This window comes from Hibiscus syriacus, unplaced genomic scaffold, assembly GCF_006381635.1.
Source record: "Hibiscus syriacus cultivar Baekdansim isolate YM2019G1 unplaced genomic scaffold, ASM638163v2 tig00110584_pilon, whole genome shotgun sequence".
Classification (NCBI taxonomy): Eukaryota; Viridiplantae; Streptophyta; class Magnoliopsida; order Malvales; family Malvaceae; genus Hibiscus; species Hibiscus syriacus.
This window is the reverse complement of record NW_024062792.1, coordinates 3,733,351-3,805,439: the sequence shown is the minus strand read 5'-3', so window position 1 is coordinate 3,805,439 and position 72,089 is coordinate 3,733,351. Positions and strand designations below refer to the sequence as shown.

The 72,089-nt window shown below is 32.8% G+C and overlaps 3 protein-coding genes and 1 long non-coding RNA gene across 8 annotated transcripts; 3 read left to right on the top strand and 1 right to left on the bottom strand.

Annotated features, from left to right (window-relative positions):
- The first annotated feature begins 1,902 nt into the window (after nt 1-1,902).
- LOC120133704 lies at nt 1,903-3,697 on the top strand. The gene is made up of 6 exons (XM_039150231.1): nt 1,903-1,942; nt 2,027-2,235; nt 2,309-2,464; nt 2,905-2,988; nt 3,286-3,475; nt 3,549-3,697. Exons 1-6 carry the CDS (start codon nt 1,903-1,905, stop codon nt 3,695-3,697), a joined length of 828 nt encoding a protein of 275 aa, XP_039006162.1.
- Nucleotides 3,698-25,450: 21,753 nt separating this feature from the next.
- Nucleotides 25,451-26,074, top strand: LOC120133632. Its single transcript, XR_005517118.1, has 2 exons — nt 25,451-25,794; nt 25,889-26,074. It is a non-coding gene; the product is annotated as an uncharacterized LOC120133632 (long non-coding RNA).
- Nucleotides 26,075-32,796: 6,722 nt separating this feature from the next.
- Nucleotides 32,797-33,866, top strand: LOC120133703. The gene is made up of 4 exons (XM_039150230.1): nt 32,797-32,894; nt 33,384-33,572; nt 33,629-33,698; nt 33,780-33,866. The coding sequence occupies exons 1-4, from the start codon at nt 32,797-32,799 to the stop codon at nt 33,864-33,866; spliced, it is 444 nt and encodes a 147-aa protein (XP_039006161.1).
- Nucleotides 33,867-55,427: 21,561 nt separating this feature from the next.
- On the bottom strand, nt 55,428-59,313 carry LOC120133645 (RNA polymerase sigma factor sigA-like). 5 transcript variants are annotated; one of them, XM_039150194.1, is made up of 11 exons: nt 59,159-59,312; nt 58,349-58,524; nt 57,677-58,318; nt 57,372-57,570; nt 57,175-57,267; nt 56,569-56,697; nt 56,400-56,453; nt 56,235-56,312; nt 56,091-56,153; nt 55,878-55,990; nt 55,428-55,564 (listed from the first exon to the last, which is right to left on the bottom strand). In XM_039150194.1, the coding sequence occupies exons 2-11, from the start codon at nt 58,363-58,365 to the stop codon at nt 55,456-55,458; spliced, it is 1,497 nt and encodes a 498-aa protein (XP_039006125.1). In that variant the 5' UTR covers nt 58,366-58,524; nt 59,159-59,312; the 3' UTR covers nt 55,428-55,455. The 5 variants fall into 5 exon arrangements, with proteins under 5 accessions (XP_039006125.1, XP_039006124.1, XP_039006123.1 ...); XM_039150193.1 differs by having other exon boundaries at nt 57,677-58,384; nt 58,451-58,524; XM_039150192.1 differs by having other exon boundaries at nt 57,677-58,384; nt 58,451-58,521; nt 59,159-59,303.
- Nucleotides 59,314-72,089: the final 12,776 nt, after the last annotated feature.

The following is a 72,089-nucleotide window of genomic DNA, read 5'->3' as shown; positions in this document are numbered from 1 at the left end:
TTTCATTTCTTCTCTACATAAACTAAATTTACTATCATGTAGCTTTATCTACTTAACAACAACCATACATTTTAATTAAGACACACGTTATGCAGAAAAAACCTTAACAACAAAATAAATTAAAATTTACAAACACGTTCAGATAACGACCTTCCACCTACAGTATGAAACTTGATTGGAGCTGGCTTGGGAACTGAATCAAGCATTAAAACAAAATTAAAATAAAACAGAGAAACATTTACTTGGAGTAACAGTAGAGGCAATGTCGTCTTCATCGAGGATAGATAATGCTTTTACAATTGAAGATTCTTTCAACGCCTCAAATTTCCCCAATTCGGTTCTAAACATTGGGAATTTATCCACTCCTCTATCATCATTCTCTAAGCTTTGAACATCCTACATGCGTACGATCTATGAAATTTTAGAGTACAAAATAAAAATTATGCGGCGTAAAGATTCAGAGATTATTACTTTGGGTCATCATCGAGTTTTGGCAGCAAAAACAAACCTAAAGCCTCTGAACGATAATTTGATCCATCGTCAGTGAAAATACGACATGTGGACATTCCGACTACTGTCAGAAACATAGCTCTAGAAAAGTTCAGACAATATACCCTAGACAACTGTGAGAGTCATTTATCTTTCTTGGATAAACAAACCAATACTATTACAATTATCAATGCATGTCTCCTTGATACACAAACCTCACATATTCATATGTAAATGCATTCCCTCAAAACAAATTCCCATTTAAGTGCAAAGGAAAAGAAACATTCCCTCGAAACAAACCAATACTCTGGTTGTTTGTTGTTTAAGTGCAAAGGAAAAGAAACATTTCCTCAAAACAAAATTCCCATTTAAAACTCATCCTCTTACATGCATATCTAACCCCTATAGACTCGGCCACAAACCTGACTCCCTAATATAACCAAAAGCAATCAATTGAAAAGGTCAGATCCAACAAAATATATATAATCAATGCCTAGAATTATAGTTCACAGAAACCATTTTCCAGTCTACAGTATTTCATAAACCAATGGCAGCACATGGTTTTAATTTTTTTCACTTATTTTCCCTCACCAAACATGTCATTCAAATGCATAAAGAATCCAAATACAAACACATCCTTGCTTACATGTACACAATCAAATGAATCAAGCTCTTATTTCCTTTTGCTCACGTTTTCAAAAGCTATTATTTCCTTTCGAAAGCTATTATTTTTCTATTCAAAAGTGCTAAAAACACTGCTCCCAAGCAGTAAACCAGTAAAACACTATGTATATATATTGTTTTCCTATTCGAAAGCTATTATTTTTCTCTAATATGTTAGCTTTCTGGGTTTTCCCCATTTTCAGAATACCAACAAAAAGGAAATGAAAAAGTTCAGTAGTGAGAGAAGGGATCAAACCGTGCAATTATTTTATAGTTCGCTAGTGAGAGGGTCGATTTGGTCGCCAGGACAGACAGAAGACGACGTCGCTTGGAATTGTATGCAAACCATTGTTGTACCATAGAATAAGCTTTTAGGGAATAAGAGTTGAAATGATTTTAGGGATCGGGCTGGAGAAAATAGTTGAGCATATATTTATCCTTTAACGGCATTTTTAAAAAAACGCCACTATATCACATGTTTTTGCGTCATTTTTATAACAAACGCTACTATTGATGATGGCATTTGTCTAAAAATGCCGCTAAAGTACTATTTATAGCGGCGTTTATTGGAAAAATGCCACTATAAACTAACCCTATTACAGCATTTGTGCTTAAAATGCCGCTAAATTACTAACCTATTGCGGCGTTTGTTAAAGAAACGCCTCTAAAGTTTCATTTTGTGGCGTTTGGATTGTAAACGCCGCTATATGTTTAAATTTAGTGACGTTTACTCTCCAAACGCCGCTAAAAATGCTGCTACAAAACAGTTTTGCTATAGTGCAAAGTGCAGGTTAACAATATTTTTCCCTCTTCGATTTGGATGGTTATATAATGGCCACTATTCTGATAATTTAATGTTGATTTTTGGGTACAGATGCAGCCAAAAAACATTCCAAAGTCGATGATGGAAGGCGAAACTCCAAGCTTTTTGCCCAGCAACATAAAATGCCCACAAGAACAGTTCTCATCAAAAGGAGTACAAAAGAAGATCTAATAATGGCCAAGAGAATGAAAGCTTTAGGGTTGCCTTATCCAATGACTTCCAATTTTCACACCACCAATGATGCTCGTCCAAATACAGCCGTAAGCAAATCTGCCATTAAAGTTTTGTTTATACACACACACATAAGTTCTTATATGGCTTTTGTTTGTACAGTTTGCTACTGTTCAATATAATAGGCACAATTTTAGAGCCAAAACAACCATGAACGGTTGGGCCCCAAGTACGTCAGCTGTTCAGGCCAGCTATGCCAATCTCTGGATTACTAATGGCCCTATACATGACATCAGTGTTCTTCAAGATGGTTGGGGAGTAAGTAATTGTTGCCTACGGTTTATGTTTTACTCAGGTATTTAAATTGTGGTTGTGAACGCAATTAGATACTATTACGGTCATTATGAATATTGTGGTTGTATTGCCTCTACCGATTAAATTGTGGATGTGATCCACCATCATTGGTGTGTTTTCTCTTAACAATACTATTGACTATAATAATTGTTTCATTATCGGATTGCTATTTAAATTTCTGATTGCAGTCAAAATTTAAGTCCTTCATGCTCTTGGATAATTATTAAGTAACACACGTCAGAGTTTATTCCCCCCCCCCTACAGATTTTACCAACGCTATTTTCGAGCAACTTGACCAGGCTATTAACTTGGACTGTAAGTTTTTTAACTAGAATTTTCCTTACAATAATCTGATTTATATTTACATCGCCTTTTGTGTTAATTTTTGGTGTTTATTGCAACAGGCAGATGGCTATAAATTCACAGGCTGCTTTAATTATCTTTGTCCAGGATTCGTACAAGTTCACCGTCAAATAACCCTTGGTCTTGTTCTAGACTAGCTTTCCGTTTACAATGGCACACAACAAGACGTAGAAATCGGCATATTTAGGGTAATCTTTCTCGATCTTTTAGCAGTGAATATTAATATAATTTTTCTATAAATTTTTCTTTTAATAGTCTAGTGATTACAAGGCAATATCAGTTCATCATGTATCTTAATAACTAACAATACATTCACCATGTAAATATAATTGCTGAAACTCCCTTTAATAATCACTGAAATCGTTTTATGGGTTCAATTTTTTTTTTAATTCTTTAGTAACCAATTGGTTTGATTGCGATAGGATGGAGAATGGTGGCTCAAGATTTTCAACCAATTCGTCGGTTATTGGCCACAAAAAGTGTTCGTTTTGTACGGTGGTGCCAATAACGTTGTGTGGGGAGGTCAGGTTTTCAGCCCTGCAAATGAGCCAAGACCGGCAGTGGGGAGTCGCCATTTCCCTAAAGATGGTCTTCAAAACAAAGCTGCCTACTGTAAGGGCACTTAGATTTGGGACAATGATAATTTGTTTTATCCACCCCCGGATCAACTTGTGGTGTCTGCCAGTATGCCTGATTGTTACGAGGCTAAGCTTGTTGATGGTGCTGTCCAGGGTATCAAATAGCGTACGTGGTCACGTTTTCGGTCGCGTCGCGTTTATTGCGGTTGCTGACAAAACGGATGCCATCACGTTCACTGCGGGTGTGCGGTCGTGATTTTTTTTAATTTTGCTCAACTTATCTTAAAACATAATAAAAATAATTATAATTATAATTATAAGGAATCATTTTTAATGATTTTTAAAGTGTTTTCTAAGAGAAATTGACATATATATAATATAGTTTAACCAAATATAAGACATTAAAAATCCAATGATAAGATAAGATAATTAATTAACGATGGCATTGTGAATACATTATTATTTAAAAGAAATAAAACTATCAATCATTTTATAAAAGAGTTATTCTTCATTGAAAAACTCAAGAATAATATATATATATATATATATATATATATATATATATATTTTAACAATATATATATATCAAATGTAAGCAAAAAGAAAAACACATATCTCATGCAATAATTAAAGCAAGAGCATAAAAGTACGATGTATAATAATGAAAACAACACATACCTCATATAACCTAACTATGTTAAGATGTACAATACTTAAAACAACACATATCTCGTGCAAGCAACCTAACTATGTCAAGATGTTCAACAATCTTCATTATGGATGTCTCTCTTTTAATCTAAAACCAATCAAACAAAGTAAATTAAAATCCAAAAAAATGCTAACTAATTAAATGTCATAGAAAAATATATTCGTTTGGTAGGCAAAACATACCTTAGAAATGGGGTGGTAGCAGTTTCACCAATTAGTGGAATAACGAGGAAGATCAGATCATTTACCTTCTCTTTGAGAGTGATCTCCACTTGATCTCTGTGGTCTTTGTCCCAAAATATATCTAAAAATATAACATTTTCACCTTGATTTTCAATTAATTGAGATGGAGGATTTACTTATGGAGGAGGATACATGTGAGGTGGAGGTGAGTGATACATGAGTGGCGGAGGGTACATTTGAGGCTGATATGGCACACTATAATTAGGAAATGGTGGATAAAAACCATGTGAAGGTTGAAAATATGAAGATTGTCCCAATGGATAAAAACCATGAGTGTTAGTAGATGAATCACTATACCCAGTGTTACTAGAAGTCGATCTTCTGCTGGAAGAAGAACCTTCAGAAGTATGTTTTCTGGTGTCTTTCCCTTTCCCTTTTGATTGAGCTCTTGGTTCACTTGTTTCTCTACTAGATGCAACAGACATATTTCCTTCGAATTCTGACCTATCACGGAAATGTCCACTATCGGTATAAACATATTCTTCTCCATACCGATCAGAAGATCTAAATTCAGCTCCATCACCACTCTGTCTATCATCGTCATCAATTAGACTTAAACCACCACCATCGGGCCAATCACCATTCTGACTTGGTGTTGCACTAGAAATTGAATGAGATAAATTTTGTTGTTGTGATTGATCATCAACATTCATTTCATCATTTGAGTTATCCACATGCAACACACCAACATTTTCACCATCTAATAATGGATTCTCTTTCTCTTGAAGCCATTCTGATAGTGGATCAACATCTTCAAATATATGATCAAGATTGATAGGATTGTAACTAGCGTTTATGATAAGTGCTTAATTTAGTTAATATTTTTCTTTTAAATTACTCTTTAATCATTGGTTTTTGTGGCTTAATTATTCGTTCATTTTCTGTGTAGGACGTTAGATTCTGGAAATTGCACAAAAAGGACAGAACTCTGCAGTTTTTTATTTTCGGAATCAAAGCTAGCTGGAATTCGGATTTGAATTAAACTCAAGTTTAGGATAATATTTTAAACAATATATTTTATCTTTGTATTTTAGTTTAAATAGGTTTTAGTATTTTAATTAAGGTTTAGGATATTATTTTTATATTTTATCTTTGTTTTAGGTATTTTAGTTTAAATAGGTTTTAGTATTTTAATTAGGATTTAGAATATTATTTTAAATATTATTTTTTAGGTATTTTAGTTTAAATAGTTTTAAGTGTTTTAATTAGGATTTAAGAGTTTTAGCTTGTTTTTAGGAATTTGAAGGCTATAAATACCCTCTCACGGTAAGCCTAGAAACATATCTCTCTCATCTGAGAATAAAATCTTCTTTTTCTCTCTAGTTTTCTCTCTATTTTCGCATACTCCTATTTTCTTTTAGATTTTTTTTTTCAATTATGCTAAGTATGACATTGGTCATACTTAGCTAATTTTCTTTCAAGCCGAAGACTAAAGCGAAGGCTCAATTCCAAACGTGAGAATTTTAAGGTACTTAAATCGCTTCAGATTTTCTCTCTATTTTCTTAGCTTACTTTTCAAATCAAAACGATTTCGAAATTGGTTCGGATATTTTTATGGTTAACGTCTGAAGAAGGATTTTCTTATTGAAGCATATTCAACTTCCCGAGAACACATTAGTAAAATTGTTTTCTAAAGAGGAAACTAAGATCAGAATCAGTTATTATTGAAACAACACAATCCGAGTTGGCAGTGAAGAATTATCCTTGTAAGCCGACGTGAATCTTGAAGTAAAAATATGTTTCGATGATTCGAGGAATTTGAGGAAAAGCTGAAGTCTGAGGATGCTTTCACAATAAGTTTTTCTTTATCTCAATCTCTTTAATTTTGTTTATTTTGTTTATTTATTTTATTTAATTCTTATCTTTTATTTTAAAAACAACTTTTAAAAACACTTTTTTTATTTTACTACTATTATTTATTATTTTATTATTTTTCCTTTTATTTATTATTATTTTATTTCATTATACCTTTTTAAATTTACCTGAAATTCTATCTTTCTCTAAAATCAATAAACAGTTTTACTAAATCACAAAAATCATAGTCCTTGTAGATCGACCCTCCTTCTCTATACTACCTTTTCCTTTCTATTTATTAAGAAGCCAGGAATTATTTTGATATCAAAATGATGGTTATCAAATTCGCGCTGTTGTTGGGGGACTAACGGCAAGTACTGATTTATTTTTCTATTTTTTGATTTTTGACCAGAAGAAACCCAGGTGAATTGGCAGATCTAGATCCAGAGATCGAAGCTCGAGCACTAAGAATCCACGCACAAACACTTTGAGAACAAAAGAAAATACAAGAAGAACAAGATTAGAAGCAGAATCAAATCCCGATGGCAGAAGAAAAATAAAACAATCCGAGAGCTAGCCACAACTCATGTCACTCAGACACCATTATGCATTAATTTTCCTAGTAGCGGGACTCCGTTTCAATTAAAGACGAGACTCGTTCATCTTCTTCCCACTTTCCACGGCTTTCCCACTGAAGATCCGTACAAACACTTGTTGGAATTTCACATGGTTTGCACTAGCATGAAACCACATGGAGTTACCGAAGATCAAATTAAATTGAGAGCTTTCCCTTTCTCTTTAGCTTACTTGGCTAAAGATTGGTTAATTTATTTACCTCTAAATTCAGTTAATTCATTGGCTGACATAAATCAAATTTTCTTGACAGGTTCTTTCCAGCAGCTAAAGCAAGCGAGTTACGAAGGAGCATTCTCTCCATTCAGTAAAAGAGTGGAGAAAGTCTTTATGAATATTAGGAGCGATTTAAAAAACTTTGCGCACGTTGTTCGCAACACAGATTAAGTGAGAAAACGTTAATTCAATACTTTTATGAAGGCCTTTTACCAATGGAGATGAAGATGGTAGATGTCGCCAGTGGAGGAGCATTAGTCAACATGACCCCAACAATAACAAGGGAATTGATTTCAACCATGGCAGCCAACTCTCAACAATTTTCAAGTGAACCCAACCAACGAGTTCACGAGATAAGTACATTTTCTCTTGAAAATAAGTTAGATAAATTAACTTAAGTAGTTAATTCACTTGTTGCAGAAAAATCTGGAGCAACAAGAGCATGTGGGATATGTACAAAGCTAGACCATCCGACGGATTGCTGCCAGCTGATACAAGAAGGAGATAATGCAGAAATCAATGCAGTAGGGAACTTTCCAGGTCCTCCACAAAGACAATATAACCCATACAGTAATACTTACAATCCAAGATGGCGAGACCATCCAAACTTCAGTTATGCGACAAATCAAAGACCAACTTATCGACCAAGGCCTCCTCCTCAATAGCAAACTCAAAACTCATCATTGGAGGAACTCATAGGAAAGTTAGAAATTTCACAAGAAAAGTTCATTACATCCCAGGAAAAATTCCAAAGCTGAACCAAAACACATCTTCTCAAACTATGGGAAAATTAGAATCACAAGGAAGAATACCTTCTCAAACGGAGTTAAATCCGAGAGATAATGTTAATGTCATCACACTCTGAAGTGGAAAAGTTATCTCACCCGAAGTTCCAGCAGAAAATGGCGCACATCAAAAAGAACAAGAGGACACGCCACCTTTAAAAATACAAGGTACGTCTGACTCACATCATTCTCTTTCTTCTCATGAAATCACGCCACCACCCTTCCAATCAAGGTTGATGAAGCGTGATAAAAAGAGCTGAAGAAAGGGAGATCTTAGAGGTGTTCCAAAAAGTTCAAGTTAACATACCTCTTCTTGAAGTAATTCAATAAGTACCAAGGTATGCTTGATTATTAAAAGAACTTTGCACTACAAAGAGGAAATTAATGGGGCACAAAAAGGTAAATTTAGGAGAACATGTCTCTGCAATTTTTTAACGAAAACTCCCACCAAAGATGAAGGATCAAGGTATGTTCTCTATACCTTGTAAAATAGGTGATTTTAAAATTAAACGTGCAATGTGCGGCTTAGGAGCTTCAATTAATGTTATGCCATTTTCTATATATAAAATGATTACTAACGAGCCGTTGAAGGAAACAATAATAAACATACAATTGATTGATCAATCTATGATTTATCCAATGGGAGTGATGGAAAATGTCTTGGTAAAAGTCGATGTATTATTTTTTCCTGCAGATTTCTATGTCATTGACATGGAACATGACAGGTTGGAAACTTATTCCGAGGTACTTTTAGGTCGACCCTTCCTAACCACTGCAAATACAAAGATCGATGTTAGAAGTGGTATAAAAACAATGGAATTTGATGGTGAGACGTTAATTTGATGTTTACAAAGTAATGAAATGCCCAGATCATGTTGAAAGAATTAATTATGTTGACGTTATAGATCCTTTAATTGATTAATATATTGAATCTAATCTCTCTTATAATCTTTCTAAGGATCCTGAACTTTGCCATGAAGAGGAAGAAAGGGAGTTTGAAAATATTCATTCAATTAATTTTGATTTTTCTTTATCTTCCTTTAAAACTAAAATTTTACCTTCTGTTTTGCAGGCACCTGAGGTAGAATTGAAGCAATTACCGGGACATTTGAAATATGCCTTTTTGGGCGAAAAGGGAACCTTACTAGTGATCATCTCAAGTAAATTGTTCGAAGGAGAAGAGAAAGCTTTGGTAGCGGTATTGCGCTCTCACAAAGAAGCCATAGGATGAATCATTACCGACATTAAAGGATTAAGTCCCTCGACTTGCATACACAAGATCAAAGTCGAAGAAGGAGCAAAGCCATCATGAGAACGACAACGCCGATTAAATTCACCAATGATGGAAGTAGTAAAAAAGGAAATTCAGAAACTCCTTGATGTCGACGTAATCTATCCAATTTTGGATAGTAATTGGGTAAGTTCGATTCATGTGGTTCCCAAGAAACGAGAGTCACAGTGATCAAAAATCAAGAAGAGGAGTTAGTGCCAACAAGAGTTCAAAATAGATGGCAAGTTTGTATTGATTATAGGAAGTTGAACTCTCTTACTCGAAAAGATCATTTTACTCTTCCTTTTATAGACCAAATGATTGAAAGATTAGTGGAAAACTCATTACTGTTGCCTTGATGGTTGTTTAGGTTTCTTTCAAATCCTAGTAGCGCCAGAGGATCAAGAAAAAATGACTTTTACTTGTCCCTTCAGTACATTTGCATATACACGAATGCGCTTTGGTCTTTGTAACGCATCGACCACCTTTTAAAGATGCATGTTAAGTATATTTTCCGACTATATGGAGAAGGGCATCGAAGTCTTTATGGATGACATCACGGTTTATGCTAACTCTTTTAATGAATGTCTTGATAATTTAACTAATGTTCTTAAAAGATGCTTAGAATATAACCTTGTTTTGAACTATGAAAAATGTCATTTTATGGTTGATAAAGGGTTAATTTTAGGTCATATTGTTTTCTCAAAAGGGATTGTGGTTGATAAAGCTAAAACAGATGTTATACGCTCACTTGCTTACCCCACAACTGTGAGGGAAATTCGTTATTTTCTTGGCCATGCAGAATTTTACCGCATGTTTATTAAGGACTTTTCGAAGATAGCACAACCTTTATGTAATCCACTTAAAAGGATCAAGACTTTTACTTTAATTCAAAATACAAGGATTCTTTCGATTCATTAAAGGAAAATCTTATTTCAACTCCAATTGTTCAGCCGCCGGATTGGAATCATCCCTTTGAACTTATGTGTGATGCATCGAACACTAGTGTTGGAGCCGTTCTCGACCAAAAATAGGGAAAGAGCCACATGTCATAGCCTATACATCCCGAACTTTGGACTCGGCTCAGAAAAATTATTCGACTACGGAAAAATAACTTTTTGCTATAATTTTTGCTTTAGAAAAAATTAGATCTTATTTTCTTGGCACTAAAATTATTGTTTTGCTGATCATACAACTATATGGTATTTGATGAGCAAAAAGGAAGCAAAACCGAGGCTTATCCAATGGATCCTTCTTTTACAAGAGTTTAACTTGGAAATTAAAGACAAAAAGGTATGCGAAAATCTGGTTGCGGATCACTTGAGTCGAATTCCCCTTTCCACATCCGACCCACCACATAGAGAAGAATTTCCTGAAGAAAAATTGATGGTGGCTCAAAGCATAACCCCATGGTTTGCAGACATGGTTAATTATTTGGCCATATGTAAGTTACCATTAGATTTGTCGAGAGCTGAAATCAATAGAATTAAGCTTGAATCTCGATACTATATTTGGGATGATCCTTATCTATGGAAACACTTCTCGGATCAGGTAATTCAGTGATGTATTGCCAAAAGTGAGGTAAATTCAATTTTACAATTTTTATCATTCTTACTCTTGCGGTGGTAATTTTGGGCCAAAACGTATAAACAATAAAATTCTTGAATGTGGTTTCTTTTGGCCTAACATCAATTGAGACTCTTATCTATTTTGTGAAACTTGTGAAAGATGTCAACGTACATGTAATTTAAGCCATATGAATGAAATGTCGCTTAACTCTATACAAGTTTGTGAAATTTTTTATGTTTGAGGAATCGATTATATGGGTCCTTTTACTTCGTCATTTGGAAATACTTATATTATTTTAGTTGTAGATTATGTTTCTAAATGGGTGGAAGCTAAAGCCACTCAGAATAATGATGCTAAAACTACAGTTAATTTTTTGAAAAAATATTTTTTTCCAGGTTGAGCACACCACGGGCTATAATAAGCAATAGAGGAACACATTTCATAAACTGAGTGATCAAATCGCTAATGAAGAAATTTGGAGTAACTCAAAGAATTACTACCACTTACCATCCATAAACAAATGGACAGGCAGAAGTATCAAATCAGGAAATTAAAGCAATTCTTGAGAAAATTGTTAAACCGGACCGAAAGGATTGGAGTTTAAAATTAACCGATGTGCTTTGGGCATATTGAACTGCTTATAAAGGTCCCATTGGGATGTCACCATACTGACTTGTTTTCGGTAAACCATGTCATTTACCAATTGAGTTAGAACATCGTGCTTACTGGGTCGTTAAACAGTGTAACATGGACATGGATGCAATTGGTGAAGCTCAGAAATTACACATTCAAGAACTTGAAGAAATTCGAAGAAAATACTTATGATAGTGCTCAGATATTTAAAGAAAAAACAAAATAATTTCATGATAGTAAAATTTCTTTTAAAACTTTTTATGTCGGTCAAAAGGTTTTATTATTTAACTCCAAATTTAAACTTTTTGCAGGAAAACTCAAATAAAAATGGCTCGGACCGTTTACAGTTACTCAAGTATTTCCTCACGGTGTTGTTGAAATTGAAGATAACTCTAGAGTACGATTTAAAGTTAATGGTCAAAGATTGAAGCCATATTATGAAAATGCTTTGGTTTGTCTAATCGAAGAAATCAATTTAGAGGAACCCACACTTTGAATTTTTATTTTCATTTTCATTTTACTTTATTTTTAGCCAAATTTATTTCATTTCATATATTTTTATTTTATCAGATGCCTAATTTAATTTTTTTTTTCTCTGAACATATTTGAATTCCGATTGAATATTTCTTACCTTCGCCCGGGCTCGTCTTGACATGACCGTGGCCGCGGTCGCCACTAGATTGGGGAGTATTCCTTTTCCCTCTCTTTTTTTTTTTTAAATTCGACAAACGTTATGGGACAAAACGGATTTGTGAGGGGGGAAGGATAAGCATGTGTCAAATTTTTCCTTGACTTGATTAATTGTTTGAAATTGAGTTATTCTGATATTGATGTGTTGGGATCGTTGGTTGCTAGTCTTGAATTTTGCTTTATACTTTAGCTTCCTTTTGGATTGTGATCATGTTTTGATCGAATTTAATTTGTATGATTGGTGATTGGTATAGCTAGTAAATGTTTTTGTTGAGTATTGATATTTCATGCTTTTGTCGATAGAGATAAACTTGACTCAACGCACATAAACGTTTCTTGTGAGATTTGTACCTAACGAGCATTCATTTTCTTTCTTGCTCATTGTTTGACTTGTGTGTACCGAACTAATTAGGATGTTCTAGAACTTGTAATAACAATGCATATCGAGACTACTTGTTGAATATAATGTTTTAATGTGATAGGGGCACCTAGGATAAGCACACTTTTCCCAAAAAGCCTACCCGTTTATATATTCACTAGTGAACCAAATTTGAGTCTATTTCTCTTTCTTTGTTTTACACCTCATAATTAAACCCGAAGCCTTTCTTTTTATTTTCCCTCTCTTTTCACACCCTTGCCGAGACTTGAGATCTTATATCATTGTTGTTCCACACAAAAAATCAATGTTTCAAAAAAAACGAAAGAAAAACAAGTTGTTCACTGTTTCGAACAGCAAAAAAAAGAAAAAAAAGACCCTTTGTTAAAAAAAAAGGTAAAGGAAAAATAGATCGCTTCAATTGTCTTTCATCTATTGTTTTTCCTTGTTTTGTTCTTCATTGCACTTCATGTTAATTCATGGATTGTTCTTAATTATTTTAATCTCTTGTTTCTTTATTTTAAACCTTTCTTTTTGGCCTTTCCCTACCCTAACCTAAGCCCTGTTACACCTTGTTTAAACACCCCTTGATTATTGCATTATGTTCATTTTTCATAGTGGAGACTTGATTGGATTCCAAGCCTATGGTAATATTTTGGTTAGTTTCGGTTTGAGCGATTTCATTTACCCCAAACACTTTGAGCGAATATGTGTGAATCTTTGTGAGGTATTGAGTTATGTTTCATTGAAGTTGGCAATTAATTGAGATATCTTGCTTACTTGAAATTTTTCTTGGTTGTACCTTTGTTTGATTGTTACTTGAATTCGGCAAATATCATGGACTTAATTCGATTGGAAGTTTGAGGAATAAATTGAAATTGAAGATCGCAACTTGTGATTTGAATCTATTAATTGATGAATGCTTGAGGACTAGCATTGAATAAGTGAGGGGGAATTTGATAAGTGCTTAATTTAGTTAATATTTTGCTTTTAAATTACTCCTTAACCATCAGTTTTTTTGGCTTAATTGTTTGTTTTGATTCATTTTCTGTGTAGGACGTTAGATTCTGGAAATTGCACAAAAAGGACAGAACTTTGCAGTTTTTTATTTTTGGAATCAAAACTGGCTGGAATTCGGATTTGAATTAAACTCAAGTTTAGGATAGTATTTTAAACATTATATTTTATCTTTTTATTTTAGTTTAAATAGGTTTTAGTATTTTAATTAAGTTTTAGGATATTATTTTTATATTTTATCTTTGTTTTAGGTATTTTAGTTTAAATAGGTTTTAGTAATTTAATTAGGATTTAGAATATTATTTTAAATATTATTATTTTTACGTATTTTAGTTTAAATATTTTTAAGTGTTTTAATTAGGATTTAAGAGGTTTTAGCTTGTTGTTATGAATTTGAAGGCTATAAATACCCTCTCACGGTAAGCCTAGAAACATATATCTCTCATATAAGAATAAAATCTTTCTTTTTCTCTCTAGCTTTCTCTCTATTTTCGCATACTCCTATTTTCTTTTAGAAGTTCGTTTTCAATTATGCTAAGTATGACATTGGTCTTGCTTTGCTAATTTTCTTTCAAGCCGAAGACTAAAGCGAAGGCTCAATTCCAAACGTGAGAATTGTAAGGTACTTAAATCGCTTCAGATTTTCTCTTTATTTTCTGAGCTTATTTTTCAAATAAAAATGATTTCGACATTGGTCCGGATATTGTTATGGTTAAAGTTTGAAGAAGGATTTGGTTATTGAAGCATATTCAACTTTCCGAGAACACACTTAGCAAAATTGTTTGCTAAAGAGGAAACTGAGATCGGAATCAGTTATTATTGAAACAACACAATCCGAGTTGGCAGTGAATAATTATCCTTGTAAGCCAATGTGAATCTTGAAGTAAAAATTTGTTTAAATGATCCGAGGAATTTGAGGCAAAGCTGAAGTATGAGGCTACTTTCACAATAAGTTTTTCTTTATCTCAATCTCTTTAATTTTGTTAATTTTATTATTTCTTTTATTTAATTCTTATCTTTTATTTTAAAAACAACATTTAAAAACACTTTTGTTATTTTACTACTATTATTTATTATTTTATTATTTTCCTTTTTATTTATTATTATTTTATTTCATTATACCTTTTTAAATTTACCTGGAATTCTATCTTTCTCTAAAATCAATAAACAGTTTTACTAAATCACAAAAACCATAGTCCCTGTGGATCGACCCTGCTTCTCTATACTATCTTTTCCTTTCTATTTATTAAGAAGCCAGGAATTATTTTGATAGCAAAACGGCGGTTATCAGTTCATATAATCAATGCTCATTCTTTTTTGATGCCTCATTTTAAGTTTCATATTATAATAGGTAAACACTAGTTTCTCAAGTTTTTTGTACTTCAACCTGTTTCTTACTTTTGTGTGAATATAGATGAATGTGCTCCAATTTTATTTACAATTTGATGCAGAAGTTGTTTGACTAAGCACTTTAATTATTAATCGTTGTAATTCAGGAGTACATGTGCCATATATCGTCCACTACTCAGCTGCATAATATTATTTAAATTTAAAACTAACATCAAAATGTACAAATATAAATAAATAATATAAAGTAAATAATTTAATTAAATAATTATTTACCTGGATTCATTAGATTCCAAGCTCTTTGTGCATGTGGAGTACCAAATATCTCGTGTTTACTTCGAAATAGTAACAACTATATAAATAAAAGTTTAAGTAAAAATGAGAAAAATATTCCAGTTTCAAATTATTTAACTAAGTTACAAATAATAGTACTTGAATGAATCTAACCTATTAATCATTCTGATTTGATTATCAATAGAAGGTTATAATCTTTCAATTACTGATCTTGTTCCTTATAATGTTTCTGCTAATACATTCTCAGAATGCTCCACCCCAAATTGAAATTGAGGATTGAGGATTGAGGAAATAACCTAATCATAATTTTATCTCAAATGATAATAATATAAATTCTATAACTTAAAATAAAAAATAAAAAAATAACTTTTAATTATATGATATATTTTATCTTACCACCTGAATACAAGTCGGAATGCATAAAATTCCATCTATTGTCAATAATTCTTTCATACTCAATGGAATATCGACAATTTTCTATAATTGCTCGTTTAGCTCTATCAACGACCTCATAAATAAAGCCCATTGTTGGTTTTTCATCACCGTCCACAAGTCTTAACACTTTGACTAGGGGTTCGTAAACTTTTATGATATCAACGCCTTTTTTCCAAAAAGCTTTTCCCAAAACAATTTGTTTGGCTTTATAGGCAGACCCTGATTTCAATTATCCCCATTTTGATTCTCTAAATTCCTATATTTTAATAAGAAAAAATCAATAACATAATTTAACTTATTTAAAAATTGGAACTAATAAAATCATTAAATATTGTTATATTTGAGTAAATGTATTAACTAATTATAAAATACTGAGCTTTGACTTAAACATCTCTCTCAAACCTTGTTTTTTCCTTGTTATCTCCTCAAGCTGTATGAAATGAGTAGCGAATTGAGTAAGAGCAGGGCGAAGAATTTGCTTACCGTAAGTATACTTCTTCATCAAATCAATGGTCCAAATGTGATTATATATAAAGCATGTTACTTTGTTCGCTTCCTCTAACATTTTTGCTACACTAGACTTTTTTCCAATATCCTCAAGACATATATATAAGCAGTGAGCTGCACATGAGATCCAATAAAGATGGTTTCTTTTCAACATTAATCTTTTCCCAATGGCTTTCATTGTTGCCTCATTGTCAGTCACTATTTGGATAATGTATTCTTCCCCAATTTCTACAACAACTTTGTCTAACAAATTATAGTAGAATTCAACATCTCTACTACGAACGCTCGAGACATCCACAGATTTCTAAAATAAAGTTCCTTTACTGCAATAAACAAGGAAGTTGATGATGTTCTTTTCATTTAATCTATTGGTCCAACCATCACACATCAGAGTTACACCCAGTTGATTCCAATGTGTCTTCAGTTCATTTACATATTCACTAACTTGTTCATACTCCGATGTCAAATACACATATGAAATCTCATAAGATGTTGGGAGCTTTACACCTTGTCCAACTTCCATTGATACTTGAATTAAGTTATACAACCAATGCGAGCTTGCAAATCGAAAAGGAAAGCGATCGTATATTATAAATTTCGAGACCGCTTCACCCATCTTTTTACGTAATTTCTTTAAAACATACTCGCTAACCTTTGGTTATCTTGAGCTTTTTCTCTTAACCAAATCAGGTATAGTTCCCCTTAAACTAAATTTAGATATTTCTTCACGATATCTTCCACGTGATCATAGAGAAAAATATCGTCCTTTTTCATAATTTTTATCCCAACCACCTGTACTTCGTCTGAATTCTTCTCTTCTATGCCATTCGTGTTGTGATTGGATACTTTCTTGAGTGGCTTGTCTCATAGTAGAAATATCATCGATGAATTCATCATCTTCTTCCCTTAATTGTGATAAGAATTTATATGTTCTTTTATCCATTTTATTTTAATTGGCTTCTTTAAGTACTTTCATCAAGCTTTCTCTAATGATACCTGTAATCAAATAAATATAATTCACACTATTAATAATGTATAATCTTTATTATTAACATTTAAAAATAATTATAAAGTATCTTTTTTCTAAAGAATTATAAAGTATCATTATCACATATTCACATACCAGTGACATTAGGACATGGTGTGACTTCACTGGTTTTATGAGCAATGTGCTCTTTAAACTGTGTTATTCCTCATTTCATAACTTTTCCTCAAAGTTTACATACAACATTTCCTTTTTTATTTGAAAATGGATCTCCAAAGTGCCAACCTATATCTCTACTCGGTGCACATTCTAATCCTTCAGTTGGGAACTTTTCAATATGTTGTGGCATGCTTCAATTTCAATAAAAAATTGAAATTAATATATACGTAAAGTTAAACAAAAATATAATTTAATTTTAAACTTCAATTATTATTTAATTATAATAACTTAACATGTTAATAAAAATGTAATTAAATGCGAAAAATAAAGGTTGAATGGAATCCAAACAAATCTAAAGAATATAAAATTATTAAATCAAATAGAATTAAAATAAAAATGTAAAATTTAAATATTAGAAATTTTGATTACTAAAATTAGGACTAAATTAAATGAAAATTAAACTTTACTATCTAAATTAAGAACTAAATTAAAGAATTAAAAAGATGAGAGATGCTAAAATTAGAATTAGGAATTTAGGATTTAGGACTCTAGGAATTAGAATATTATAAAATTAATTAAAAAAATTGATGGATCATTAAAATATGGAAGTGGGACGTTGCTCATTTCACTCTTCCCTTAGTCAAATTAATTAAAATTCAGCCAACCCATTTCTCTCAAACCCTTTCTTCTTCGGTTCTTCCCATCCCCACTCCCCAGTTCACTCTTCTTCACCCTCACCCATTTAACTCTTCTTCAATCTTCATTCATTTTGTTTCCAAAGTCCCCTGAGTCCGACTCCCGTATTCTCTAAGCCAGACATAATGGAAGATTTCATGTTGCTTCTTCATCTCTATTTGCATGTTCCATTCCCAAATTCCAAGCCCGTACGTCTGCCGAAGAAAGAAAATCTGGAAGCCAGAATCTCGGAACCATCCCTCACTTCGGTCGGAAGTTCCTACGATAGATGGCTAAATGATCTTTATTTTTTCTAAGCAATTATACCTAAGATAAGAAGCAAATAAAAAAACTTATAAATTATTTTATTTTTTAGTTTTCCCTTCTTAAAGGGAAGCGGGAAGCTTAATCTACTCCTTCACTAGCGGCGAAGCTCAACGGATAGAAGACTTCCACCCAATAGCTTTGTTTTTCCGGCTCTTCCCCTTCCCGATTGATTTTTGGTAAGTTGAATGTGAAACTTATGGTTATGGTTACTTAAACAGAGTCTGTTTTGTAAGCTTGTAAGTCATTTTTTTTCTTTCTTTTCACTTTTCAGTATACTTTTGGATTGAATTGAATAGAGATTGGATATTGTTTTTGGCTTTTGCAAATTGTAACTTGCAGGGAATATATTCATTCATTTTTTTTTTCTGTATATTGTTGATTGCAACAGATGTTGGTTTTTTTGTCTTGGAATCACGGTTGTTGCGTCCCGTTATCGGCGCAATCGTCTGTTCCCTGTTAAATTACAGGTACAATCGACCGAGATTAATGTGAATCCGTGACCCACTGTAAAAACCATGAAAACCGATTTCAAACGGTGGCGCAACTACAATATCAAGGCCGCTATCATGTTTTTGTAACGCTATTTGATACCTTGTTCCAACCATCACACATCAGAGTTACACCCAGTTGATTCCAATGCGTCTTCAGTTCATTTACCTATTCACTAACTTGTTCATACTCCGATGTCAAATACACATATGAAATCTCATAAGGTGTTGGGAGCTTTACACCTTGTCCAACTTCCATTGATACTTGAATTAAGTTATACAACCAATGTGAGCTTGCAAATCGAAAAGGAAAGCGATCGTATATTATAAATTTCGAGACCGCTTCACCCATCTTTTTACGTAATGTCTTTAAAACAGACTCGCTAACCTTTGGTTATCTTGAGCTTTTTCTCTTAACCAAATCAGGTATAGTTCCCCTTAAACTAAATTCAGAATTTTCTTCACGATATATTCCACGTGATCCAAGAGAAGAAGAACATCCTTCTTCATATATGTTATCCCAACCACTCGTACTTCGACTGAATTCTTCTCTTCTACATCATTAGTTTTGTGATTGTATACTTTCTTGAGTGGCTTGTCTCATTGTAGAAACATCATCTACAAATTCATCCTCTTCTTCCCTTAATTGTGATAAGAATTCATTTGTTCTCCTTTTTTGTCCATTTTCTTTACCTTGGCTTCTTTAAGTTCATCATGCTTTCTCTAATGATACTTGTAATCAAATAAATATAATTCACACTATTAATAATGTATAATCTTTATTATTAACATTTAAAAATAATTATAAAGTATATTTTTTCTAAAGAGATTATAAAGTATCACTATCACATATTCATATACCAGTGACATTAGGACATGGTGTGACTTCACCGGTTTTATGAGCAATGTGCTCTTTAAACTATGTTATTCCTCCTTTCATAAATTTTCCACAAAGTTTACATACAACATTTTCTTTCGTATTTGGAACTGGATCTCCAAACTGTCAACCTATATCTCTACTCGGTGCACCTTCTAATCCTTCAGTCGGGAACTTTTCAATACGTGGTGGCATGCTTTAATTTCAATAAAAACTGAAATTAATATATACGTAAAGTTAAAAAAACTAATTTAATTTTAAACTTCAATTATTATATAATTATAATAATTTAACATGTTAATAAAAATGTAATGAAATACGAAAAAAGAAGGTTGAATGGAATCTAAATAAATTTAAAGAACATGAAATTATTAAATCAAATAGAATTAAAATAAAAATGTAAAATTTAAATATTAGAAATTTTGATTACTAAAATTACGACTAAATTAAATGAAAATTAAACTTTACTATCTATATTAAGAATTAAATTAAAGAATTAAAAAGATGAGAGATGCTAAAATTATAATTAGGAATTTAGGATTTAGGGATTTAGGAATTTAGGAATTAGGATATTATACCATTAATTAAAAAAAATTTGATGGATCATGGAACTATAGAAGTGGGATGTGGCCCATTTCGCGCTTCCCCTAGGCAAAGTCACCCGAGTTCACTCTTCCCCTAGTCTAATTACTTACAATTCGGCCGACCCATTTCTCTCAAACCCTCTCTTCTTCTGTTCTTCCCATCCCCAATTCACTCTTCTTCACCCCCACCCATTTTACTCTTCTTCAATCTTCACTCATTTCATTTCCAAAGTCCCCCGAGTCCTACTCCCGTATTCTCCAAGCCAAGCAGAATGGAAGATTGCATGTTGCATCTTCATCTCCATTCTCTATCTGCACGTTCCATTCCCAAATCCCAAGCCCGTACGTCTGCCGAAGAAAGGAAACCCGAAAGCCCGGAACCATCCCTCACTTCGGTCGGAAGTTCCTAAGCTAGATGGCTAGATGATCTTTTTTTTTTCTAAACTATTATTCCTAAGCTAAGCAACCAAAAAAAAAGATTATAGATTATTTGATTTTTTAGTTTTACCTTCTTAAATGGAAGTGGGAAGCTTGATCTACTCCTTCACCGGCGGTGAAGCTCGACGGACAGAAGACTTCCACCCAAGAGCTTTGTTTTTTCGGCTTTTCCCCTTCCCGATTGATTTTTGGTAAGTTGAATGTGAAACTTATGGTTATGGTTGGTTAAAGGGTCTATGTTTTGTAAGCTTGTAAGCATGGTTTTCAGAATAGGACCGGTTAGCGAACCGGTCATGCTATCGGTTCACTGGTTCAACCGGTCGAACCAGTCCCACCGGTCGGAAGAACCGGACGACGTCATAATTATTTAAAAAATTAAATAAAAATACCAAAAATATTTAATAAAAAATAATTTTTTATATCACAAGTCATATTCAAAGCAAGTCATAACATATATAAGTTAAAAACCATAAAATCAAGTGAAACAAAATGATTCAAATTAACTACAACATAATATTTAAGGTAAAACATATTAAATAATAAATATAATTATATAACTATAATTAAAAAATACATTTGGGGTTAAAAAATCATAACAAAATGATATTGTTTGGATTAATTTTTTTTAAAAAACAATCTGACATGGCTAAGAAACATAGAAGAGCATCCCAAAAGTCTAAAGAGTAAAAATATGAGAACAAAATAATCTCACATTGCTAAGAAACATAGAAGCGCATCACAACTAATTTCTATAAATAATAGAGGTAATTTGGCATTCAAAATCATGGAGTCTTTTGGTGAGCATTGAGTGAACTATTCTTTCACTTCAATCAAGCTCGAATTTTAGGCTTCAATCGAGCTTCTAATTTTTTTTTGAGTTTAAGCCTTTTTGAGTTCAAGTTTCAATATTATATTTCGAGTTTGAGTTGAACTTGATAATTTTTAGCTTGTGAGTTTGAGTTGAGCTTACTTTTAAAGTTTTCAAGTTCGAGTCGAGCTCAGCAATACTCGAGTTTGACTTGGCTCGTTTAACAAACGACGTTGTTTGGTTTAATTTTTTTTTTTTAAAAAACAAAAATCTCGGTTTTTTCCGGTTTTCAGCCGGTCCGGTTCGAACGGTTCAGCGGTTCTGACCGGTTCACTAATAGCAGTTCAACCGGTTTAGATTGAACCGGACTAAGCAACGATTCCCAGTTGAACCGGCCAGTCCGGTCCGATTTTCAAAACAGAGCTTGTAAGTCATTTTTTTTCTTTCTTTTCACTTTTCAGTATACTTTTGGCTTGAATTGAAAAGAGATTGGATATTGCTTTTGACTTTTGTAGACTGTAACTTGCAGGGAATATATTCCCTTCATTTTCATTTTTTGGTATTATATACGGTTGATTGCAGCAGATGTTGGTTTTTGTTTTGTCTTGGAATTACGGTTGTTGTGTCCCGTTATCAGCACAATCGTCTGTTTCCCGTTAAATTGCGGGTGCAATCGACCGAGATTGGTGTGAATCCGTGACCCACTACAAAAACCATGAAAATCAATTTTTGACGGTGGCACGACTACAATATCTCGACCGCTATCATGTTTTCATAACGCTATTTGATACCCTGGTGCTGCCCTTAATATCAAGGACCTTTTCAATGGAGGTCCCAGCCAATGTAAAATTCAAACCTAGATCAAGTTTAGTTTTATTAATGTTTTCATGAATACAATTTTTCTTGTTGAGAATAAGTGTGGTATGAGGATCGTTGAATCTGGAAATGGAAACAATCTTGATGATAAAAATTTGAATCATGAATGAAATATGGGATGTTTGGGAAGTGAGAGAGTGAAGGAAAATGAATGAAATAAAGGAAAGATAGTTGAGATTAACACTTCGATTTTACTTTGTTATAAGAAATAAAGTGAATAACATATAATGATTTTATGTTACGAGTAAATTTATAATACTTTAGGAATAAATTTTTAAAATTATAAGAAAAAATATATTATTGGTTAAAATATAAAAGATTTCATATAATAATTTATAAATTTTCAAGAATTCATCACCTGTCAGTTCCTTGTAGCCTATCCCCATATAGAATATAATTTAGATTTTATAGATAATCAAAATTGATATTATTGATTAATTGATTTGGAACGGATTACAGTAAAACGACAAATTAATTATAATAGAATAATAAACGAACTATCAATATTTTCTATGTTTTCAATTCAATTTTTTAAATGGATTCTCAGCTGTAAAGCTTTTGCCTTTTCAGTTGCTAAGCCGTTAGATTTATAATCCAAAACTCGTCAAATCTAAAATCAAGAAACAATACTTTCTGAAGATTTTATAAATGCAATCAGGGTAAACTACCGGAATGCCCACTTTACTTTTATATTTGTATATTTGTTTACATTAAATTTAAAATAGTTAAATTTTAATAATTTATGTTATCATTTTATTAAGTTTAGTTATTATTGTATTGAGTGTCGTTAGATTGATGATATAGTACCACATTAATAAAAGAGTTAAAATCCATTATCCAAAACAAGGAAAGACACCGACATTTGGATGTGTTTCTTATCATTCTCAGCAATAGCGCATCAAATAGGCACATATATATTAATAATAATTTTTTATATGGAATGTGTATAAATAAAATTTAAGAATACACTATAAGTAAAATGAACAACTAACATAAAAATATAAATTTAGATTTCAAGTGATTATGTGCCCACGTTGATAACACATACATTCACCATTGATTCTCGAAATCACAAGCCATTAGTGGCGAATGTAAATGGAGTCCAAGGTAAGATAGTGTCTATCCTGAAGTCTGAATTTCAAATTTTATTTAAGTCCGTCCATACACAAAAGTTCTGTCATTAACATATATATCGTTAAAAATATGTTTAGATCATCCACTACAAGCCAAAACACATAACACACTATCTTCACCATCAACATCCACCAAATCTAGTTCCCTTTTCACCCACTTTCCTTCACAACATTATAATACAAAATCCCTTTGTCTGTTACACAATTTATAACCCCCTAGATCTGGCCTATAAATTCAACTGAATCAAGTTAGCCACGTTTATTATAGAAATGATCTACGAATGAAGTTTGTTTAATAAATCATTAAAAAAATATTTTTCAAATACGACATCAGAAGTAAAAGTCATGCCACAGTTTAAGGATGTTGAAAATAAAGATTTAACCTCATACATTGTAAAATCAAGACTACACCTCTTATAGCTAAATCGGTCATACGTCTTGATAATCTAAAAATGTAAGACAGAAACATAATCAGTTAGAAAGGTCAATGTGCTCTCTAAGTGTAAACAGATAATAATATCAAAACATATATAAATCAAGCATGATGTAATAAAGGTAAAATAATAATAAAATAATAGTAAAATCAAATACTTTACCCTCAAAATACCATAATAGATGTTCACAAATTTACCTTCCATTCCAGACTAACAAGACATGATCGTACCTTTCGAGGAGGAACCTGAAACTTTTGAAGATAGATCCAAAACAGACAATAGAAATTAGGATGAGGGTGTTACCCTCCAAAGAAGATTCCTAGTTAACTTCCTAAGAGGAACTTAACAGAAATCAGAAAATAGAATGAGGATGTTACCTTTCGAAGATGATCCCGAGACCTTCGTAAACAGTCTCAAAACAAAAATTATACCAACCATCAAATCATGCAAAATAAAACAATACTCAGCATCCAGACATACTTACATAATAAATATTTAAATTAGAAAAGAAAACAGAACACATTATAATAAGTAAATATATAGTTCAAGTTAAGGAACACACCGACATTAGTTAAGTGGTACTAGCTAAGTATTACGCTTTCCACAATCGATAGTACTATGTCCTATGGAATCGAAACATGAATCTTGAATCGAACGAGCGGATTTTAACTGAACTAAAAGGAAGTGGTCTAGGTCTACTAGATAGCAGTGCAAAGATACATGATAACCTCGTACATAATATTAGTGAGTAAGACCATTAATTTTGAAATTTACTTGACATAAATCAATATAAAGTAATGCAAGATGAAAAATGGGACTTTCAGGACAAAATTTAACAAAATGAACTGCAAAAATGAACTCATAATGTAAAAACAAACATAGGGCCAAGGGTTAATGAGAGAGTAATCGATCAACAAAAATTTTTTGAGGTCGGGTATTATGAATTGAGTGGCATGTTTATGTACAACTACAAGTAAAGTTTGAGTATAATCTCACAACAGATTGAGTCAAACTAAATTAAATTAAAAGCCGACATTACCATAATCTTACTTATTATTATTGTAAAATAATAATAATACATTTGTCGCAACGTTCTTTATAGTAGTCTCAGATTCTCGTCTCGACTTGGATTGTGTGATGGAGTCACCACTGACCTATTTCGAATTAGATGGATCGGGCACCTCGAACTTGTCATTTATTGGATCTGCATTTTACCGGTGATTTGTCAGATTCGGGAGTTGTTTACAATCGATGAATAATGAGACCCTCGAATCGCCCTTTCCATACCATTCGATTACTCGGTTGTCTTAGTTGCGAAAATTGAAATTTTACACAAATTTAAATTAATTCTGATTTGAATTAATTACCCTTAACGAATTTTTTTCAAAATTATAGGGAATCCCTTTTTAAAAATATAAAATCAGCATTAGAGGGGAAATATAAGAAATAAAATAAATAAATAAAAAGTAATTAAAATAATGCGAAACAAAAAACGTAAATGCACCAATTTGAATAAAAATATATAACATAGACTAAATTGTAATAAGATTTAAATTCTAGAGTCGAATTATAAAAATAGGGACTAAACAAATTACACTTCAAAAGTTTAGTAATTACATAAATAATTTAAGATTTTAGTATTTACATAGCAACCCCCATAAATAGACCCTCGTCTCTCTTTTTTATTTCATTTTTTCATCCTCTAAAAAAAATACTTCTAAACACCCTCTCTTCTCTCTAAAAAATCTCTACCATTTTATAGAACTCCGGTCCTCTTCCCCGACGAGCCGTCGCCGCCTTGCCGCTACTCAAGCCACCCCTCCGGCCATCATGGATGGTGGCTAGAGAACGATGACCTAGCCCATCCAAAAGCCCTCACTGCCTTGAACCTAAATCTACCCACTAAAATCCCAAAAGGAGGCCTTCACCATATATATAAACCGAAAGTTCACTCCCTTTACCTTTCATCCAGTGTCCCTTTGATTTCCAAGCAGTCTTTCGAGCTCCCGACGGTGTCTCTTCTCCCATGACAATGAAAGCTTTCGAATCTAAGTATCCCTCTCAATCTCTTTTCGATTTTTGGTTTTTTTGTTTTGTCTTGGGCATTTTCGAATGGAAGCTTAGTCCTCTCTCTTTCGTTTTGCAGGAATTTATAGTGCATGTGGAGGATTTCTGTCCTTCGAAAATTAAAGGATTAATTCACATAATCCAAGGGAATGATTTTGATTTATTTCTCTTTTCATTCGATTTGTCTCTAATATGGTGATTTGTCTCCTTTTTAGTTCGATTTTTGTTGACTGTTTCATTTCCCTTAATTTGGTTTTTGCTTTGATTCACATGTGGATAAGGGATTATTTCCCTTTAATTCTTTCTACCTTGTGTTTTGGTTTCTCACTGTATTTCCATGTTCTTCATAATTGCTTACTTTGGAAACCTTTTCTCTCACGAAATCACGTTTGAGAAATCTAGAAACGATGTTCTGGTCTACGTGTGGTCCTCACATGTCGATGATCGATTCAACGGTGATGTTAGGGGTCCGTTGATATCTTCTGAACGTTACATCATTTGATCAGATCCAATGGCTTGTTTGATACAATGCCAGTGATAATGTTATTAGGGTTTAGAAGCCTTATCTCTCTAATGATTCTAATCATTGAAATTTATCTCGGTCTAATAACTCTGTTGTGCAGTGATAATGACTATGTGAGGATTCCTAGTTTGTTGGGTCAAACAATTTGGGCTTCCTTTTAGGCTCTCATCATGACCCTTTTCTTTCTGGAATTTTGGATTGATTCCAACTGGGCCTAACAGCTCGCTCATTAGGCCAGGTGAGCATGTCTACTGGGCTTTTCGAGTTCATGCTACTTGACTTTGTTGGAACTTATCTGATAATTTAGAGCTTGACTTTGGATCGGGACTTAGGCCAAACCTGAAAATTTAAATTAAAAATAGTATTAGTAACAATAATAATACATTTTAAAATGATAATATAATATAATATATTTAAAAACTATATATATTTTTGAATAAATATATACTATATATATATATTAATACTTATATTTTTTAAAAGACTTTGTATATTTGTGTGTTAATATATTTTAATATGCTATATTATAATATTATAAAATAATTAAAACTCAAAATAAAACTCCGGACAAAAATGAGTGTCTATACCTGTCCATATTTTTCCATTACTGTATAACAAAAATAAGAAAATAAAAAGTCAATAAAATTTTTGTTTAGTTTTCAGAATAGTTGATTTTTGAAAGCAAGCTTGCTATTTAGATGGTGAGACATTTAGCTTTTTTTTCAACAATCAAATCAAACTTCAAGTGAATCCCCTCTGCGGGTTAAGTCAGATGAAGACTTGTTCGTAGTGTTGAGTTAAAGTTGGAATTTCTTCGAGCCTGATATCCTGCATCGTGAAGTCAAAATTTAACTCGAATATGTTTTATATTTAAGTCCAATATTTTTCATTGTGGATTTGAAATTTTACTTAAAGATTTGTGATCCTTCTGAGGGTTAATATGGCTTGGGACACAACTCTTTGTTGTTGAGTTAAGCTATGATGTTGTTGACTCCTCCATTGCGTGTTAAGTCAAGGTTAATTTTCCTCAAGTTTGATATCCTTTATTGTGAAGTTGAAATCTGACTCAGAACTAGTTGGGAAAATAGCTTGTCTTTGTAGAGTTAAGCTATGTTGTGGATGTCTCCTCAATCAAGAGTTAAGTCAATCCTAGGCACCTTTCAACTTAATATCTTTTTTTGTGAAGTTGAAATTGACTAAAAGATCTACAAAAGTTTTGACATGTGTGTAATGTTATGAATGCAATGGTTTTAGGTATACTTAAAATATAGAAAATTCCCTCCTTGTTGCAAGTTGAGCTAAGTTGTGGAGGACTCATCCATTGCGAGTTAAGTCAAACTTTAGATGACTCCCCTTTGCGAGTTAAGTCATGTAGGAAAACTGTCTCGAGTGAGACGGCATTTCATGAAAAAAAATATCTCAAGTGATATGTTTTTTTGGAAAATTGTCTTGAGTGAGACGAAAATTATTTTTGAGGAAAAATTTCTCAACTAAGATAAAATTTTGTTCCGAGAGAAACTGTCTTGAGTGATACAAAAATTGCTGTTGAGGAAAACTATCTCAAGTGAGAGAAAACTTTTGTTTCAAGAGAAAACTTTTGTTTCAAGAGAAACTATCTTGAATGAGACAAATTTTATTTTAAGGAAAACTATCTCATGCGAGGAAAAATTTATATTTCGAGGGGAAATTGTCTCATGTAAGACAAAATTTATGTTTCAAGTGAAATGATCTTAAGGAAGAAATTTTTTTAAAAATTTTAAAGATCAAATAGATATATTTTTAGGAGGAGTGTAATCTTGTTACTTATCATCTATAACTCAAATTTTAAAAGAGCCTTTAGTTCAATTGATAATTAAAGAATTTAAAGATTAAAATTTTGCTCATTGCTCATAACCTCATAAGGTAACATGTCATTCGACGTGTTTAAACGTTAAGCAACTTGCAAATTTTAAAGAAAAAGAAGAAAAAGCTTAAAACGATAGAATGCAAGTGAATCATGACAACATCATAATTTCTTATTACTGCTCAAATATCTATGCTCTTGAATCAGCTAAATTCTAGACCTTGCGCATTAGTACCCCATAATTCTTAAATGTATGTCCTGAACCACTGACAAGCATTGTTTTACTCATCAAATAAATTTCTTTTCTCAAATAAAAATAAATAGAAATAAGAGTAGTATAGAGAAGAAAAAAGTCGATCCGGAGGGACTTAGAAATTCCTGATATTGAATTGCGTTGATTTTAATCCAGGTAACTATAACTGAAGGTAAATAAAAGGGGGTGATTTGATAAAATGAGGAGAAAACAAAAATAAAGAAAATAAAAATAAAAGTTTAGAAAAACCAATTGATAGAAAACAACCTCGAGCTTCGCTTTGATTCAGCTCATTTTGATCATCGAAATGGATTTTACTCCAGGATTCATACCTGTTACAGTCTACAAGGCTCAACCCATTGTAACTTGCTTTTCTCTTTGGTAACTGATATTCCCAAGTCTATCTCCAAAATTTGGTCCTTAAATGGACTAACTATGACTATAGTCGTTAGAACAAATCAAATTAAGTTTTGGAAAAGCCCGACTCGGATTATGTTATCGCAACAAGAATCAAATCCAATCTCGATTTCCCATAGCGAACTGCCGCTGAGTGTGTTCATAGGAAGTCGAATATGCCAAAGGTTGATCCTTCCTCCCAACTATAAATTAGAACAACATCCAGACCAATGTCGACTTTTTGAAATGAAAGTGTTTTGATTTTTAAAAGTAAGGTCGATTGCCAAACTAATTTAATATAAAATCGAGAATATAACCCGAAGGGTATTAAGTACTTTTCAATTCTCACATTTGGAATTGAGCCATTGCTAGCTCTCTGCTAATAAGAAAATTAGCTAAGCATGATAGAAATCATGTTTAGCATATTTTATAAAAGCAGTAAAAACTAAAGTAAAGGAAAGTGAAATGAGAAAGAAAATGGAAACTTTTATAAAATTAAAAACAAAATAACAAAGGTAAATTCAAGATATCCTAAGCCATACCCTCAGAGGGTATTTTATAGGTTTTCAAATCCCTAAAATAGCAAATAAATTCAAATGCAAAATAATCTTAAGGATAATTCCAAGTATTTTTTAATTCAAACTTAAACTAAATTTCCTAAAATATCTCCTCGGATTATGCTGACTAGGTTGCCTCCAGAATCTTCCCAATGCTAAATGGACCTTCTAGAAACTTCCACGTCATTCCCAGTGTCGTGCTCATATGTCCAACTACGATTCTAGAAAATAAAAACTATAAAATCATTCCTTTTAATGTTGTTTTCTGAAAAACAGACCTCTGCACAAAAACAAGCAAAACAGAACCAAATCAGTAGTAATAAATTGTTAACATGGGAAAATTAACCAGTAAATAATGTCAATCTAGAACACTTTTGAAATTTCCCCTCACTTGTTTTATGCTTCAATCAAACAAGTTAAACTTAATTTACTTTCCTCCGCCTTGTTTCATATCAAAGCTACGCATGCAAGTAAGTTTCACATAAATTATTCAAGTCAAGATATCAATCTATTGGAAAGCTTAAGTTGGATTAAGTTAAACAAAATCATAACATCCAATCATTTATTAAATCTCCAATGCTACCTGACTCAACGCCTCACAAAGGCTCAATCAATTCACTAAATGTTTTTTTTGGGTGCAAGAATGCTCAAAGTTGGAACCAAACAAAACATTTCCATAAGCTTGTAATACAATCAAATCTCCACTACTTAATTAGAACAAGATGCAATCATCATCAGGTCTTAAAATGGGTTGTAATGAGGCTAAAGTGAGGTTAAGATTCAAGACAAGAGTGTTTCAAATAATTAAATCAAGTCCACAAGCTAAGTCAATAAAAGCAACCAAAACATCAAACAACCATTTTTTTTTTCATTCAAATTTTATTTCAATTTTTCCCTTTTTTTTTATTTTTTTTTTGCTTTTTTTTAAAATGTTGTTTTTTCTTCTTTTTTCGTGGAAACATGATCGTGCAACCTTTAACTCATACTCTTTGTCATGAAAAAAAGGTAGAAGAGAGGGAAAAATGGAAAAGGCACGGGTTTATAATCATGGTGAAAACAAAGAACGAGAATAGGCTAAATCATGGTTAACTAATGGGGAAAAGGTATACATTTTAGGTAAGAAGTAGGTGAATCCTAACTGCCCATGTCATTTCAAAGCATCAAGTTCTTGTTTAGTCTCGATATACATTGTACTAAAAGTTCTAGATTGTCAATGCCTAGTTTGACACTCTCAATCAAACAAGAATAAGAGTGGAAAGAAAAATATAAAGATCATGCTCATAAAGGCTCAAATATTGCCGAAGTGTGTTAATGCATTGAGTTATGCTATTTCAATCAACAAAGTCATGGATAGTCACAATAAAGTTTACTCAAATCTCTACTTATGCAATCCATTATCATGAATATCCAAACTCAAACAATCATACGATCTCAAGAAAGCATGACATACTAAAAATACTTAACAAAGACGAAGAATTTCAATGGACTTTTTAACCAATTCAACCAATGCATACTAAGATCAAAGCACATAGATAAGCAAGGTGAAATTCAATGAATTCTCTACCCCACATAAGGCGTATTGCCTTAATACAAAGAATTTAAAGGACAAAAAATGGATAGAGAAAACTCCCCGTACTTAATGGCGATCGCTGCCAAAAATTAAATCATAGCGATGAGGGTAGCTTGGAAAAGAAGCTGATGGAGTACGAATCTATGCCAAGGTTTCCTCTTCAAAATGTTCATGTTCGACAATGGACATTGATTATGTCAAAGTGGAAGTATAGGTTAACCATCGAAACCATAACTAAAAAATTATGAATGATCGAATATTGAACGAGCGACGTTATGTTGACAGATGATTTTCACGGTGGCGATTGAGCGGTACAAGGTGGGACAGAGGGTAACAGCGAGTGATGGGGGTGATAGAAGGTTATGGTTGAACGTAGTTTTGTTTGAAAGTACGAAACAAAAAAAAAGAAAGAAATAGTTAAAGAAAGAAGAAAAATCGGGCGACTAGGATAAATTAATAAAAAAAATGTTGGATTTAATTAAAAACATGTGGGTGAATATTTGAAAAAAATTGTTTCAAAATTTTAAAAAAAGATAAGTGTTGGCCAAATATGATCGTATGTACTATTACTATTCATTTAGTTCCATACATTACTTGATTTGATATTGGATTTACCTATTCCTATGTATCACATTTTTTATCTGGTGGTCTTGACATCCCGATTGATAATACCAAGAGTCATGTGACAATTTAGAGTCATGTGGGTCATTCTATTATTTTAGATTGAGTTTTTAGAGGGTTCCCTATAGAGATCCATGGGGAGATCTTCTTGGTTGATCTGATGGAGTTTCCATTGGAAGAGTTTGACTTGATTCTTGGCATTGATTGGATGGATCAGCATTGAGTCAATCTCGACTGTGAGACCAAGAGAGTTGTTCTAAAAACCCATGATGACAGGAGGATTGTAATGATCGGAGAGCGTCATGGGTTTCTAACGAACATTGTGTCCTCTCTGATAGCTAAAATGATGATCAGGATGGGTTTGGAGGCATTTCTCGCTTATATTCTGGATACTAGGGTTCTCGATCTACTTTAGAGGGAATCTAAATTGTTAAGGAGTTTCCTGATGTCTTCCCCGAAGAGTTGTTTGGGTTACCACTAGATAGAGAAGTTGGGTTTGAAATTGAAGTCCATTACAGTTTGACTCTAGTTTCTATGGCTCCTTACCGTATAGTCCTAAGGAGCTTAAGTAACTGAAGGTCCAACTCCAACAGTTATTGGATAGGGGATTTATTCGTCCCATCATTTCACTGTGGGGTGCCCCAGTTCTCTTTGTCAGGAACAAAGATGGAACATTGAGACTATGTATTGATTACAAGAAGCTGAAGAAGTTCACGTTAAAAACAAATATCCTCTACCCAAGATCGATGATTTGTTTGACCAGTTCAGATGAGCTATTATCTTTTCAAAGATAAACTTGAGATCTGGTTATTATCAACTCAAGGTGAAAGATTCTAACATTCCAAGAACGCTTTCCATACTCGATATGGGCATTATGAGTTCTTGGTGGTGGCGTTTGGGTTAACCAATGCCCCTGATGCTTTTATGGACTTGATAAATAGGATGTTTTAACCTTATATGAACCAGTTTATGGTCGTGTTTATAGATGATATATTGGTGTACTCTTGGATCGAAGCAGAGTATGTTGAGTATTTTATAATTGCTTTGCAGACCTTGAGGGAGCATAAGTTGTTTTCCACGTTAAGCAAGCGTGAGTTCTAGCTCAGCGATGTGACTTTTCTAGGACATATCATATCAACTGAGGGTATTCGGGTGGATCTGAGTAAATTAAAGGCTATTCTGAGTTGGAAGCAACCCAAGAACATCTCGAAGATTCATAGCTTCATGGGTTTAGTAGGTTATTACCGTGATTTTGATGAGGCTTTCTCCATCATAGCAACTTCTTTGATGAAGTTGTTGAGGAAGGATGTCCCATTTGTCTGGTCTGAAGCTCAGTAGTCTAGCTTTAAAAAACTAAATACGGTTTTAATTGAAGCCCCAGTGTTGATTCAGACCAAGTCAGGGAAGGATTTTTCCAATTTAAGTGATTATTCTCGTTCTAGATTGGGATGTGTTCTGATATAGGATGGGAAGGTTGTAGTTTATGTGTCTCGTTAGTTAAAGTTGTATGAGTGCAACTACCCCACCCACGATATGGAGTTAGATGGAGTGGTTTTTGCTTTGAATATATGGAGACACTATCTCTATGGAGAGAAGTGTTATATATATAGCGACCATAAGAGTCTGAAGTATCTGCTTACTCAGAAGGATTTGAATCTGAGGTAGTATCGCTAGTTGGAGCTCCTGAAAGATTATGATTGTGAGATAAAGATCGTTCGGGCAAGGCCAATGTAGTGGTCAATTCCTTGAGTCGTAAGACAATATATGATCTTAGAGTTTTTTTCCAGTTTGAGCCTGTATGATGATGGCAGTCTATTAGCAGAGTTGCATGTTAAGCCAACCCTAGCCAATGAGATTAAGGCTAAGCAGTTACTTGATTGCTCCTTGCTTACCATTATCAAGCAAGTTGAGCAGGGATCGAGTTTGGAGTATACTCTTGATCATGATGGTATCATGTGCTTCCATGGTCGTTACTGTGTTTCTAAGGATGATGAGTTAAGGTAGACCATTCTTAAGGAGGCTCATAACAGTCCTTGTGCTATGCATCCTGGTGGAGACAAGTTGACAAGAATCTCAAGGAGCGTTACAACTGGGTTGGTATGAAGAAAGATATTTCTGATTATATGGTGAGGTGTCTGACTTGTCAGCAGGTCAAGGTAGAGCATCAGTGTATGTCTGGTCTGTTACAACCCATTATGATTCCATAGTGGAAATGGGAGCCCATTACGATGGATTTCATGTCTGGGTTACCGTCGACTCCTAAAAAGGATTTTGTCTGGGTGATTGTTGATTGAGTCACAAAGTTAGCTCACTTTATTCCTATTCGAGTCAATTATTCCTTGGACAAGCTGGCTAGATTATATATTTTTGAGATTGTCAGGCTTCATGGTGTTCCGTTGTCTATTCAAATCGAGACACGAAATTTACTTCTAGATTCTGGAAGGCTCTGCATGAGGCTCTGGTTACTCGTTTAAACTTCAGTATAATTTTCCATCCGTAGAATGATGGTCAGTCTGAGAGAGTGATTAGGTTATTAAGGATATGCTACGGGGTTGTGTGATAGACTTTCATGGTAGTTGGGAGGACTTTCTGCTATTAGCCAAGTTCACTTACAACAACAATTACTAGGCTAGCATCCACGTGCAATCGTATGAGTCTCTGTATAGACGTAAATGACGTACTCATATGTGTTAGACTGAGTTGAATGATAGGAGGACGTTGGGTCCAAAATTAGTCTATGAGACTGAGGATACTGTCTGATTGATCTGTGATCGCCTAAAAGAGGCCTTTGATAGACATAAATCTTATGTTGACCAAAGAATAAAGGATATCGAGTTTAAGGTTGGAGATCAGGTATTTCTTAAAGTATCTCCATGGAAGAAGGTGCTGAGATTTGGACACAAGGGATGAGCCACGTCGTGTTGAGCCATTGACTTTGACCATTGACCACCACCGTTGACTTTTACCATTGATCGGCGTTGACTTTTACTGTTGATCGATATTGATTTTTTTAAACCTCCCTTTTGATATTTTTCGATGTCCCGAGTCTAATTTTACAATTCATTTTGCTAAATTCTGATTCGAAAGCCATGAATTGAGCCCAATAATCTGAAAATGTTTAGTATTTTTAGTATTTCTACACTTTTATTCAGGATTTGATTATGGAATTAATCCAAGGTTATAATTTTATGAAGGTACACGAGATACACTGACCAAGGGTCGTCTAGGTCTGGCACTACCCACCCCGCAGTTTAGTCTCATCTAAGTTCTTCGAGAGCTACTCGTACATTTATGTAAATTGTTCGATTAAATTTTATTACTTATTTAATTAGGGTTCTTATTTCAATTGTTCTGATTCATAGGATCTAGCACTACCGCTGAACATAATAAGCAGACTTGAGAGCAGGTGACCGTCATAGACTACTCAGATCGGTTCAGGTGTATTACTATTGGTGTCACAATACTGTTTTGACTATATGTCTAAACTATTTAAAAATTATGAGATTTATATTTCAATCGCATGATATCTGAATTATCGAATGCTTCTAGCATGATCTCTGGTTGCCATATTTTTGTATCTGATTCTGATAAATGGCATGTTTTACTATTTAAATAATTTAAATTAATGTTCTTACTGAAATACATGCACTTTTACTATCATTAGGGGTATGAATAGAGGAAGTATCTCAGGCTTAGTTTATGACTTGTAAGACCTTATCGCAGACTCCTATTGCTTTGTGCACAGGGTAAGTCCTTATAGTAAAAGATCCTTACCGGGTGTACAAGTGGGTGTATGGTTCAGGGGAACCTACACATTTTGGTGAATGGATTGGAATAGTGTTCATGTTTTTAAAACCTATTTTATATGCAACTTTTAACAAAGTATTTTATCTGTATGCTTTTATACACTGTCAAAAGCACATAGGGTTTTTTTAGCTCATTCTTTAATTTTACCTTTTTAGATACTATCCAACAGTAGGCTAGCAAACTTGACACATGAGGTCTGATATTTCCCTAATTTTGTATTATTGTATATTTCTTCACGCATTTTCTATTATATTTTTGGTGACACATGTTTATTACTACCTATTTATCTATATTTTCGATATTTTGTATCCCGATGTTGTTATCTCTGTAAATTTACCGTAGGGACTTTTATGATGATTATTTTCAGTATTTTACTTTTACATAGTTCTTATTTACTGAGATAGATTTGGATTGCATTTTAAATATGAAAAGAACTTCTAAATACAACATGTGATTCTCTAGGTTCGATCGTAATTCCCTTGCCGGGTCTAGGAGGTCACATCATGCTTCTTTGATTCTTTCCATAAATTATTCTTTTGAGTGTTGTGACTTTCAAGAAGAAAAAAGATGAGGAATTGGAAGTAATGATACAAGCCATCATAAATGTTATTACTCGACAAATAGACATACTTAATGGACTTTAACAACAAGTAGCTTCACTTCCAAATCAATTGACTAGTCTGAACATAAAAAACCACAACAAGAAAATCAAAATGCCAATAATCAACAAAGGGAGAAAGAAGATCTGAACAACTTGATGCAGCCTAAGCGTGCACAACCTAGACTTCAAATGTCAGAACTCTTTGCTAAACTAAAGTTCTGAATTCCACAATTCAGAACAAGTACCACTCATCACTATTGAATTTTCGGATTATGCACTCACATGGTGGATGCAGACAAGAAAAGCTATCAATTATAGAAGAATACCTGCAATAGACTCGTGGGGATCATTTAGAGAAGTCATGAGAAGTCATTCTCTACCTACATACTATACTTATGAAGTGAAGCAAATACTTCATAGACTACGACAAGGTAGAAGTTCGATGGAAGATTACTAAAAATAGATACAATCCCTACTACAAAGAGATCCAATCCCACTCAATCGTGCAAATATCAATGAAGATGAAGAATATACAATTACCTGGTTTATCATTGGATTAAATCTGAACATCATTTATATTTTTTTTAATTACACCATTATGAAGGCCTTGAAAACACATTGAAAAAATAAATCACAATCGAAGGATAACTTTTAATGAAATTTTGATTCAATGAACACTATCAAGTTACTTCAAATACTTATGTTTCTTCTTCTACAACACCTTCTATGCGATCAAGAAAGAGAAAATTGAGAGGGAAAAGCCTAATGTGGCTAATAAAGATATGACCAAAAACCTTAAAATGTCTCGAATAAGAGATACCTTATGCTTTAGATGTAAAGGATATGGTCATGTCAGTCACGATTATCCTAGTATGAGAAATCTGGTTATCTGAGAGGATGATGCATATTGGGCAGAATCATATACAAATTGTCCTGACCCTATTGAGAAAAGTGTCTCAATGAATTCAAATAGTGATGGCTTTAATAGAAATTGCTTGATAATTAGGCAAATCCTAAGTATACAAGCATTGGAAGACTCGTATGTACAAAGAACAAACATATTTCATACAAGATGTAAAATACAAGATAACTCATACTCCATAATCATTGATAATGGAAGTTGTGTTAATGTGATAACCAGATACGTCGTGGATACCCTTGACTAAGGCTCAGATTAAAGCATCATCCACTCGCATATAAAGTCGATATGCAAAGATATCAAAACGTTGATAGAACTTTTGTTTCTTCTCATGCTTCCAACTATCTCACACGCTCTGCGACTCATGGACATTGTTTTGCTTGGGACTGATCGAAGCATAGCCAACCATCTTTGACACATAGTAACCCTACAAACTATCCACATTCTCTTTCTTAATCTTCTTTGACCATTGTCGTACCTCCACAATCTTAATTTTTTACATCACAACCCTTTTTTCCATTAATGAAAATTATTTGGAGTTGGCAAACATCTCATGGGTCAATACCTTTATGAAATGATGCAAACGAAGAGAAATAAAAGACAAAAAGAAAAACAAAAGAAAACAAGTTGGTATGATAAATTAATAACTAAAAATCAAATATTATAACAATTCTTACACCACAGGATATCTACCCCTCATGCTTTTGTTCCTAAACAAACATGATTTTTATTTCGCATGTTTTGTGATAAAATAAATCATAACTTCATATATTTCTTATTTACATGCTTTGAACAATAAATTTAAGGCAGAACAAACAATTGAGTATCCTAGGATTTGAATCTGGCTTTATGGTGAGCTCTAATCTCACACAGAAACATAGTTTGGTTCTAGAAAAGGACCCGAGTTCTCCTTGCCAGTGCCCCCTTAGGCCTACCAGATTATCGATCTTAAACCTATCACATGCTTATGTGGATCGAGTTAAACTTGCTAGGATACATTCCTCTATCTTACACGAGGAATAAATTCCTATGAAGACATAAGGTATATGAACCCTGAAGGCTACTTGTTGAGCCTAACACGGAGAATAAATTCTCACGAATGTGTCACTTTTACCCCCACTTAAAAAATGGTCGGAGCTCTGGTATAGAGCTTGAGATGAGTGTCTTTTGTAATAAAAACAAAGCTAAAAATATTAGAAAACCATTAGTCCAATTATTTATTTGAATAATAAAAATATTCAAAGGTAAGTAAAAAATATCAAAAATAAATTGAAACCTAAACTTAAAACTTTCACCTAATAAGACAATTGGTAACCGATTTTTAGTCTGACTCTCTTGTTTCCCCAGCGAAGTCACCAAGCTATCGCAACGGTTCTTCGGGCGACTTTTGATCACATTTTGACTTAAAGTGTATTTTTCCTTTTTGGAGTTTTCACCACCATTTTGGGATTAGGTAAGGTTACCTAATTTTACCTTTTACCAAATCTACATTTTACCAGAGATTCACTTGGAAGGGTCTGGGAGTCGATTAGCTTTGGTATTAATAATGAAAATTAAACAAGTTTTCTATATACTTAAAAAAGTGAAATAAAATTGAGTCTAATCTGCAAAAAAAAAGTGAAAAGTCACAGATAACAAAATACAAAAATGGCAAAAAACACTCAAGGTCCTTGAACTTTCCAAAAAAAAAAATCAATGTGACCTTCATCCTATTTTTTGGATTGATGTGGCCCTCCAACTCGAAAAAAGAACACAATGTAGCCCTTTGACCGATGTTTTCCATCATTGACCAATGATTTCGTTTATTCTTGTTGTTATAAATTAGGTAAATTACACCATTCATCACTCAACTATTTTCTTCTATTCTATTTTGGTAACTACACTCTAAAAGTTTTCAATTTTAGAAACTTTAGACACTTGAAGGACTACGGTTGTAGTTAACCCATTTTATTTTAAGGGTAAACTATAGAAATGGTCACTTTTGTTTCATGGATAAATTACTAATCATGAAACTTTTTGTAAATCCAAAATATTTTGGGGAAATTTTCAATTTACCGATTTTCCATATGTTTTCTTCCCGAGAAGTTACATTTTTTATTTGTTTTCCTTTCATGGAATTTTGATGTTTTAGCTGACACATCTGTTGAGGTTCTCGGGTTTAGAGGGTTTTGCTTTCTATTAGGAGTTAACTCAGCCTTGAATTCATGGAATTGATCACTTTAACTGTTGGCTCTTGAATCCATTAATGATCTTTGCGCTCTGTTCTTTTTGAATTTGAAATTCCAATTTAGAACCGCAAGATATTCCTTGTGTATATTGCGTGTTCTATGACACCTTTTTTTTCTTCTCTTCGATGGATATACTACCGCTTTAAGAAATGACATTATTATCTTATGGTGAGTCATAACTCGGCTCAATTCGAAGTTGTTTTCAAGAATTTTTTTGAAAGGTAGCATCAAGAATGATGTATTTTTTGTATGCTAGGATTTATGCTATTACGCTAACACAATCTTCTTGGTCGACCTTCTTGTTTATCCGAAGAACGAAAAGCTTTTTATGATTTATTTCTCATTTATGGAGGTAAAAATTGATGGCACTTGATTTCCTGCATATATATCCATTGGTGAATGAATCGATTTTAACTTCTTGAATCTTTCTGGTTTACAAAAAGGGGTAAATTGGTATTTTATCCCTAAACTAATTTAGTTTTATAAAAAGACCCATGATTAGTAATTTATCTCTGAAACAAAAGTGACCATTTGTGTAGTTCACCCTTAAAATAAAATGGTTAACTATAGCCATAGTCCCTGAAGTCTTTAAAGTTTTCGAAATTGAAAACGTTTAGAGTTTAGTGACCAAAATAGAAGAGAAGAAAATAATTGAGTGATAAATGGTGTAATTTACCTAATTTATAGGAGTAGGAATTAACAGATCTATTGGTCAATGGAGGAAAACTTTAGTCAAGGCTCACATTGGGTTATTTATTCGAGTTGGAAGGTCACATTGATCCAAAAAATAGGATGAGGACCGTATTGATTTTTCTCTTTTATGGAAAGTTCAAGTACCTCGGGTTCCTTTTTGTCTAAAACAATTATTGTGAACCATACATAACATGATAAATTAGTGCTGAAATTAAATAATTAAGAATTATAAAAATAATAAGAACTAATTTAAAACATATTAAATATTTTTGGAATGTTGAGTTAAAAGAAACCATATTTTAATAAACAAAAAAATAAAGCGTTAAATGAGAAAGAAAATTTTAATTAATAAAAAAGAAAGAATCCACGACAGTTAAGTAAATTAAAACAACAAATCAAATTAGGAATTGTAACCCCCTAGACCCAGCCTATGCATTTCGACTAAGTCTAACGGATTATATTAAAAATAAATAAAAATATTTTCCAAAAACGTTATTCGATAATTTAAAATCACATTACAAATAACATTCATAAAAGTATAATAAATAACGATAAAACCCAACTCGTAAATATAAAATTAAAAGTGACTAAGTAAAACAAAACATGTCATAAATCTAAATCACGGTAAATCGATTATCAGTCAAAAGCAGTAAACATCATCATAAAAATAAGTACTTCAAAATAAAGGCACATGTCACCGTAATTGAAAGCAGTTAGGAAGATAGAAAATTAAAACAAAATGATATGTACTAAATCTGTCGATCCTCCAAGTGACTGGTACAAAGTGCCTATCCAAGAGTATCTGAAAGGGGTAAAACAGAAAAGTGAGCTAGGGGTTCAGTGTGTCCCAAAAGTGCAATTAAAGCATAGTATGTAAAACAATCAAGTAATAATTCAGTAAAATATCATGGAAATCTTGATAAAGCTTAAGTCTATAAAACTCGTAGTTTACCCTCCTCCCGTACACCATATGCAGTTCTCCATAATTGTATTCATAGGGCTTACCTTATGCCCATTGGATATAAGGATCCAACCTAAGGGAGTAACTTGGGGCCAGAGAGCCTACCCAAGAAAGTTCTCGGGGGGGCTACCCAAGAAAGATATCGGGGCCTCAGGGCCTACCCAAGGGTCACCTTAAGTTCGTAAGGATTTACTAGCTTGATCAGATCTGAACCTCCATTCTCCAGCCTACCCAAAAAATGTTTCAATAAAATAATTCACATATTAAACAATAATTTCCATGATCCGTATTCGGCGTAATCATATTTTCTAGTTATAACAAATATTCAAATATCAGGTATAATTCAGCCATAGTCTATAAACCATCAACCAGTAAATCAAAGGTTTCAATGAAAGTACATATTTCAAAGAAGATAAAATATTTGTATAACACATAGGGACACACCTCGTAAAATATGGTAAAATAACAAATTCTACTGAGCACCGGCCTCGTCACGCTCTGCTACAGTTCTCAAACCTAATTCATAGAAAACTGAGTTAATATCGAAGTAATATTCTAATATGGGTATTCATAAGGTTCACAAGTCATACGAGTGACTATCTACTCACGAGCTCTAGCGGATTAAAAAGAGTTGGGTCGAGCTGGCGAGCGATTAGATGAGTCTCGTGTACCTTGAAATAACAACAATTAATCAGTCTCAAGTCTTCCTTTAATTATTCAAAATTAAAACATTTAAGTACATATGCATGTTCAAGTTTGACGATTAATTTGGAGGTTTTCAGGTTTGAATTTGTTAAAATATACTTCGAATTTGGACTCGGGATGTCGAAAAACATAAAATAAGACTTTTCGAAAATTTTGACTTTTCAGTCAAAGTTAAAGTTAACGGTCAAACCAATCAAAGTCAATGGTCGGACTGGTCAAATTCAACAGTCTGATCGATCAAAGTCAACAGTATGACCGGTCAACGGTTCGAGTCGGGTCAACTTGGTTCGAGTTGGTTGACCGGACCAGTTCCAGAAACTTCATGAACTGGTAGGAGACCACCACGCGCACTACCGGTAGGTGGCAGCGCGTGCGGTGGCAACATGGGCCATTTTCACCAGCCGATTACTCCGAAGGCAAATATAGATTCAATTACATCCTAAACCAATCCAATATCACCAATAAACCATGCAAACAATCACCAACAATCGATCGGTAACTTACCCAACGGAGGTTGACAACGACGCGGCGATAAGGAACCAATCCTACCGGGTTTTGGTCGCACGTCATTGGTGATTTCAATGGTGAAGGCGGTGAGGCACGATGATTACCAGGTTGGTCGGAATCGAAGAAATTCGTGGTCATGGGGTTGAAAATGTCGAAAATACAAGGTGGGTTTTATGGTGAATGGTGCCGATTCACGATGGGATAAGGGTCGGGTTTTGATCGGAGCAAAGCGGTGGTCATTCTGAGGGTAGCGGCGCAGGCTGGGGCGGTTGGACGGAGGGGAATCAGGGTGATGATCGATGGGGTTTTAGGGTTTTGGTTGATAATTTGGGGGGAAATTAAGGTTGCTCGATTAGGGGTTTATTTTTCACTAAGTAATAAAAATGGGAAAATTCGGGTTCAAGTCCCTAACAACCTTAATGTTTCTACCAAATTATCTACCAAAACAATTCTTTTAGATTTTAATTTATTATTTTATTTAGGGTTATGATAGGAATACAAATTTAAAATAAAAAATTGACGAAAACTGAGTTAAAAAGGAAATAATAAAGGAAATAAAGGGAGAATATTATAGACAATTTAAACAAAAATTAACGAAAAAATTAAAAAACTAACAAAATGGAAACTAACGAATTGAAAACATGGTTAAAATGAATTAAAATTAGACTAAAAATAAAATTTAAGAGGAATTTAAATGGAATTAATAAAAAGGGGACTAGATTGAATTCTCAAAAAGAAATAGTGGGACTATGACAAAAATTATCCCATACTCATTAAAAAAATACAGGTCTTCTAAGATCATTTAATTGACATAAAACCTCAAAAAATATTAAATTATAGTTTTCATTTTAAATTTTGAAATAAAAAAAATAAAATATTTTTTCAATACCAGTTTTCATCAAGAAACCTTAAAGAATACTAGATTTATAAAGATTTATATGGTAGCATTTTCTTTGTTCATTGGTTCTCTCTCCGATGAGGTTTTTCAAACAAAGGCAAATATCAAAATTGATCGAAACAACAAATAAAAAATAATAACAATGAATTATCTTTAAACAGAAAATCACTTTTATTGATTTTTTTCACTCGGATTGCAAATGATGACTTTTTTTTATCTCATTTCACTCCTTGTTTTCCTTTTCCCTCTCATTTTTTCTTTATTTTTTGTGTCCTTTAAAGAGATGAAGAATACCTCTATTTATAATTGAATCTCTAAACAATTAATGTTCTAAATTATTTACATTGACTGCTAAGATGTGCCAAAATAATACAAGATCTGTAACACCACCATACCGATGCGGATAGCCCGATCCGATATGGAGTGTCACATTAGGGCCACCGGAACGACTCACTGTAAAAATAGCGGAAAATTTAAAACTTTTCTTAAAACATATAAAACATAAAATGATTTATTATTATTCAGAAATAAGATAGGTTTTCCAAATTCTGATATAAAACAAAAATACAATCTATATGTCCCCTAATAACATGTACCATACTCTGCAAGTAACACCGGAAAACTCCCTTACTGATGTTGATAGTGATACTGGTACAATTCTTTTAACCTGCAATGATGAGTAATAGAGTGAGCTCCAAAAAGCTCAGTAATACAGAACTACCATATGATGCTACATGACATGCAGATAATTGGAAAACCATAATTTCCTTATTGAATCATATGTATACCAATGGGCGGAATAATTTGGGGTTCCCTTAGAAGTTTATCGAGTAGAAGCCATGAATCTCAGTTCATAAGAAACCTTTCATACTACCACATTTTCATGAGGTCGAATAGGATGCCTAGTGTGTTCCATCAGTACGATAAAACCATAATAGGTACACTAATCAAATGATAGTTCAGTAAAATCCCATAAACCATATTGTAGTGGAGCTTTTTAAACTCGTATTTTAAAAGTCATCTTACAAAGAGTTAACCTAAGGGAACATCTTAGGGCCTGAGAGCCTACCCAATATAGATTTTGGGGCCGTGAGGCCTACCTAAGAACACATCTTAGGGCCGTAGGGCCTACCCGAGAATAATCTCAGGGCCGTAGAGCCTACCTAAGAGTCACATTAGGTCCATAAAAATTTTCCAACTTGATCAGAGTTGTACTTTACAAATCTGTATCTCCAAGATATAGTTTATACAATGATAAAAATCCATAAGCCATCACCGTTAAGTCGGTGCATCCATAAAACAGTAACCATAGATTTCAGTGTACCACATGTTAAAATAATAAAACAATTTTTCAAAATATAAGGAACACACTAGAGAATCCAAAAAATTTTCAGATGCATTTTGTAGTTATCAATATGGATAACATGAACTTGTACAATTTGATCGGATTCCAGTAATAAGATCTTATTGAAGAGAATCGATTTCTAACCGATCTAATCAGACATTTCAGATTGATACTTTAGAATTCCACTAAGTTTCCATGTGCATCATGAAAACGTTCAGGAACCTTTATACATAATAATTCTAAATTCAGATTTACTGCGAGTGATTCCATTACCCAAACAATCAGGGGTATTCAGTAATATACTTTGAATTCATAGGATTTCATCCCAATTGAACCAAATGAGGTATTCAAAATCTTTTACTTTTGCGTTACTTGCGTTTTCCAACATGATCGAAGTGATTTTAGATGAAAATATAGAATCGAAGATTCAATTCATTTGCAATCTATGACTATCGATCATATTATCAAACAACACGAGTTACAAAACTCCCAAAATGATGCATGCCAACAAGTCAATTCATTATCCTTCCAGTGTATTCAATCTTTAATACCATAATGCAGATCCATAGATCATCCCCATAATCATCACTGAATAAATCTTCCGACGGTCTTTATTTCATTTCTACGTTTCAATAATATCAGGAAATACGGACGTACTTGATCCATGGCTCATAACCCATAAGGACAATTCATCATGTAAGTTCAACAGTGTTTCCAAACTCATCCAATCACCTATTTAATCCTCAGTCATTGATGTTACTTAGTTCGTTTAGTAAGCAAGTATATCCCGATTACTTTAAAGTTTTCCAGAATAATTCAGACGTTTCTGAATTTCAAATACACGTTGTACTTCATTTCATTTCAATTTATTCATATAATAAAGTTATTCTAGTATTCGTGGTTGATTTGACTCACGAATACCCACTTATTAGTACTGTATGCGATCTAGAGTTGAGCTGAGCCAAGTACTTCCAGAATTATCATCGATCCAAATTTGAGAAGATGAACAAACATTCAAGTGATACTTATATCATTCAGTAATGATATAGCACTAATGTTGGTTGATCACTTAAGTTGCGTTCCATAACTTTTAAGAGCAGTACAACATCCATGTTTATTTGAATTCCTTAATTAATCCAAGACATTTACTTATTCTAGGCCAATAGGGTATTTTGGTCATTTTGGTGCTCAACGTTTTTCTATTCATTTCAAAGCTTGAGTATATCCATTCATTCCTGAGCTTGTTGACATTCTTGAGTCATTTCCATTCCAGGGGTATTCTAGTCATTTTACAATCTAGAATATTTCAATCATTTCCTTCCGTTCGGTCTTATTATTTAATTCAAACTTATCAATTATGTCAATCCCTTTGAACTATTCTGACAAAATATCACCATCGATAAATTATTATTCTTCACGTACTTACTCAAGTCGGAGATTTCCAAGTTAAATGCCTTCTCAGATGTTACTAACGGATTATCATAATTTTCCATACAAAAATAGGATCTCAACAATCAAATTAGTAATTTATCGGTTTAAAAACAAATTCTCGTGTTACTTCCTCATTCAGAGTCAACTTGGACTATTTTTACCTCTCAAGGGTATTTTCGTAATTTCTTAATCAGATAATTTCGGTATTAACTCTTAACGAAAATAATTATACTTTAGAGATCCAATGGTTAATTGCTTTCCCGAACATTCTTTGATCTCGAAATGATTCTTTAACAGACTTATAGTATCTTATACAAACCCTTTTAGGGTTAAAAACCAATTATCCAAATTTTCTAAGCAAAACTAGCATTTCTTATGCATATCTGTAATTTTATCAGATCAATATGTCTTTTCAGAGTTGTTAACCAACTTCCAGGGATAATTCTTGTCATCTTACAATATAAGGGTATTTTCGTAATTTTACCCTACCGGAGTATTCTCATAATTTCCCATCCAAGTATATTAAACATTTAACCTTTAAAATATAAGTTACAAATCCATGGCTAATTTCTTTATCACAAATCACACAACTTGAAATTTAATTCTAACATTTCCTCAATCTCTTATATTAATCATTCGATCCGAATCCAGTTATCAAATTTGTACCACATTCATATCGATTGTATAAATTAATCAACTCCACAAAAGTGATCAACATTATCTTATTCATGCATTTACCAATATCAACATGTTCCATAAGCATAAAGAGGTAGTAAAGTATTACCTCGATTTTCGTGCAATACTGATTAACCATAAAAATTCTATTCGAATGCCTTTGATCTTCAATTCAACTTCCAATAATTCCTCAGATACATATTAACATAAATTATATAAAAAAACAGAGCTTAATTACGATAAACGGATCGAATCGGGTGATAAATAAGTGAAAAACAACTTACCGGGATCGAATTTGGCGAAACGGACTTCGGATTCGGATTCAGGACATTGAAAGCATAAAATATGACTTTTCAGAAATTTGGAATTTTCGGTCAAATCAAAGTCAACGGGTTTGATCGGTAATTTCGAGGCCTTCGGGTTCGAATTTTGAAAAACGGACTGTGGAATCGGATTTGGAACGTCGAAAAATGTCAGGATAGGTATACTCGGTCAAAGTCAAAGGTCGTTTAATGCCCGGTCAAAGCCAGTCAAAGTTTTGGTCAACAGTTGTCAACACCGGTCAACGGTCAACTGTCAACTATCGACTATTTTACACAAATATCACCCTAACAGAAATTAATTACCAAATTAGCCACATTCTGCAAATATTTACCAATCTAACACCCAGATTTTACACAAATAGCACCCAAACATAAATTAATTACTAAATTATCACCCAGACGATGCCCACTCTCGGGAGGTGGCGCGTGAACAGTGCTACGGTGTCGAAAACTTCCTGAAAAAATTCCTAAAAATTATTTTAAGCAATTGAGGCACTTACAAAGCTCGGTTCACAATTTTGAACGGCGGAGAGCTCGATTCCAAAACGTCGGAAACTTTGACGGTCTCACCCCTCCACGCGCCGGCGACGACGGAGAAACAGAAAACACCGGTGGACTCGGAACGATACAAGGAACACGATGGTGCAGGAGGTGTCGTAAACGGACGCTCGGATCGTCGTGAATCGATGAAAAACCAATTGAAATCGAGTTATTATCGACGATACTTCCGATTGAAATTCACGACGAACGGCGATGATTCACGACGAAAGGTTTGAGGGGTTTTGTTCCTCGCTCGACAATGAACACGATGGTGGTTTCGGTTCATCGATCGGAGGTCGGACGACGTGTAGATCGGAGATCGAAGTAGGGTGAACGGGAGAGGGAAATGGGGGAATTCTGGAAACTGAGCACAGGTGGGGGAATTATATTTCATCAAATATAAAAAATGGTTAAATCATGAATCTAGCCACTGAATTTCCTGCACTTCTTAAAACGGTTTGCCAACTTTGAAATCTTATAATTTAATCCTCAATTTTCTTCCAAAATACCAATTAAATCCAATACTTTATAATTTCTTAAAATTTAGCCCCTAAATTGGGGTGTTATAATTCTCCCCTCCTTAAAAGAATTTCGTCCTCGAAATTCATTCAAGTCACATATTTGCATAAATAAACTTCCATCAGTTTTTTTCATATCTTTCATGTAGCTCTTATAGAAATACATATCCTCCATTAATCCTTAACCAGTTGAGTATACATTCTTATCAGAACTCTCTCATTCCAATAAAAGAATCCGAACGAAAAATTCCTTGAGTAATCAAATTCAGTCTTCGTCATGAGAATAGGCTCATAGAGCATTACCATATCCAAATTTCATTTCCGGAGTCGATTCAAATTTTCTCGGATAATTAACTCTCACATGGCTCATGAGGTACTTTACAGTGTTTATACAGATGTTTCTAGTATTCCTTTTTGTAAAGGTAGAGTCTTAACGAATAGAAATTTAGGTTTACTCATTACAGATAGGGACTCAACCATGGAGTTCCGGCTCAGAGAGGTACGATTGTATTCTAGGGGCATGTACTGATCAGACATATTTTGACATTCGATCGGCCGGTCTAACTTGAAAATTTTGACTCAAACCATAGCTCTGATACCACTAAATGTAACCCCATTCAGACCGATGCGGATAGCTCGATCCGATCTGGAGTGTCACATTAGGGCCACCGAAGTGACCCACTGTAAAAATAGCGAAAAATTTAAAACTTTTCTAAAAACATATAAAACATAAAATGATTTATTATTAATCAGAAATAAGATAGGTTTTCCAAATTTTGATATAAAACAAAAATACAATCTACATGTCCCCTAATCTCATGTACCATACTCTGCAAGCAACACCAGAAAACTCCCTTACTGAAGTTGATAGTGATATTGGTACAATTCTTTTAACCTGCAATGATGAGTAATAGAGTGAGCTTCGAAAAGCTCAGTAATACAGAACTACCAGATGATGCTACATGACATGCAGATAATTGGAAAACCATAATTTCCTTATTGAATCATACGTATACCAATGGGCGGAATAATTTGGGGTTCTCTTAGAAGTTTATCGAGTAGAAGCCATGAATCTCAGTTCATAAGAAACCTTTCATACTACCACGTTTTCATGAGGTCGAATAGGATGCCTAGTTTGTTCCATCAGTACGATAAAACCATAATAGGTACACTAATCAAATGATAGTTCAGTAAAATCCTATAAACCATACTGTAGTGGAGCTTTTTAAACTCGTATTTTAAAGTCATCTTACAAAGAGTTAACCTAAGGGAACATCTTAGGGCCTGAGAGCCTACCCAAGATAGATTTCAGGGCTGTGGGGCCTACCTAAGAACACATCTTAGGACCGCAGGGCCTACCCGAGAATAATATCAGGGCCGCAGAGCCTACCTAAGAGTCATATTAGGTCCATAAAAATTTTCCAACTTGATCAGAGTTGTACTTTACAAATCTGTATCTCCAAGATACAGTTTATACAATGATAAAAATCCATAAGCCATCACCGTTAAGTCGGTGCATCCATAAAACAGTAACCATAGATTTCAGTGTACCACATGTTAAAACAGTAAAACAATTTTTCAAAATATAAGGAACACACTAGAGAATCCAAATATTTTCAGATGCATTTTGTAGTTATCAATATGGATAACATGAACTTGTGCAATTTGATCGGATTCCAGTAATAAGATCTTATTGAAGAGAATCGATTTCTAACCGATCTAATCAGACATTTCATATTGATACTTTAGAATTCCACTAAGTTTCCATGTGCATCATGAAAACGTTCAGGAACCTTTATACATAATAATTCTAAATTCAGATTTACTGCGAGTGATTCCATTACCCAAACAATCAGGGGTATTCAGTAATATACTTTGAATTCATAGGATTTCAGCCCAATTGAACCAAATGAGGTATTCAAAATCTTTTCCTTCTGAGTTACTTGTGTTTTCCAGCATGACCGAAGTGATTTTAGATGAAAATATAGAATCGAAGATTCAATTCATTTACAATCTATAACTATCGATCATATTATCAAACAACTCGAGTTACACAACTCCCAAAATGATGCATGCCAACAAGTCAATTCATTATCCTTACAGTGTATTCACTCTTTAATACCATAATGCAGATCCATAGATCATCCCCATAATCATCACTGAATAAATCTTCCAACGGTCTTTATTTCATTTCTACGTTTCAATAATATCACGAAATACGGACGTACTTGATCCATGGCTCATAACCCATAAGGACAATTCATCATGTAAGTTCAACAGTGTTTCCAAACTCATCCAATCACCTATTTAATCCTCAGTCATTGATGTTACTTAGTTCGTTTAGTAAGCAAGTCTATCCCAATTACTTTAAAGTTTTCCAGAATAATTCAGACGTTTCTGAATTTCAAATACACGTTGTACTTCATTTCAATTCAATTTATTCATATAATAAAGTTATTCTGGTATTCGTGGTTGATTTGACTCACGAATACCCACTTATTAGTACTGTATGCGCTCTAGAGTTGAGTTGAGTTGAGTTGATCACTTAATTTGCGTTCCATAACTTTTAAGAGCAGTACAACATCCATGTTTATTTGAATTCCTTAATTAATCCAAGACATTTACTTATTCTAGGCCAATAGGGTATTTTGGTCATTTTGGTGCTCAACATTTTTCTATTCATTTCAAAGCTTGAGTATATCCATTCATTCCTGAGCTTGGTGACATTCTTGAGTCATTTCCATTCCATGGGTATTCTGGTCATTTTACAATCTAGAATATTTCAATCATTTCCTTCCGTTCGGTCTTATTATTTAATTGAAACTTATCAATTATGTCAGTCCCTTTGAACTATTCTGACAAAATATCACCATTGATAAATTATTATTCTTCACGTACTTACTAAAGTCAGAGATTTCCAAGTTAAATGCCTTTTCAGATGTTACTAACGGATTATCAGAATTTTCCATACAAAAATAGGATCTCAACAATCAAATTAGTAATTTATCGGTTTAAAAACAAATTCTCGTGTTACTTCCTCATTCAGAGTCAACTTGGACTATTTTTACCTCTCAAGGGCATTTTTATAATTTCTTAATCAGATAATTTCAGTATTAACTCTTAACGAAAATAATTATACTTTAGAGATCCAATGGTTAATTGTTTTCCCGAACATTCTTTGATCTCGAAATGATTCCTTAACAGACTTATAGTATCTTATACAAACCCTTTTAGGGTTAAAAACCAATTATCCAAATTTTCTAAGCAAAACTAGCATTTCTTATGCACATCTGTAATTATATCGTATCAATATATCTTTTCAGAGTTGTTAACCAACTTCCAGGGACAATTCTTGTCATCTTACAATATAAGGGTATTTTTGTAATTTTACCCTACCGGAGTATTCTTATAATTTTTCATCCAAGTACATTAAACATTTAACCTTTAAAATATAAGTTACAAATCCATGGCTAATTTCTTTATCACAAATCACACATATATCGAGTGTATAAAGAGGTAGTAAAGTGATCAAATTAATCATTCGATCCGAATTCAGTTATCAAATTTCTACCACATTCATATCGAGTGTATAAATTAATCAACTCCACAAAAGTGATCAACATTATCTTATTCATGCATTTACCAATATCAACATGTTCCATAAGCATAAAGAGGTAGTAAAAGTATTACCTCGATTTCCGTGTAATACTGATCGACCATGAAAATTCCATTCGAACGCCTTTGATCTTCAATTTAACTTCCAATAATTCCTCATATTCATATTAACATAAATTATATAAAAAAATGGAGCTTAATTACGATAAACGGATCGAATCGGGTGATAAATCAGTGAAAAACATCTTAACGAGATCGAATTTGGCGAAACGGACTTCGGATTCGGATTCAGGACATCGAAAGCATAAAATATGACTTTTCAAAAATTTGGAATTTTCGGTCAAAAATCAAAGTCAACAGGTTTGATCGGTAATTTCGAGGCCTTCGGGTTTGAATTTTGAAAAAACGGACTGCGGAATCGGATTTGGAACGTCGAAAAATGTCATGAGAGGTATACTCGGTCAAAGTCAAAGGTCGTTTAATGCCCGGTCAAAGCCAGTCAAAGTTTTGGTCAACAGTGGTCAACGCCGGTCAACGATCAACGGTCAATAGTTGACCATTTTGTACAAATATCACCCTAACAGAAATTAATTACCAAATTAGTCACATTCTGCAAATATTTACCAATCTAACACCCGGATTTTACACAAATAGCACCCAAACATAAATTAATTACTAAATTATCACCCAGACGATGCCCACTCTCGGGAGGTGGCGCGTGTGGTGCGTGAACAGTGCTACGGTGTCGAAAAATTCCCGGAAAAATTCCTAAAAATTATTTTAAGCGATTTTGAGGCACTTACAAAGCTCGGCTCACAATTTTGAACGGCGGAGAGCTCGATTCCAAAATGTTGGAAACTTTGACGGTCTCACCCCTCCACGTGCCGGCGACGATGGAGAAACAGAAAACACCGGTGGACTCGAAACGATACAAGGAACACGATGGCGTGGGAGGTGTCGTAAACGGACGCTCGGATCGTCGTGAATCGATGAAAAACCAATTGAAATCGAGTTATTACCGACGATACTTCCGACTGAAATTCACGACGAACGTCGACGATTCACTACAAAAGGTTTGAGGGGTTTTGTTCCTCGCTCGACAACGAACACGATGGTGGTTTCGGCTCGTCGATCGGAGGTCGGACGGCGTGTAGATCAGAGATCGAAGTAGGGTGAACGGGAGAGGGAAATAGGGGAATTCTGGAAACTGAACACGGGTAGGGGAGTTATATTTCATCAAATATAAAAAATGGTTAAATCATGAATCTAGCCACTGAATTTCATACACTTCTTAAAACGGTCTGCCAACTTTGAAATCTTATAATTTAATCCTCAATTTTCTTCCAAAATACCAATTAAATCCAATACTTTATAATTTCTTAAAATTTAGCCCCTAAATTGGGGTGTTACAAGATCTTCTTATCTATGAAAATAATATATAATATTATCTAATTACATCAATTAATATAATCATTTCCCTTAAAAGGAGATCACACTAAATATGACAATATATTTTCGTGATGTTCTCTGATGTGATATGATGACACTCTCCTTTTCACCTAGGTCAGTGTGAACAGACTCTATATAATTTAGATAAATTTGAAGCCTGAGCAAAATTTGGGTATTACATATTCATTTCTATTATAAGGTGTTTCATGTTCACCATACAAATTGTTAATGGAAGCAAGTTGCTTATGATGGCTATAGGAAATTCACTTATTTTGATTTAGACAAAGAGCCATAACTAGTGGTTAAACAAAGATTGATCAATATTAAGATCTTACGTCTCCATGTGAGAGAAAAGAATGAAATTCTTAATGTGATTTTTAGATCATGCTTTTAGTCTTGCATAAAAAATTTTATAATGACTTTTAGTGTTGATTTTAGATATATGATAAATATGATTAACTGATAATAAATTTTGACTCTGGTAAATCACGTGATTTTTTCATAGTTCATGCCAAGAGATCATATTTTTTTTAAAGGTATAGAGCTCTTGAGACCCTATATACCAAAATGTCCTTTTGAAGCTTTAACTACGAAGGAGTTTTTCAAAGATTTTTAGTTCACAAAAAGTTTTATTATTCAAAGATCAGTCTTGCAAAGAACGTAAAATAAATTTCTATAATAATTTATTTTAGATTTTTAGATTCATTTAATTAGATGTCACTCATAATTTAATTTTATCTAAAGATTTTATATTAATAAAGAATAAACAAAATTTAAGGTTAAGGTCAGATCTGGTACATTTGACCAGGACTCGATTACTCGAACAGAGACTTGAAATAGACCTGAACATGATGACCTAAATTTAACTCGAAATCCAAAAAACTCGAATCAAACTGAATCCGATCCGAATTTTAGCCAAACCGGAAGCAACTAGAACCAAGGCCAACCGAACCGAAGTAACTGAATTTAATTTATTTAAACTCAATATTAACTTAACATTGACCCGATTTTAACTCAATAATTGAGTTAAAATGTATAAAAATACTAAAATAAATTATTAAATTAATTTTCAATTTATTTAAATCAATTTAAGAATATTAATGAGTTAATTACATCATATGTCTCAATCTATCACCTCATTTTGAATTAGTCACTAAGCTTTTAAACATTTCAATTTCATCCTTAAACTATGACTATTATCCTAAATTAGTCCTTAAACTTTTGAACATTTCATTTTCCTCCCCAAGCTAAGATTTTCATCCTAAATTAGTCCCCCAAACTTTTTTAATATTTCAATTTTATACTAAATTATTTGTATATACTAATCACATCTCTTGTTAATAAAATCATTAGGCAAGTTAAACTATTATATGTTTGAAAAATAATTTAGGTTAAACTAAGATTGAAATGGATTATTATATTTTACTTTGGAACTACTAAAATAACTTTCCAAAACTCACTACAAAGAATTTCATCTTTTGTATATGAAAAAAATATAGTTATTTAAATTTAATATAAAAATAACTTATTTAATACTACATAAATAACTTATTTTTATAATATAAAAATATCTATTCTTTTATAATTTAAAATTAAAATATTATCGATGATATAATAATATAATATCATTTATAAATATATTTAAAATAATATTTATTCAAACATAATATTTATAATTAAATGTTAAGTATCTAATTTAAAATTTTAATACATAATAAAATTTATAATTAAAAAAATATTTTTTAATCAAATAGATCGTACAATAAACTTTTCAGTCTTGATCAATAAAAAAATATTACAAACTCTAACATATCTTATAGGTCGAGTTTGAATTAAATTTAATCTGTAAATGATAATTGAATTTGAATGAAATTGAATACAAATGATAAGATTTTTTTTAAAAAAAGACACATTTTTTACAAAAATATATCAATAATTCTATATATACTTGATTTAACTTATATCTAACTTAACTTGAATTGACTTGAAGATCTAAAGTTGACCCAAACTAAAAATAGCTAATCATATATTGATCCAACCCGAGGGTCACATTGAGAGAACAAATAATACGTAGGTCATAATGATTTTTTTTTACAAAAGTACAAAACCCCTTATACTCTTTTGCAAAAATAAAAAAAAAAATTGCATAAGTTAATTTAAAAAAAAAAGAATATTAAAATGTTGAATATCATTCTTAAATTTTTGGATCCACCACTAACTAAAATAGAACTAAAATATAATTTTAAGAAAAATAATAGTTGTGTTACTAAAACAAAAACTAAATAATATGTGAGCGGATAAATAAATCGTTGATCATTGAATTTGGATTCAGATAATAAATAAACACATGAACTGTAAACTAAACATTTTTTACATTTGAATATTCTTAATATTCAATAGGAAAATAAGTTCAACATCAGCATTGAGATTACTTGTTTATCAACATAACTAGAAAAAAAAATTTGACCCAACACCAGTTATTTTGTCTCCATAAATATAGTACATAAAAAATATAAAATCAATTTGTTACAGCAAGTTTAGGATTTTAAGGCCCCTACCATGATCTTCTATAGTTACTATTGATAGGAAAAATAATTTGAAGACACAAATTCTCCCTTTTCTGTATATATAGTCACTTTATACCATGTGTATGTTCAAACATACAAAATCAATGTTTCACTAGCATAGCTTCCATCTTCTTCTTCCTCGCTGCGTGCTTTAGTTTCTCGAGCGCCACGAGTCCGACTTGCCGAACTCTTTCCCTGGACAAACCTATGCTACAGATTTTACAAAAGAAAAAGAAAAGAGTCAAAATCAAACGATGTTTGCTCGATAAATGAAACCAGAAAGAGACTGTTGTAGTCACAATTTCAACACACTAAGATTCATGGAGAAAAAAGCCCGCAGTTATAAACAAGCATGTTCTTTTTCTTCAGTTATATTCAACTTCCATCACTGTTACTTGAGGAATAAGTATCTAAGATATTTGCTTTGTTAATGACAGACATCAAATTGCACTCAAATATCATGCATATTCTTTCGCTCTAACCGGTTGTCGACAATAAAGAAAATAATTATGCATATGCTCACCGTTTACTGATGTCCCCCCATGTAAGACTTTCATTATCGAGACCATGGTAAAGGCAAATAATCTCCCTTTCGCGTTCTCCGAGTGTTATATCGATGAGTCTGTTTACTTCATCCTGCAAATGGAACATACATCACATGAACATTATATTTTCTTCATATTGAACACAAATACAACACCAGAAAGCTTTTGTTGATTCATTTTTTTTTCTCTACCTTGAGTGCCCAATCATCCACACCGTGCCACGGATTGTTTTCTACATGGTTATCTGCAATGTACTGAAAAGATAAAAAGAAAACAGGTTAATAGTAGATAACAGGAAAAAAACCGAGTTTGGTTCATATAAAACCGAAACTTACACTATGATGAGTCTCTCCGGGAAGACCATTCAAAGACGGAAACGCATCCCTGTCAAGGGAGAAGACCTTACTGACTGCCTGCATATAATAAAAAACATAGCATGAGGATGGAAAGTGAAAGTGCAATATATGGTTCCAAGAAAGTAAGTTCCGAACAAATCGTACCTCTGTAGCATTCCTAACTTTCTTCTGCGACATGTTCAGACTCTCAGCAATCCTCTGAAAGTACAAAAAGAATCAAATACTTCCATAAGGTAAATCCCAGAGACAAATTAAACATCCTAATTTTATTTTGAAATATAATGATGCAATTCGAATAATGGAAGCCACTTACATCAATAGTTGGTGTTATTCCTTTCTCTTCCAGTCTACGTTTAGCATTTCGGATTAATCCTAACCTTTCATGCAAATATGTGGGCAATCTTAATGTTTTTGAGTTCTCAACTAATGCCCTTGAAACACCCTGAGATCAAAAGTATGAACTATGTTAGATTTTGTTCAATCCTAACCGATAAAAATAAAAAGTAACATAAAGTAAAAAAAAAACCCATAAACTCTGTAATATCATAATCAACTATATTGCAAGTGAAGAACTAGACTTGGAACTTTTGTAGGTAGATTCATATCTCATGACAAATCCAGATAGCTGAGGCATATAAAATCACGCATCGAGATTCTATCACTCAAACAATGTTGTATGGAACCTATTTTCTTAAACTTGAAAGAAAGGCGAAAATAAGAAGTGAAAGACTAGACAGAATAATCTAAGACTGGAAATTGACTGTTCTTTTCATATTCAGAAACTAATGGAACCAATGGTTGAGAATCTCAGGCACCCAACTCTTTCAGGAATGATGACATTAAAATTAGAAACTGTCATTTAGTCCATAAAAAATAATACCATGCACAATGTTTCTCAACAAAACCAGATGAATATTACCTGACGAATCCACCAATATACATAAGTTGAGATTTTGTATCCTTTCGAAGAATCAAATTTTTCAATGCCATGCAACAGTCCGATCAAACCACCCTTCAAATAGAACAAAAAAAATTCATAACAGTCAATAGTTTGATATAGTGCCAGCAGATGAACTTGATGGTGTGTATGTATGACAATTGATATTTGTAAACTACCTGTACAAGATCAGACATTTCAGCACCCATGTTATCATATCTTTGTGCTATCGACATAACCAATCGAACATTGCTCATAGCCAATTTTTCTCTTGCCAAAGAACATTCAATTAACTTTGACTGTAACTCAGCACGAGAAATTTTCAAAGTTGTAGCAAGCTGTTCATCAGATGGCTCACACCCCAGTCTCTCCTTTAGTCTAGAATTCCACGAAAACAATTAGAAATAAGTTTAAAGAATTTAATGGTTTTCAAACTAGATTGATCCATCTAATACACATCATATATCATCATAAGTTTCATTACCTTAACCTGTGATCCTCAAAGGAAAGCCCAGCTTTGATTTTTTTCGACAAGCGCACAACTTCTGCATGGCTAAGCAAATCTTCACTCACTACACCCTTCACGTAACCCTTCAATCGACTTTGAAGCAGCTCTGGACCAATCAATGATCTTAGCTGCTTAGCATTAGGTTGTATCACTGATTTATTTTTGCTCAGAGCCATTCTCTTAGTATTGAATCTTCGTTGCCGAGCAGACACCCCAGAACAAGTAACCGGTACCTTCTTGTGGGTTTTCCTACTTGGTGATTCAGTGAACTCCGTCCTCTCAAAAGAAAGGGTCCATTGCTTTTCCAGCATAGACTTCTGAAGCAAAAGAAGAGCCTCCACAGAGTAGTCAAGATCATAGCATTCTTCTTCTGAGTCATTGGATCCATCAAACCAAGGCTCTACAGTTGAAATACTAGAGGCAGCATCCACATGCTCTTTAAGAGCTTTAATTGACGGAGTGCGCTGGTTGGATGACGGAAGACTTTGGCTACAATTAGATGATTTTTTTGCAACTACCAAACTTTTTGTGCAAGAAAACTGATAATATGAAGATCCATGATCACTGGCATAATCGAGCTTCTCTATGATATCCGAATAAGAAAAGGAAGAACTCAAGAATCTCTTTCCAGTGCTAAGCCCAATCACAGCAGCAATGGCCATCATAAAGATTCTTCTCACTTTGCTGCAATTACCATCACACAATTTATCAAGCTTTTCAAACTAAAACAATTCCGTATAATAATTGAGCCTTCGTATATCCGGTATGTGACTAGGCTAAAAAAATCTCTCTTTTTTGTACCCTAATTCTCCTTCATGACACTGCTACAAGAAGGGTAAATGTAGAGTTAGGATTATTTCTATCAAACACAAAGTATATAACAATGGGAAATCAAACTAAAAGAAAGTAAATTAATAAAAGGGCTGATTTTCCCAATTAGTAACACTTTTATCCAATTCAAGTAAATCCCAGAAACATATGGCTGATGACCAAAAGAGAATTTAATAAATTAAACTAATTGTTTAAAGGCTTTAACTGACTGATATTCATTATTTGAAACTAGTCAAATAAATAACAAAGAAAATACCAATAGTCCAATACCCTTTTATGATACCCATCTGATTTAAGTAATAATGTGCCCAAAATAAAGAATATCAATTTTTAAGCAGAACCCAAGTTTCCTTTTTCACTGGATTGAGTAATGATCACAATGTTCAGTCATTTTAAGAAACAAAAAAAATAATCTTTATATCCATCAAACACAGCGTCAAACTCTGCAATTGGTATAAACTTCCAAACTTTCATACTAGACTATGTTCTTTTTACTTGTTTATGAACAAAAACAAGAAGCATGCAACAAAATTCAACAACACATATCCATGTAATGTAAGGAAAAAAAAACATGAACATGAACAATCTTATCCATAAGTTCAGTAAAGGCCAATGAATAAAGCTTACCTTAAAACCAGCAGCCAGCTAAAACAAGAAGGAATTGAAATTACCAAGAGAAGAAATATGAAAAAAGGGGTTTTGTTCCAAAGTGCAGAGTAGAACAGTTAGCAAAGGAAGAGGCCGTAAGAGTGGGAACTGGCCTTCCACAGTTTCTTTTACAAAATAATACAAACTAAGATCTTTTTTTTCGAGATTTAATGATTTTGTATAATATTATTGTATATATTAATGATAATGGTGGGATGCGTATGTGGGATTTTTACGATAAAATAGAAGAAAAAGGGTGCCAAATGGACATAAAGGATACTGAGAAGAGAGTTTCCATTGGCTGCACCGGATATTGGGTCCATGTTTGTGTGGTGCATTTTGCTTCTCCTTTATTGTGTTGGCGGATTTTATTTTGTTTCTATTTGAAGTTCAATCTGTTTCGCATTTTTGGGGATGGACTTGGTTTGGGTTTAACATAACAAAATCTGAGATGAATAATGGATTCCATTTTCCACGTCATTCCCCAACCAAGTGTGTGCTTCACACGCTGTTTCCTTTTTATTTTACTTTGTTTTCTATTATCTAATAATGTATTAAAAATCACATACTGAATTTTATAGAAGTTTTACAGTGCGGCACCTTTAATATACAGTTAAAAAAAGTTATCGGTTTTGTTATTATTTAAATAACAAAACTGATAAAAAATTACCTAAAATATTATTATTTATACATAAAACAATAATGTTTTTAACATTTTCGGTAAAATGCCCAACAATAACAAAACCGGTAGAAAAAATAACTAAAGCCCAATAATAACAAAATAAAATCAGTAGAAATAATAATGTTTTCGGTAATTTTTTTACCGATTTTGTTATTTAAATAATAACAAAACCGGTAACACCTTTTTTATCTATATATTAAGATTACCGCACGTGATCATTTCCCTGAATTTTAATGTGTTTGATATCAAATAGGTTGTTTCAGGTGTCCATGGTCTAAGCTCTTAATCATCGTTATCGAGTTCTAGCGTCTCTGGCTCTGATTCGACTTCGATTTGAATCTATATAATATTATACTTTATTAAACAATGACGAATCTGAAAATTAAAAGGTGAAAGTTTGAAATTTTAATACTCCTTTTCTATAACAAAATTGGTGTATAATTTTTTTATTTTTTCTTCCCAACATAATGAACTAAAATTAATAATTTATCTAAAATAATGTACATGCAGTTAATCTTTCAGGAGGTTTAGTGCATCTTCTCCTATTATCAAACCCTGTATGCGATCAATGTGGGAGCCTTCTCTAAAACCTTTGAATCATCACAAAGTGGACTGTTGGACCAAAATTGATTCATGTTCACCAATAAATTGCGGTGATAGTTATTATCATGGAGCAAAGAAGACCATATCTCTGTTGTGTTTTGGGGTTCTCTTCTTATGTTTGGATAAAGGCTTTTGTTGGACCTTTGTCTCTTGCTCTTTTCTTCAAGCATGTTGGGTCTTTTATATATGCTATCCTTACAATGTTGCACTTATGGTTTCTTTTTTAATAAAGGTTTCATTTTTATATAAAATATTAAATAATTTCAAATATGATTGTCTCTAATTTAAAAAGACATTTATTTTGAAAAAAAAATCTCAAGTTGGATCTACAAATATAAACACTTAATTAAATATTTAATAAATTCTTATATTTTTTAATTTAAATGTGTATTTTATATGAACTAAAATAATATTAAACCAAAATTTATCGAATATAAAAAAAATTTATAGGGTTCAGGGCCTTGAAGTCTTAACATAGCTCTGTCCCCGTCGTGGCCTTTTGTGTGTTCTATTAAGGCAAAAAAGTGATGTATTAAAGTGTTGTACTCTATAAAATTTGATTTAAGCCTATAGTATACTATGATTTTGGGCCAAGATTACCATTCTTGTCGAAGCAGTTGTATTGATGGCTATTATTAGAGCATTTCGGGTCCATTTGGCAATATTTTCTAAAAGTAATTTTAGTTAAAAAATTTATTTAGACCGTAAAGTCAATGAAAAATAAATAAAAAAATAAAAAATATAGTGAAAACAATGGTTTCAAATTAACCATAAAAGTTCGGAAACACATTATAAATTTACTCTTACTAATGCATGAGCTCCACTCAAGTATATATTTACATTTTATTTTAATAATTTAATACTAACATCCTTAAAAAATACTTTATTACTTTTAATAATTTATTTTAATTATTTAAAAATAAATAAAATTCATTATTTATATATTAAAATATTAATAGTGAGTTATATAAAATTTATTTTTATTATAATTATATTTTTATTTTTATTTTTATATTTTTATTATAGTTTAAATTGATATAATTCATATATAATAATAATTTTTTGAATTAATTATAGTTTAAATTGATATGATTCATATATAAGTGTAAATATTAATTTAAATGTTATATTTTTAATTTACAATATAATGGACATTTTATCTTTTCAAACTCACTTTTTAATAACAATCTCAAACAGTTAAATTTTAAACTGTACTTTTGTACAACATTTTTAAAAAATCGTTTATACAGTACTTTTAAAAATCACTTTTCAAAGATTATACCAAACTGACCCTTCAACCACTAAAGCATTTTATGTTCTCTCGTTTCAAGGGCATTATTTATTTTTCATTTGTTATATTAAAATTTTAAACAGTTAAATGTTATATTTAAATGTTGATCGTTGATCGATATTGACAACCTTTGATCGACTTTGACTTTGATGATTTATTAGTGTTGAATTTTTCAAAAAAAAATCATCTCGATGTTTTTCAACATCCTAAGTCCAATTTTGCAGTCTGTTTCACCAAATTCTAACACTAAAAGCCCCTAAATTAGCATTTTAACCCAAAAATATGTTAATAACTTTATTATTTTAATATGGTTATTGGATTTTGAATATAGAATTGATTTGGGAACATATTTTTATGAAGTTACTTGTGCTTTCCTTGATCAAGGATTAACTATATCTAACATAGATCCTCATGATTCGTATATTATGAGTGTTACTCGTAGGTTTCTGTAAATTATTTAAATAAGTTTATAGTTTCTTATATTAGGATAGTAATTGAATTTCTTTTGGTACTTAGGTTCTAGTACTATCGAAGATCGTGATAGGTAGACCTGATAGTATGCTACTCTATCATATTTCTTAGGCTGATACAAATATGTTCCTAATGGTGTTATATTTTTGTTTTGATTTATTTACCTGAACTGCTCTAGACTTTTGATAATATTGGATATTTTGATGGCGTGATATATGATTTATTGTATGACTTGGGTTTGATATCTGATTTACAATGTATATTTGGCATGATCTTTGATTATCGTATTTCTTAATATGATTTTAAATTGTGGAAATATTTCATGTTTTAAGTAATCAAACTACTATTTTCAATTAAATATATGCATATTTGTTAATGTCATGAGGGGTATTATTGGAGGAAGTATATCAGACTTAGTCTATGACATGTAAGACCTTACCGCATGATTTTGTACTTTGTGTATAGAATAAGTCCTTACCGTAAGTCCTTATCCTATTTATCGGTGAACAAGTGGGTGTATGTTTTAAGGGAACCTACATATTCTAGTGTTCGAATGGGGGTAATGGTCATGTTTTTTAAATAAATTTTACCAAAGTGTTTGATATCAATATGTTTTTTTACACATTAAGGAACACACTGAGCTTTTTAGCTCACTCTTTAATTTTTAACCTTTTCAGATATTATCAATTAGTAGGCTAGCAGACTTGGAATCACGAGGATCGATCTTTTCTCCTTTTTTTACCCATGGTATACCTCTATGTGCCTCTTTTTGTTATATTTTGGTGACATTGGTTTTTACTAATGTCTTTGTATATTTGTATTATCGATATTTTTTTCTGAGCATATTTTTGTATGGTTTCTGATTATAGTACCTTTATATGCTTATCTTATGGACTTTACTTATTGGATATTTTCATAATATATTATTATAAATATCTTTATTTATTATTATTGATTTTAACTATGTTTTACACATGAAAGTTTTTCTGGGATATGATGTGACTGACTAGATCTGATAGTAATTTTTTGTTCGGGTTTAGGAGGTTACATTTAGTGGTGGCAGAACTTTTTGGTTTTTAAATATTTAGACTGTAGATAAGTCCTAAATACTATATTTATTTTTTAAAAATATATTTTCTGATATTATAATATAAATTAGGAAAAACGAATTATTTTATCAAACATCATGTCACCTAATTTATAAAAGTTCAAATAAATTTGAGATTTCTTATTTCAGTCTAACCTCAATTTCAATCTTTTATGTAGAGCCTTGTAGATTTGTCATATAAGTGATAGACAATGCGTAGGCCAGGACGTGGTCATGGTTGTTGGTGAGCGACTCGACCTTCTATTTCTATAGATAATCATATGCTACCTCAAGATCTTTATATTACACGTGTGGATCCACTCACCCCTCTAGATCTGGTTACACTTACGTGAGACCCTCCCATAATTGAGGATGAGGATATTGGGATGAATGACGATTCCATAAATAAAGATGTCTTTCATATGTTTTAGAGATCTACTATAGCTTGTGGCTACTAAGGTAGTCATATTTAAGGGCATTACTAAAGAACCTCTAACCAATGCTGAATATTGGTTGGAAGATAATGAGAGGATTATGGACGAGATGGATATGAGGCCTAAGCAGAAATTAAAGGGGGTAATAGTAATGTTCAAAAATGAAAGTTATAAATGGTGGTAGTCAGTTGTCCAAAGTATTCTATATAACACCCAAATTTTTTGTTAATAGTTTTGGGTTGACCCCAAAAGTACATGGATCATGTAGAGTTTGTAATTAAAGTCGTTGGGCTGAGTGGAGGATTAATTGGATGTAAATTGAGCTTGAATGGCCATAAAAGAGGATTTTCGCATAGAAGGTAAAATGCTAGGGATCAAAATTATAATTATCTTATTTTTAAATATTAGGCTAATTTGTTTGAGATTTTATCACATGTTGCACGTGGCTTTTGGGGACAAAAGTTAAAGGGCTTTTGTCTCTTATCTTTATATTCCTCTTCTCATCCTTATCCCATTCATCAAGCTTCATAGGTCAAATATGAGTCCTTTGTGCATGTTTTAATCTCATTTTAAACTCTAAATTTATTCTTAAGCCTTTTGGTGACCTTATTTCATGATTCAACAACCATGTTTTCATGTGTTGCCTAGAGAAAGGGGTGATAAGCATCCTAGTTCACGAAGGGAAGAAGATATCAAGTATAATTGAGAAATAAGGCTCATTTCAGGTTCCTAACATCAAGGTAGTGTATTTATAATCTTTTATGATATTAAGGCTTTCATAATCATGATGCTTTGTTGAATTTGGGTGTATAAGCATTTTAGGGCTTTTGCTTAATTCATGTAATAGATGATATTTTTGTTTCTTAGATTATGATTTTAAGGTACTAGATAACCCTAAGTAACTTCCTCAAGCTTTAACATATGATTGAGACCAAACTAAAATTCTTGTGAGGATTTTTAGTGTTTTCTAAACCTATTTCTAGGTTTTCTAGGTTAAAATAGCGATATTGGATGAACAATATCGTTACTATATGAAATGAGATGATTTTTAGGTAGTTTTATAGAGGATTATCAATACTAAAGGGAGGAATATCGATAATGTCCCTTTGGTACCGATACTAAGGGTGTCTGGTATTGATATTAGATAATTTCTAGCAATACAAGTTGTTTTTGGTACCAATACTCAAGGGGTATTGATACTACATATAGAGTTTGATACTACCCATTTGGATGGTTAAATTTGACTTTGTTGAGGCCCTTAAGAGTCAATGATGACCCGTAATGGTGGGATATAGTTTGCGAGGCACTTAAACGACTAAATGTTCCTAAAATCACTCTAAGTAGTGGGCTATGAATGAAGTAACCTTAATGAGTGTAAATCTTCCAAGTGTCTTCAATCAAGCACATATCGAGTAATTGAGAACAAAGGATCATTACGGGGGATATACCAACAAACAATATAATGAACTAAGCAAATTACATAATAGAGGAATCATCTACTATGTGAACACTAATGAATTGAAGACGTATAAGTTGACCCTTTAATTCAAGGTTAAATTGAAGGGAAACATGATAAAGGCGATTAGAGTGTTGCTACCAAGTAATAAACCTGAGTCAGGTAACATGCTAATAATTATACATCAAGTGAACACCAGTAGTAGTAATTTTCGTAAAATAATAAAAAACTTTATGATCTCCTTAGACAAAGAAATGAATAAAACGTCATTGAGTGTTAAATGACCAAAATAGAACAATTAATGGACTAACAGATGTAAAAAACTACAAAAACCTTATAAAACATTCTAGATGAGAGAAGAAACTAACAGATGTAGAAAGCTAGTAAAACCTTGTAGAACATTTTAGATGAGAGAATAAGTGAGATAGCAACGATTGAGGATATGATCTCACTTAAGTGTGATAAACTATGCTAGTGTGTAGTTAAGCTACCTTAGTTGCTCTAGTGGGGCATTGATTATTATGTTTGTCCTTTGGGCACCCAGGTATGCATGTATGATTGCATTATTATAGAACAACAGACATCCATAATGCTTGGCTTGATGACTATGTGAGACTGAGTTAATGCTATACTTAAGCGATAATTATACTAAGGTTATATTATTATTGGATTAACCTTCATGGTCTACCTGAAGGCTTTGTGAGACCAAGAGATCATTCAATAGCATAATGGAAAGTTACCAAGGTTGTGTGATTATTGGATTCCCCCAATTGACTAGTATCGATGGCTATGTGAGATCAGATACTAGTAGTGTGGTATGTATTACATTTAGAGAATGCAAAATAGTTACAAATATTATGGTTAGAGACCCAAATAGAAATATACTCATAAGGAAACCCTTACTAGAGGAGTAAGAGAAGTATGAGACTCTTACTATAGTGATATCACAATTAAACCTTATATAGGTAGCACTTGATTTTGATCATGCATGTACCTACTACTTATTACCATGTCTTATAGCATGCTTATGTTTACGAGACTCATAATGTTGATCTAGATTAGCTATTATACTGATGGGCTTTGTAAGCTCAACGTTTGGATGTTTCTATTCGTAGGTTAGTAGCTTGAGCCGGTTAAGGAGCACTATCACAACACGACTTCTAGCATCTGAGTATTGTACTATAGCTTTGAGTGGGCATATATATTCATAAGACCCTTACTTATGTATTTGAATTTGTAAACCTCGAGATGTACTATTTTGATTTAAACTATATGTCACAGAGCTCTGGTTTATAAAAATATTTTGTAATTATTTTGGGATGTCTCTTTTGATAAAGTTATCATGTTTTGAATGAACATATTTAAAATTTTAGTGGTTACCTTGACATCCCAATGTGGCAATTTAGGCACAATCGGGTCCATGGTATCACATTTAGTGGTACTAAAGAATATGTTGAATCGGTTCTAGGACCCAGTGGTCAGTTATAGTAAGGTTTTGTGAATACATGCCCTAGGTTATGGAAGCACTCTTATAAGTCTTGAATTCTGATGATGTTTCCCCTTTTTGACTGTGTTGTAGAAATTTACGATGGTCGAGGGTTTCAAACATAGTGTTGAGGATATGATAAAGATCGTGCCTCTCACTCTGATAACGTCAGTGATGAGTTATTACCTAGAATAAATGATCAAGAGGTCTCGTTAGGTGCAAAAATCGTAGAGGCGGCCTTCTTTAGTGGCTTGACTTCCACTCTTAGAGAGATATTGGATGTTATCCCTAGAGCGCAGACTATTCAACTGACCCCCAGGATTACTTTAGTATTGGTAAAGTCCCTAATAGAGAGATTGAAAAGGTATAAGATAGTCAAATTTTATGGTTCAGATGATGATGATCTAATTTTGGCCGATCAGTGGTTAAGGAAGACCATGAGGACTTTAAGGAAATTTCACCTTACCCTAGAGGGTAAGCTTGAATGAATAACCTATCTGCTAAGGGTAATTCTATTGACTAATGGGAGACTATAGACTGCAGCCAGAGGTGCCTATACGGGATCAATTTTTAAGAAAATTTATAGGCAAGTTTATTGGTGAGGCACAAACGGAAGAGTTGAGGATGCAATTCTCTTAGTTAGTTCAAAGAGATTGCTTAATGTACGAGTACGAGATATATTTTCTTCTATTTATGCTCTAGAGTTGGTTGTGATTGAGCCCTTGAGGTGCAGAATGTTCCTCGATGGGCTTCATATTAATATTGATACATAGTTGGCGATAGGCCCACCTAGAGTGTTTTTAGAGTTGACACCCTAGGGTAAAGCCGTGGAAAGGGTGTAGAGTATGAGGAAGAGTTTGTTGGGAGAGACGTGTACCCCGATTATAAGGACTTGTGTATCAGTAGATCTATCTCAGTTAGTGGCCAATAGGGCTAAAGATTCACATGAATAGATGAGAGTTCCATAAGCTTTGTCACTCCAACCAAGTCAAAAGCCAGACGTAGTGTCTCGTAGGATAGTACCAGCTTCACCGCTCATGATGAGCCTTGGAATTTCTAACAGAGTTTTCAGATATCCAGAGTGTAAGCATTTTATAAAGAGACATCGAGGGATATGCTTTAAAATCTAAAAAAGGTGTTATATATGTGAGTCCTTGGAGCATGTTTTAAGGGAATGCCCTATTCTAGATAGCGATGTCTCAGCTCAACCTAGTAGGGTGACCTCGATAGTCTAGCAGGGTAGATAGTCTTCACATAGATGTATTAGTGCTATGATTTGATATGAGAGTGGTAGAGTGCATTAATATGTTCATAGTTTGACTTTGTGTTATCTAGTGTGTTAGAGCATTATGGTGCCAAGATAGGATGTTGATGACATATAATGAGGTGTCAGGTACGTTTTTAACAATTTCAATATTTATGTGGTTATAATAGTCTTCAGTGTATACACTCCTTCGTGGTATCTAGTGATATATATAGATAAAGTATTGGTGTAGAAGATCATGACATAGGATCCAAGTGCCTAATTGATAGGCCTTAATTGGATAGAAAACATTTACTTTAGAAGTTTCTTGAGCACTTGGGTTAGACTCAGTAGTCAAACCATTAAAAGTGGTTAACATGAGTTATACTTTGACCTTTGGTTGCGAACCCAGCGATATATGAGAATTGTATGAGAATCCGTGTCTAATCATTGTCAAATTAAGAGTTAAATTTAAGGAAATGTTAGCCATGGTTTTTGTACCCCTACATTTCCTCGCAGAAGCTTTTAATGGGTTGTCAAATTTAGACATGAGACTTTGAGGACACCTAAGTTACTCCAACTAGTATGAAAATTGTTTGTTTCTTTTGAAATATATATATATATCTCAGTTAGTGTCAAGGTACTTTAGTTTCTAGTTGGGTGTATATGCCTAAGTACTCACGAGTAAGTTAGTCAGGTGTACGTTTCTGATGTAGTAGTTCTAGATCTCACCCTAAGTATCGAGGGTACTATAGATAGGATAGAGGGGTGTGTCTTTGGGTGCCGTAAACCCTCCAACTTCACCATAATGCCTTTTTGCATGTATAAATAGATTGTTTAGCGATGCGAACCAAGCCTCATATTTGATGTCTTTATGTTGGTATATGAGCATGAGCTATATACAACACTTAATAGTATGTAACATTTCGTAACATCATGGATAATGGTACTCGAGACTTTAGTAGAACAAGTACTTTATGTGTTGGTTGACTAGCATTAATTGGCTTTAAATAGTACATTTATGGTAAACGATCATGGATACAAGACGTAGAGTCATAGAACTCTTAAAATCAAAGTGTGGTTGCAAGGGATATCCTCTCTGTGATACATACTCTCTAATAGAGGCAAATGTTGCTAGTCTCTTTAAGCGAGTAATTGGACTTCAATTGTGATTATCTAAGTTGCATTATCTAGTGATTAGTGCACTTGTGAAATGCAAAGAAAATGATAAATGGTTGAGTTAGTGTGGATATCTACAAAATCATAGTTACATAGCGGAAACATATAAATCGATGTATAAAAAGTTGAGAATTATCACCATATCATCAGGGAGACGACATCGAGACTGTACTGGCCAGTGTTCATAGGATCTCGACATGTAGTATGACGAGCTAAATATGTTCAGTAAGAGAGACTCAATCGATTGTGTAGAGTTAGATAAAAAAGAGTTTAATAGTAGTAGTTTGAATTGTGGAGTAGTGTTATCCTTGTGATACGTTCGAAGTATTTGGTGCTAAAATGACCAAAATGAAACTAAGTGGTTTTGTTATTCTCGATGGTTTTTCAATATAGGTAATGTTCATTGGAAAATCGTAGATCTATTTTTTTAGATTCCAAGTTACATGCCATGTTACAGGGATATCTTCTTTAAGGATCAAACTTGATAAGAGTTTAGGTGCTTTGAGGCTTTTAAGTGATTGACCTAAGGGTAGGTCGATATTCGATCCAAGTAAATTTTGAGGACGAAATTTCTTTTAGGATGAGAGAGTTATAACACCCTAAATTATGGGTTAGTAATTTTGGGTTAATCTGAAAGGTATGTGGATTACTTAGAGTTCATAATTGAAGTCGTTGGGTTGATTAGAGGTTTAACTAGATATAAATTGGGCTTGAGTGTTCATAAAAAAGGATTTTTATATATAATGCAAAATATGAAGGACTAAAAGTGTAATTATCTTATTTTTAAAAATGAGGCTGATTTTCTTGGGATTTTATCACATGTTGGGCATGGCTTTTGAGAACAAAAGTTGAAGGGCTTTTGTTTATTCTCTTCATATTCTTCTCCATATCTCATTCATCAACCTTCATAGGTCAAAGGTATGTCTTTAGGGCATGTTTTAAGCTCCTAAAATCTAAATTTATTCTTAAGGTTTCCAACAACCTCATTTCATGATTTAACAACCTTGTTTTCATGTGTTAGCTATAGAAAGTTTGTTTCAAGTGAAGAATGAGATATCAAGTATAGTTAAGAAATGAGGCTCATTTTAGGTTCTTAATATCAAGGTAGTGTATTTCTAATCCTTTACAATGTTAAGTTTTTCATAATCATGATACATTGTTGAGATTTGGTTGTTTAAACATTTTAGGATTTTTTTCTTGATTTACGTCATAGATGATGTTTTTTGCTTAGATTGTGTTTTAAGTTGCTCTAAATGGTCCTCAGTAACTTCCCTATGCTTTAGCACATGATTGGGACTAAACTAAGACTCTTAGGAGGATTTTTGAGTGTTTTATGAGCATATTTCTAGGTTTTTGGGTTAGAGTCTTGATACTGGATGAATAATATCAATACTGGATAAACTGAGATAATTTCTTGGTAGTTTTATATAAGATTATTGATACGAAAATTATTTTGGGAACACATAAGTTGTTTTTGGTACCGATACTTAAGGGGGAATCGATATTTGACTAGGGGTATTAATACTACATGTAGGGTATTGATACTACCCATTTTGGATGGTTAAATTCAACTTCATTGAGGCCCGTAAGAGTCATGGATGACTCGTAATGGTGGGACTTGGTCTACGAGGGATTTAAACGGTTAAAGGTGTCTAGAAACACTCTTAGGAGTGGGTAACGATTTAATTAATCTTAATAACTGTAAATCTTCCAAGTATATTCAATCGAGCAAGTATCGAGTAATTAAAAACAAATTATCATTATGGTGATGTATTGAAAAATGACATGACAAGCTAATCGGAGTACATAGTAGAGGAACTGTATACTATGTGAACGTCAATGAACCGAGGACGTACAATTTGTCATAACATCCCGAAAATTTAAAAAATAATTTTAGGGTTTGTTTTGACTAAAAAATAATTTTCCTTTTAAAATTAAAAATATGGTTAGAGATAGTCGCCATCAATCTATATTTAAGGTGTGATTGGTGTTATAGTATGCCCAAATATCAATAATGTGATGATTGTATTGATATACTTTATTTACCGGATTTATTAAATAAAAACATCAATGTTATTTTCTTTAGTTATATTTCTATGTAGTAAATAAACTAAAAGATAATAATGTATATATAATAATATGATTATTATTGAAAGGTCCTTAGTCAAGTATTATTATGGGCGTGGATAATAATAATAATAAATTTAAGGCTAATATGTTGTTGATTGATGACAATGAGTTGTCATTGACACAGAGATGTCAAATTCAATGCATGAATATGTTGTTAGAGAACAACATATTGGATTGACCCGCTATGAGCATATGTCTTGGATTATTATGTGAAGTTCACAACATTGCTCATGGTGGTGACTACATTTATAATCCTTAGACTTGAGATCATTACTATCTCAACATATATTGTCATGTGTTTTAATACAGTAAAACTTGTTCCGTAATTAGTTGCACTATAAAGACTGATGTTAAACATATCATGATATATGTAGTAGGTGTTAATCATCAAGATAAAATTTGTCCCTCTTACATAATAGGAGTTATATCACAGACCACTTGATTGACTGAGACTATAAATGCATGGCCATTATGGAACAAGTTGATATGAGATGTAATAAGTTGTTTGTTTACTATAGTCTACTCTAGATATCAAGATACATTTGATGGGCTATACAAAGGTGATTATTCAAGGACTTGTGCTTATTTTAGATATAAAGGACAAAAAGATATATAATACATAAAGGAGTTAGTCACAAAGAAGTTTTGTCGAATCAGGACTTGTGCCTATTCTAGATATAAAGGACAAAAAGATATAATACATAAATGAGTTAGTGACGAAGAGGTTTTGTCGAATCATGACTTCTTGTAACTTAGAAGAAAATGATATATTGCTAGATTTCACTCATTTTTTGTAATATTAGAATGTTTCGAATATTAGTACTAACGTTACAGGAACCTACAAGATC

Bases quoted from the DNA above. Each gene is read 5' to 3' on its own strand.
- LOC120133704 (XM_039150231.1), top strand. From the start codon at position 1,903: ATGCTGCTACAAAACAGTTTTGCTATAGTGCAAAGTGCAG. The intron at 1,943-2,026 runs GTTAACAATATT...TTTTGGGTACAG, and splicing joins TGCTATAGTGCAAAGTGCAG to ATGCAGCCAAAAAACATTCC. The intron at 2,989-3,285 runs GTTCTAGACTAG...TGATTGCGATAG, and splicing joins GTCAAATAACCCTTGGTCTT to GATGGAGAATGGTGGCTCAA.
- LOC120133703 (XM_039150230.1), top strand. From the start codon at position 32,797: ATGGGTTTAGTAGGTTATTACCGTGATTTTGATGAGGCTTTCTCCATC. The intron at 32,895-33,383 runs GTCTGAAGCTCA...TGATGATGGCAG, and splicing joins AAGGATGTCCCATTTGTCTG to TCTATTAGCAGAGTTGCATG. The intron at 33,573-33,628 runs GTAGACCATTCT...ATCCTGGTGGAG, and splicing joins TCTAAGGATGATGAGTTAAG to ACAAGTTGACAAGAATCTCA.
- LOC120133645 (XM_039150191.1), bottom strand. From the start codon at position 58,365: ATGATGGCCATTGCTGCTGTGATTGGGCTTAGCACTGGAAAGAGATTC. The intron at 56,698-57,174 runs GTAATATTCATC...TTTTGATCTCAG, and splicing joins TATATTGGTGGATTCGTCAG to GGTGTTTCAAGGGCATTAGT. The intron at 56,313-56,399 runs GTACGATTTGTT...TATTATATGCAG, and splicing joins AAGTTAGGAATGCTACAGAG to GCAGTCAGTAAGGTCTTCTC.